At 31.2% G+C, this 55,781-nt stretch overlaps 3 protein-coding genes and 2 long non-coding RNA genes across 7 annotated transcripts; 2 read left to right on the top strand and 3 right to left on the bottom strand.

Moving 5' to 3' along the window:
• Positions 1 to 1,768: 1,768 nt before the first annotated feature.
• LOC136972712 (uncharacterized) lies at positions 1,769 to 7,153 on the bottom strand. The gene is made up of 5 exons (XM_067267320.1): positions 7,141 to 7,153; positions 5,883 to 6,049; positions 4,588 to 5,245; positions 3,019 to 3,152; positions 1,769 to 1,897 (listed from the first exon to the last, which is right to left on the bottom strand). Exons 1-5 carry the CDS (start codon positions 7,151 to 7,153, stop codon positions 1,769 to 1,771), a joined length of 1,101 nt encoding a protein of 366 aa, XP_067123421.1.
• An 11,916-nt stretch (positions 7,154 to 19,069) lies between these two features.
• On the top strand, positions 19,070 to 19,842 carry LOC136972711 (uncharacterized). The gene is made up of 3 exons (XM_067267319.1): positions 19,070 to 19,477; positions 19,567 to 19,645; positions 19,739 to 19,842. The coding sequence occupies exons 1-3, from the start codon at positions 19,070 to 19,072 to the stop codon at positions 19,840 to 19,842; spliced, it is 591 nt and encodes a 196-aa protein (XP_067123420.1).
• Positions 19,843 to 20,051: 209 nt separating this feature from the next.
• Positions 20,052 to 20,349, top strand: LOC136972799 (uncharacterized). Its single transcript, XR_010880393.1, has 2 exons — positions 20,052 to 20,134; positions 20,234 to 20,349. It is a non-coding gene; the product is annotated as an uncharacterized lncRNA (long non-coding RNA).
• A 59-nt stretch (positions 20,350 to 20,408) lies between these two features.
• LOC136972798 (uncharacterized) lies at positions 20,409 to 20,818 on the bottom strand. Its single transcript, XR_010880392.1, has 2 exons — positions 20,754 to 20,818; positions 20,409 to 20,668 (listed from the first exon to the last, which is right to left on the bottom strand). It is a non-coding gene; the product is annotated as an uncharacterized lncRNA (long non-coding RNA).
• Positions 20,819 to 32,097: 11,279 nt separating this feature from the next.
• Positions 32,098 to 55,049, bottom strand: LOC136972738 (aminopeptidase N-like). 3 transcript variants are annotated; one of them, XM_067267351.1, is made up of 21 exons: positions 54,387 to 55,049; positions 54,066 to 54,218; positions 53,741 to 53,843; positions 52,186 to 52,306; positions 49,476 to 49,624; positions 46,083 to 46,196; positions 45,598 to 45,735; positions 44,623 to 44,688; positions 44,255 to 44,320; positions 43,995 to 44,167; positions 42,109 to 42,206; positions 40,649 to 40,782; positions 40,518 to 40,573; positions 40,066 to 40,216; positions 39,314 to 39,396; positions 39,129 to 39,236; positions 37,808 to 37,957; positions 36,657 to 36,791; positions 36,508 to 36,580; positions 32,527 to 32,711; positions 32,098 to 32,448 (listed from the first exon to the last, which is right to left on the bottom strand). In XM_067267351.1, the coding sequence occupies exons 1-20, from the start codon at positions 54,932 to 54,934 to the stop codon at positions 32,550 to 32,552; spliced, it is 2,781 nt and encodes a 926-aa protein (XP_067123452.1). In that variant the 5' UTR covers positions 54,935 to 55,049; the 3' UTR covers positions 32,098 to 32,448; positions 32,527 to 32,549. The 3 variants fall into 3 exon arrangements, with proteins under 3 accessions (XP_067123452.1, XP_067123451.1, XP_067123453.1); XM_067267350.1 differs by having other exon boundaries at positions 32,531 to 32,711; positions 54,387 to 55,048; XM_067267352.1 differs by having other exon boundaries at positions 32,531 to 32,711; positions 54,066 to 54,276; positions 54,387 to 54,526.
• Positions 55,050 to 55,781: the final 732 nt, after the last annotated feature.

Genomic DNA, 55,781 nt, shown 5'->3' with positions numbered 1-55,781 from the left:
TTTGCGTCCCAGAGTTCATTTCGGGGACACCGGGACTCGTAACTCTAAAAAGGGACAGTCCCGTTCAAAACGGGACGTCTGGTCACGTTACATATACACATCAGTATAATTCAGCTGTTAGTTATCTAACTCTCATATTTATGCAGGTTATGTACCAGATTTACGGAATTAGATTATATTTTTATTATTTATTAAAGATATGAATGATATTATTCAAGCAACGAGTAAATTATATAATTGTTTGATAGGTTTAATGCTCTTGTTATATACTCTTGTTAACTCTCTCTAAATAAGTGGTTCTTAATCTGGATTGCCTGCAATCCAGAATGCGAAATCTCTTTTCTGGAATGCGATTTTTTATGAAATAAATTTTTTGAAAAGTAAAATTTTTTAATCTTTTTGTAAGAGAATTAAGTTTTTAAAATATGATCTTAAAAATGTACCGACATCAAACTTAAACGAATAATTATGATTTTTGTCTGTTATAAGATCCTAAAATGTTCTATTTTTATTTTTATTTTAGCCTTGATTTAAATGCAGCATAAAGGATTATAAAAGAAAATTTATGTGCCCAACTATCAATGAAAAATATTAAGTTCTAGACTATTGTAGAACTATAAATTTTCTATTTAACAATTATAAATCAACAAGACCCATATATATACATACGGGTTTATCACAAAATTACAAAATTAAGTACAAAAATAAAAAGTTGATAAAACAAAAAAAGGACGTAAACAAGCTGGTATCAATGGCATTTATTTTGAAAAAGCAAAAATCACTTTTAAATTTATTGCTATTGATCATTTAAATCATGTCCATTTGATCACAGACTATTGTGACTTCAGATATTTCGTTCAGTGAAAAGTATTACTGTTTTAATAACTAAAAATGTAAAGGATCAAAATGTATCGCGAAGGTTCTCGAAATGTAAATAGATTCTATAAATAGAATTTCTAGGAACCGGATCAAGCAGATACAAATTTCTTTGATTTAGTATTTCCAGAGACATAAACGGTGCTATCAGAGTTATGCAAACAGAAAAAAAAAATGTTTATCTACTCAAAACTACATAATTTGTTAATTATTCAAAGAACAGAAGAAATAGTGGATTGTAGTTGGAGTATTGTAGTAGATTAGGCCTATGCATAGTATTGGCGACTTTGCTACAACAAAACCAAGTGTCTTTCTACCTATTAAGTAATGTCTTCGTGTTGTGTTTTCGCTCGCTCGTGGTTTGCATAAAAGTTCTAGAAGCTTTGCTATTCGTCCAGGTATTCTTTCGCGATTCATAACTGTACCTCCCGGAAAACAAGATTGAAGGCCATGCACCTTTCTACATTAAATTAACTGTGGTCTAATGTTGGATCTATATGCTCACAATTGTTACTATGCCCTGTTTTTGGTCCAGAGCAGTGGCGTAGCGTAGTGGGGGCGGCAGGGGCGGCACTTTTAGGGAGCGGCATTTTTTCACAATAAAAAATAATAATATCTTGTAAAAATTTGAACCATTTCATTTCATACTTTTATCGCACCTACGATTCGGACCGATTGAAATGAGCACAGAATTTTTCATTACTTATTCTGTGACGAAACTGAGGAATCCACTTTCTTTAAATGTATGTATAATAATGACAACTTGCTCATTGTAGCGACTGACAACACCGTCTGTACTGACTTGTAGGGATTCCCTGTATTTTATTTAAGAGGGGGCGAAATTTTAAGGGGCGGCGAAATTTTTCTCCGCCCCGGGCGGCTGACACCCACGCTACGCCACTGGTCCAGAGCATCTCTCATGTGCAGATCTGTGAGAAAAAAGTTTTGGCACGGTATCACGCTTCAGCAATCTTCTTCCATCCTTCCTGTGATTCTCATACTGATCTTTCTCAAAATGAGCCTATGAGAGTTCATAGTACAGATAACAAAATGCTGAGAAAGAGCAAATCGGTTTTAATTGTAAAATATTACGAAACACATAAGATTAGTTATGATTTTTTGGTTTAAAATTATCATTCTATGGATGTAAATATTAATAGAACTGAGAGATCTATAACATATCAAAATTAAAGAATCGCAAAAATCCAATAAAAATTCTACAACAACAAAAGAGAAATTTGTCTAATTTTATTTTAAAAATATATTACATTAGAATTTTCAATGATTAAAAGCTCATTTTAATTATTCAATTAACAGTTAAATAACTCATTTAAATTTGACAAATTTAAAGAAAACTGTAATTCTGATTTTCTGAATTACATTCAGTATAATAATAATAATTAGAATAATTATTTTTTATCAGCAATGACGATATTTTTTAATTTGAAGTGCAAATTAAACGTCGTAGTCGACGAAAAATATCTGTGAAGAAATCCATGCAGGTTACATCCTAAAAAATAAAAAAAATTATAAAACACAATAAGAAAAGAAATTTTTAAATATGTTCTAAGTAATTGAAGAAATTATAAACTTCCAGAATTGTTTAGTTTAAAAGTAATAGATATGGTAATTTTAAATTAATAAAACGATTCGTATATAAACTTTTTAAATATAAAGTTAATTTTTCTCAAAGGAAATCAAAAATAAATAAATGAAAATAAATAGTTATACAAGAACAGAATTTCAAAAAACATTGCAAAATAGGCTTTAAGGAAGTTAAAAATTGTTATCTGTAAGTACAATTAAAATAAATAAATTTGAAAATTCAATTCAATGTAGAAAGGTTCTTCAATTATATTAAATTCTCTCAAATTTGGTATTTATAATTATTAACATTGTTAAATGATAGTGTGTTCACTTCTAGCACACAATTTTCAAATAATGAAATTGTTTAACTAATCATATTGTAACATCGCCTATTTTCCAATTGGAATACAATGTTTTAATTTTCATTACGTATGTTACTTTTTAATGAGACATACTAAAAAGAAAATTTTCAAATCAAACTGTGCTTGGTAGATTTAAAGATATTAATCAGTTCTTATAGCTATACAAGAATAAGACTACAAAAAATTTTCTCACCTCTTTTTCTGTTCGTGGTTTGGATTCTTCATCGTCTAAGTTAAGATAGTCATCATATTTGATTTCTTCGAAATCAGTTAATTCATTTATCATTTGCTCTTCGTTCTTTTTGTCTTTCTTTCCCTTACTGCTGTCTGGAAAAAAAAATTATAAATTAAATTTTAATCTTTTCTTCATACAAAATTATATTTTATTTATACTTACTTAACGTAAATATAAATAAAATATTAAACAACTATAAAATATAACAAAATTAATACAATTCTCATAAATCCCAATTATATTGTCCTCGTTTGAAATTAAAACGATAATAAAGAATACATTTATTTTGAATACAAATTAGTCAATTATGATTAAAAGTGCACAGGGTAATAAAATAACATATCGAATTTCAACTAATACTGTACATATAATGTACAAACTGAAAAATTGACACGAACAAAATGATTACATTGCTCTATAGACAGTAAGTATGTAAAATATAACATTATCAATATGAAAATAAATAGCAATGTAGCTTTCCGTCATAATAATGAATATAATACCCTGAATTTAAAATGAAATAGTATTGTGATTATCTGCATAATTAAGAAAATCTGTGTATAAAAGTCGATTTAAAATTAAGTGCAGGTAACTTGTTTTACTCTATCAATTGTTGTGGGTTACGTTGAGGTTGCAGTTTACATCTTGTAGCGTGTTGTAAGCAAGAAATAAGGGTAATTCACTTTACGTCTCACTTTATGGCAAACAGATATGTTTATATTTGGAAATGATTATTTTCAATATATTAACCAAGCTTTTTTGAAACCAGAGTATTACGGTGAGTTGCCAGAGAAAAACACTAATAACAGAGATAAAATTATTGTTGTGGAACATAGAAAACTTTTACAAGACCTAACCATATTATATGTAACGGTAATTTCACAATCCTTACAAACGTTTTCTCTACTTTTATGGATTATCTGTGTACTTCATATGCAAAGAATTTTGCCAACAATATTACTTGTTCACTATATTTTCATTATCTCAAATTTAAGTAATCACAAGAAGTCTTTCAATTCATATATCTTGCGGATGTTCATTAATTCTATTGTATGTATCGAGTAGGTCCTTCAAATATAAATTAACTTTCTAATAACTCAATTTCTAATTACTGACAAAGCTGTGTATATTTGACTGTTTCTTTTTGCAAATATTTAATTTCTATGTTAAGTAGACATTATTAATTCTTGACAAAGTATTAATAATTTAATGTTTTATGAATTTTTATATTGTGGAATTTAAACTGTTAGTTAAAATAGTAACAACTAAATGAAGAACATATTTTTCATTAGAAAAAATTCTCTGTACAAATTAAAGAAAATTCTAAAAGCTTTACTTTAAAGCAAACAGCTATAAGAGACTGAAGTTTTGCAATTAATATTACGTTTAATAATGTATTTAAAATATTTCACAATTAAATGTACGTGAAACCTAATAACTATTAAAGAAAAAAAATAAAAAGTTTGGAGTTATACAAAAAATAAAAGTTGAAACTTTAAATAATAGATGAACTATTTGTGATCTTACCTTCTTTAAATTCTTCTGATCCAATTGAATCTCCCACAACATTATTAAGTTGTGAATGTTTCGTATTTAATTCAAATTCACTTTCATCAAACTGAAGGATGTCCAATTCCTTTTCTGCTATTTCTTGACATAAGTTAAGAACACTTTCAGGTTGCTTTTTAATAATTTTTTCTTCGACTATTTTGCAAGAATTATTGAATAAATAAATATTATCTACATCTTTATTCCAATTTGTCTCAGACAGTTCGTCAGAAATACTTGATATCTTATTCATTTTTGTTGTTAAATTTGATTTATTTGATTCAATATCAGGACAAGTGGAAGTTGGATTGACTGATGTTAATTCATGAGTTTTATAAATCTGAGGTTGATATTGAGCCATTGTTAACATATTTTGATCGATATCACACTTGTCAAATATTTCATTTTTATTTATCTCTTCAGAAAGTTCGTCTTCACTTGACATCGTATCTGACTCAATACTGTAAACACTTTCTGACGGATCATCTGTTGAGTCAGGCTCTTCTTCTTCATATATTATTTCTCTTACTAAAGAATATGTTTCGAGTTCATCGAAAGCGTTAAATAGTGGTCGTAATCTATTATTTGGAATTGAAGTGAGTTTTGCTGAAGAGAGTTGAACATTTCGAATAAATTCCTGAAAAATAAAATTTTAAACTTTCTCATAAACTATAAAATCTTAAACATTAAGTAAAGAATAACTTAATAAATATTGAACAGTTTTATTGTAATAGCCAAATGGCCAAGCGTACAGTACGTGTTTATAGGCATCAGAAAGTGATTGAAATTCCCATTAGGAACCACATTACTGAAATCGTATTTTTATATGTTAAGTCATAGAAATAATAAAAATGAAATCGTGATTAACAATAATGTATTTATTGTTGTTGTTGTTCCGTTTATTTAAAGAATCACCTGCAATCTTTACATATTTTATTAAAAATCGCATTTTCTGCATTACGAATCTTTAGATATAGAACATTTAATCATACGTATTTCTGTGCAAATCAGTTTCACGTCAAATTAGATTTATTATTTATAAATACTTTAATATTCTTACAAGTAATAATTACAGGGAATATTTTATAACGCTAAAAAGAGGATAAAGTGATAATATAATAAATAAGTATTGTATACAGAATTTAAATACAATATTTCTTAAACAATGTTTAATACTAAGACAACTCTGTAGAGATATTTATCAGTAATCAATGTTTAAATGATATCAGAATTAAAAAATTTGTCTAAAAGAATTTTGCTAAACTTAAACTTACAGCAATAGACAATTCTGTTTCATCGGACTCACTAAAACTTTCTTCATTTGTGCAGTCTCCAATTTTATTTTCATCCACTTTTTCTTCTTCGTCTTGCATGAGGGTTTTCACTGCATTACATATATCAGAACTCTTATGATTCGAGTCAAGGTCCTCTATTTCAGAAACTAAAGTATAACAAAACATTTAAAAAATTGACAAATCTTAGGTTAGGAGAATACAAGTATTATATAAGCATTAGAGAAGAGTAAACGAATGAAAATTAAAGTTTGTACAGTACATGGAGTAAAGCTTCAGTTAGTATATTCATAAATCGAATTAAAAAGTATATGAATTGTATATTTTTTTAAATTGATTTGTTTAAATTTACTTCTAATAATAATATTTATTATTTATTCTAATCATATCATTATAAAATGATTCATATATTTAAAACTATAGACGATTATAAAATAAAATAAAGAATAAATTCGTATAAACTGAATTATATATTTTAATTAAAAATTACTTTGTTCTATACGTAAATTGAATACAGTTAAAATTGAAAATTACATTTATAATACAAAAATTGAAATTGAGTAGATAAAATAAAAATAGATTTATAACATAAAAATAACTATTAAGTACGTAATCGATGTGTAAATTTTATTTTTAATATCGCTTTTGATAATATGGCAATTTCTAATTTTCAATTTTTTGAAGGATTAAAATTAAATTAGAAATAAAATTAAAATTAAATTAGAAATTCAAAAGTTCTTTATGTATATATATGATGATGATGACAACTTTTGTTTCAAAAAAAAAAAAACAAAGAAAAACATATTTTTCAATATTACTAATGAGATGGGATGATGTGTTCTGACGTAAAAATAACTACCAATTTATCTATTGCTATACATTTTTAACTCATAATAATGAAAATGGGTCACAATAATTTTACTTTTTATTAAACCTTTTGCGGACCCTCTGACGCTGTCCACTCGCGTCCAAATTAATTTTAATTTGCCGCGAACCTCATCAGCGGTCCCAAGGATTCCAGGGGTCCGTACGAACTACTTTAAGAAACGTTGCTTTAGACGTTTCTTGAAAGGAGACAGAGTAACAGCGATTCTCATCATAATTTAGAATATAAAAATTTCATTAATGTCTTAAGCTTTTTGTTAAAACTTTATGATAAAAACATTGTTTATATTCACATTATGAACATGCTATAAACTAATTAATGTACTTATGTACACAATTAGGTAATTTAACTTACTTGAAATACTCATTTTATCAAATGTTTTTCGCTTTGTAAAACTTCGCTTCTATTAACAATCACTTCAAAGAAACAATTCGATTTGACAATTGTTACAGTTATATTATTAACATTTCTTATTAACGTAACAATAGGAAACGAATAGGTGCATCTAACAGCGAATGCGGTTATCAGTAAATAGCTCGGAATAAACTAGATGCAACAAATTTTGAGAATTTAATTTGAAAAAATACAGATATTAGTACGTTTTCTTAATAAACTCAAATACAAACATCAAACTTAATATGACAAAAATTTCTTTTCACTTACAGAAATTTTTAATTAGCAAACAGTTTTCTAAGCAGGTGTGAGATGAATAGATAAAGATGCGAGCGGTTGATGGCACTACAGAAAGTTCTGTTCGTTTCTACTAACTTAAAAATATTCGAAAAATAAATCAGATTAGTTTTTAATTAATGCACAGATCTATTTTATGATATAATGCCGATAGTTGCGTGTGTGGATTGAGTAATAGTATAACGCGCGCTTTCATATTTGTAAATAACATCTACTTCACTTGTTTTGCGAGTGAAGTCATCTTTGATCACTTAAAGCTACCGAAGTTAGAATAAATGAAGTTTTTTTAACCAAATATGACGTCAATACCCTAAACATGTTCCTAAGGAGCGGTTGTTTAGAGCGTTCGGTAGAAAAATACTCTGTCGCTCAGGAACTGTTCTGTTCGCAGAACGTAGCCAAAGTTAATATTTTTATACGATGAATTCTATCGGCTGAATTTATAATTATCGGATAGTCTGAATCGGATCTATCGGATAGTCTGAATCTGAATTCTATCGGATTTTCGTCTGATATCAGACCGACATCAATAAGCAGAAACCATACGCCTGTCACTTAATTAATGTCGGAATATCTAAGTTAAGTCTACCAATTTTGTAAATTATTCAGTCTAGTTCTAAATGCGTTCGGTAACATGAATGTTTTTGTACACAGTGGCAACAGGAAGTTTACGTTAAACACTTAAAACATGAAAGAGCAGACCAAATTAGCATCTTATATGCTGATATGAACAATGAAGCTTCTATTGCCATTATATACCAAACTTCGTCAACTATTTTCTATGCCGAAAAAAGTTGAGGCTAGGCTCCCTGATTCAGATGATTAGCCAATTGTCCTTCTCAAACTAGACCTACTATAAAAATTATTGCTGTTTTGGCTTATTGTTAAGAATCGTATCGTTTACCTCGTTTAAAATAAAACTGTAAAGAAATATGAATGACGAATGAATTACCGTTAAAACCAATTACGATTATTTCTATTTTATTTCCTTAATTTCTGTTTTCTTCCACCAGATTATTCTTATGATATTAAGAAATGTTATAAAAAGCCAACTTTAAGATATATTAAGATGTTATAAAAAGCCAACTTTTACGTATAAAGATTATTTAACTATAATAGTGGTTTTCAACCGAGATGATGCGACTCACTGAGGTACCGCAATGACATTTCAGGCGTATCGAGAAATATGGTGCTTAGCAGCGCCATAACAGTTCTTACGTGTATTACTAAAAGTACAGTACGTAAACTGCAAAAGTCCTAGTAAGGAAGTATAGGTGTTGCAAGTAAAAATAATTACTAAGTTGTAGTAACATTATTACAAAAAATTTTTTAAAATATTGACTTACATCAACAGGATTAAATATTCTTTATTAATATTTTTATGGATTTTTATTAGTTTCAAAACTTTTCTGTATATTTATATATAAAAAACTGGATTAGATTTGAAGTATTTTGGATTTTCGTCTGATATCAGACCGACATCAATAAGCAGAAAATGCCTTAAAGTTTTCTACCTACGAATTTAATTAAAAAAGTTTATGTTTTATGTGAAAGACTAGTTTTGTATCCATAACAGCATATAACTTATTAGTAAATGATATAAATAAATGGTTGTAAATGAATAATATGGGAATACAATCTTTCCTAAAAAGTAAAAGGTCTTAAGTTGATGTATAAAATTAAAATATTAAAAGAATAATCAAGTTCATAAATAAAATTGTTGTGAGAAAATGCGAAATTGTACAGTACAGTATATACAAATTTATATATTAATTAATAATAAGCCACTGTTTAGTTTATATGTATTTTCTTTGAGTTTTTATTTATTACATAGCTCTGTAATATTTAAGTTTTGTTAAATATTACGTTTTATTTTTACATTTCAAAAAAATAAAATATATTTTTTAAATATTAGTTTTATATTCTTTTTTATTCAAAAAATTTAAAAACATTACAATTACCGATCACTAATCAATGTTGTATATTCACATTTGTATGTTCAATGTTATTTTCAACACTACTTTTTCAATCCAAACCGTTATTAAAATCCTTCATATCTATTTTTATTTTTCTTGCTTTTTGAAAAAAGAAAAAAAATGTTTAGATGACTTTCTGTTATCATAACAGAAATGTCTTTCTCTTATGATAGCATCAGAGAGCAAAATTCAATGTTCCGCATGCTTCTCTACATTGAAGTCCACAGGAGTTACAATTTGAATTGCAAGTATTAATACATAAAATTAATAGAACGATACCAAATGCGGTGGTCATAGCAGGAACTAAAAAATACATAATAAAATTGAAAATTATTATTCATTTTAATATAAATTATAAATATTTGATTACCATTTACATATAATGAATAATAGTATTTTAATTACAAAGTTTTTTTATTTTTATGAATAATGTTCAATAGCATCTTTATAAAAGCAAATACAAAAATATAAGGCGGTCCTTCACTTTCGTATGTAATTGGTTTCTGAAATATGTATAAAAGTTGATATGTACGAAAGTAAACAAATGTTAAAAAAAATAAAGAAAACACCAAAAAGAGTTTTCAAAATACTTTATTTTTTATTGATTAGTTTCTTGTATTTTCTTTTTAAATTCGTCAAGAGATAGTTGAATTGTACTTTTCTTTTTCTTTTCTTGATAAAGATTCTGTAACATGCCGTTCGTTTCTATTGACTTTTGTATATTCTTCCATGGTGGTCAAAAATTTTTAAATACGAAATGTGTATGAAATAGTTTAGTCCAATCAGAATAGAGACAACTTTGCACAACACAAATGGTTCTTTTTCTACTTCTTTGTAAGTAGTTGACAGTCGTATCTTCGATTCGTCTAGTTTCGAGTAGATTTAGCTTACTGAAATTTCCCTACTACACAAAACATAAAGATGTGGGTACCGAGGAGGGACGACGAGGTTAGCCCTCTGTCTAATTTCGGCTCACAAGTCGGAGGGACTTGCCCACGTGTCAGGGATGGCTTATTTGCCGGTAGGGATCCCGTAGGGACGGGACTACTTTTTATCCGGTCGAGTGTAGGAGGTAAGGTGGAGTCGTGGTAAGGCGATAAGCGAATATTCGAGCAAACAAGACACCATTTAACAGGATAACAACGATTTAATGGAAAACAAAATATACGTTACAAAAATCTGACATAAAAGGGGTGACATATAAAAAGCTATATATCCCTATCACGCGAAGGGAGAGAGAGAGAGTTCACATAAGTGGGTTCCATACCTCTTAGACAAGCAGTATTTCCAATATTCTGTCGGTCACAAGGATCGGTAATTCTCTTGAAGGGAAGGATCGGTAACTCTTGAGGCACAACGTAAAATATTCCCTTAGGCACAAAGGACAAAAATGGACGAGATTGCGACTCGATCTAAATCGATGATTGACTGCCCTGAGGGGGGAAGGAAGCATCTTATATAGCTTTTTGCTGGGAAATTTGGTCACGTGCATGTGCTTAGGCCATAGGTGTTCCCGGGATTGGAAACAATACGGCGAATTCGGGCGCTAACTATAAACTTAAGTTGCAAGATGATCTGTACTCAGCGTAAGAACAATGGATAGTTGACAGTTATACGGCCGGGGACGCATATTTTCTCGTCCAGGACCGTTTTTAGGCAGGATGTTTATAATAGGAAAATTTTCGATTCAATATAGGGAATAATTTTATTATAAGTCGTATTATATTCGGATTATATCCGGATATAAAGGGGGTAATTATTAATTCGGATATAATTTAGTAAAACTTTCGTTCAAGGGGGGTTTCCAGATCTCACAAAGATAATAAATTATATGTTTCTTTATTAACCTGTACCAGTACATCCAGCGACAAGTCTTCCTTAACTACATTTCTTCATCTGCCCACCCAACAACAACGCCCACATACCGGATGGCCGAGCGGTTACTGCTCTGGGAGACTCGGAATCGAATCAAAATTCTGGAAAAATTCAAAATAGTTACATTTTTTCCGTAGATGGCACTGTAGCATTTGTAAATTTGTTAAAATAAGAATTAAAATGTTCTTGGTGTAAGCTTTAGTAAGAACTACATAAATTATGTAATCTTATCAAGCACCATCTACGGCAAGAAATGTAACTATTTTGGTACTAAAATTTTTATTAAACATAAAAAAATCCCGCTTCTCTCTAAGCATTTCTGTGAAAACCGCGTCATAACTGGGGTCATGTAACTGGTAAAAATTCAGTAGCAAGTAAATTACTCTCTCTTTAAAAACAGTTTGCCATCAGAATTTCAAAGTGCTGCAGAACTATTTCTATTAATGCTTCTCTGATACTAGTGGAGCTCCTTCCTTTGCCACTATGTATTGTAGAAAAAATTTTAATGGGGTGTGTACTATAGATTACCACCTATAGAATTTCGGGACTTTGAGTATATATTTGAACTCAGAGGACCGAGACGAGTTCAACGGTATCCTACTTTTGGGCCGGAGACAAAAAATAAGAAAGTTATCATAGTTTTCTCCGGCGATCGCGCGATGATCGGGAGTCGCGTCGCTCTCTCCGCTAAGCCTATCGCGTGTTTAACAGGCAGTCCGGCAAGTCGGCCATATATACCTTCAACAAAAGCAGATGTTGATCCACGAGCACACTGATCGTCTATAGTTCGAGTTAAGTCCTTTTTGCACACCCTCGCGCTCGTCGACCTCGGGGGCTACGGCTCCTCAGTCTCGCTATCGCTCGCGGTCGGCTAGTACTACGAGCCGACCGTGCTATCGCGATTGGGAGTCGCGATGATTGAACAAAAGGAAAAAAAAAGGAACTGGCGTTCGACTGTTCGTGCTCCCGACAGACTCTCCCCGGGAGGGGAGCCGCCGGCAGGCCGCCGATTGTTTAACGTCACTAGTTATTGATTCACGGTAGTTCTTGAACAAAAGAATAAAAGGAAGTGCCATTCGACTGTTCATGCAATTTCTTGCCTTTCAGAGTGCTTTTTAAAAATTTGTTTGCAGACTTTACCGCGAGATGGCAGCACTAGAAACTATAGTGCCGTCTGCATGAAAGCATTAAAAAAGTATGATAACTTAAAAACTATGATAACTTTCTTATTTTTCGTCTCCGGTCCAAAAGTAGGTTATTTTTGAACTCGTCTTGGTCCCCTCAGTTCAGATATATACTCAAAGTCCCGAAATTCCATAGTGGTAATCTATAGTATTCCCCTAATGCGTGGAAGGCATGGCAGAAAACGATGGTTATGTCCAGAAAATTCTTCGTGAAAAGTATACGAGAGCGTTATGCTTTCACTGTGCTAGTCACAAAATCACAAACCGAACTTAGTTGTAAACGACTCAAACGAAATAGCAGTGATACGAAATACGGTCTCCACAATAAAAGAAATAATAAGATTCTTCCGAGAATCGGCCCTTTGTCGAAAATGCATACTGAATATACTAATGCTCTGTAAAACCCGTTGGTCTCAAAAATATAAAAGTGTCGCCACATTCAAAGAAACATTATGTCCAAATCGTTATGACGCTTGAAAAAAATATCAACAGACGGTAACAATGCAACGAGAGTTGCTTTTCAAATGCATTGCGCTGCTACAAAATCAGAATTCATTGTTAGTGTTTGTCTCATAGCAAAATATTCAGCGCTCCTGCAACCGGTGGTAAATGCTCTTCAGTCAAAAAGTGTGGACTTACTTCAATCTGCAAATCACAGACATTATGAGAAAACACTGTGGAAATGCGGTTGTTGAAAGTGTTATAGCAGAGAAACAATTGCCGAGCATCTTGGAACAGATTTCAATATGCCGCGAGTCATAAATTATCAGAAACATCGTGCGAATCCACCAGCGAGTTTTGGAGAAGATCACTAATTATTCCGTACATAAATTCATTAGTAATGTCTCTGGAACAGCGTTTTCTGAGGAGAACTTGTCCGCATTTTCATTGCTTACGTTGCACCCTCGCGTAAGGCCGCAACTCCACTAGCCGTAAAACAGCCGTAAAACCCCTCACCGTAAAAGCTTTTAATCACGTGACCTATTTGCGTTTGCGCTCGGATTGCGGTGGAGTTCCGGCTAGCGAAGCTTTTTACGGCGACAGTACTATTACGGTGTATACGTGATATATCGATATAAAGACAATAATTATATTCTACGAGTTTTCTCTATACTATAATTACAAATATAGTAAAAGTAATATCTTTACTTTCATATATTGACTTTTATTATTATATTATTAAGATAATATACAGCATTTATAAGCTTAGCTTTTTTATTATATACTCCTCTACATTGAAGGATTTTCCTTTGGCCGTTCATATCGCGTGTTTTAGGCATCCATTATTATAATCGGGATACCTCTTGTCGTAGATACACGAATACTTTCGGATGTTTTCGATAAATCTTTCTAGATCTTCTAGAGTAGCCACCAGAGAACGTACACAAAAGCTCGTTTTCCGCCATTTTCGCACCGTGTCACGATGACCTAGATTTAACTGACTTCTGATTGGTGGATGGTACCGGTTTACGGTCGTATTCGCTTCGAAAGTTGAGCACTGCTCAACTCGCTTTTACGTTGGTTTTACGACCTGCTCAGGCGTAAAATATCATGGTCACGTGATTAAAAGCTTTTACGGCGAGGGATTTTACGGCCCTTTTACGGCTAGTGGAGTCGCGGCCTAATGCTTGATATGACGTATGAGGATTTTTTATAGAAAAAAAAAAAACTACAATTTTCTGTAGTTACTGCCATTTGAATGATTTCCTCATTGAAGCTGAACTTCGGCACAACCAATGGAAAGGGAAAAAATGTGCCAAGTGCCGAACTGAAAGAGACAGAACTAGCTGCACTAGTTAAAGAAACTCAATTGTTCTACCCATCCATAAAATAGGCGCTACTAATCTCACTTATATAGTCCTGCACAACGTGCACTATCGAAAGATCCTTCAGCACCTTACGCAGGGTAAAAACTTAGATGCGGTCAACAATGACAGAAAATCGGCTTGTCGGTCTTTGTATGATGATTGTGCATAAAGAGAAAGTCCTGGAAGCTAAAAATAAATTTGAAAAAGAAATTTTCACAAGATTTAGCCACAACTCGCGTAGGCTAGTGGTGAAATAAGATTTAGGTAAGTTCGAATAGCATTGCAACTAATTACTTTTAGCGTTTTCAAATGTTCAAATAAAACCACTTTTTAATAAACAATGTTATCTTATTTTTGCCCCCTGGAGAAAATCCTGACTACGCCCTTCTCAATTCATCGTGATATTTTATCTTATATTTTAAATAAAAATTAAGTTTTTACAAACATTCTAAGGAATTAATATATGTAGAAAACTGATTAGTTTAAAAATTTTTATTTGTAATACACAAAATAATTGATTTATTACATATTCCACACCAAATTTTGCTATTACTGTGATAAAATATGTTTATGAAATTCCTCAGTTCATTTTTTAAAGTTATACTATTTATCAAAAGTAATTAAATGAAACTGTTAAGAATTAATAAATCGTACAGTCACGTGATTTGTTAGAAGTCACATGTAAAAGACATCAAATGTTATGATGACAGTGCACAGTAATGCCAGTTTGGCAGAAAGATGCTGATTGGCTGGTTTAGAAAAAACGTCACGACTGAAATTACCCCTATGAATGAAGAATGAACCCTCTATGAAAGAATGAACCCTCTAGACCAGAGGTGGCAAACTTTTTTTGAGCCTGAGTGCCGTATAGTAAGCATACCTAGCTTTAAAGATGTTTATGCCTGCCAATGTTTCAGACTTCAAATAACGATAGCCTACTTAAAGAAATAAACGAATATGCTTTAATTAGAATAAATGTTAAAAAAAATCTGATTGAAAAGCGGATGATCAGGTGATAAACCGAAAGGTTGATTGGAAAAGACAGAAATTGTATGAGACATTTGCGTGTCAGATGATTCCTCCTTACGTGCCACTTTGGGCACGTTCGAACCCCTGCTACTAAACATACTCTATGGCAGTGATTCTCAACCACTGCCGCGAGATTTTTGAAGTGTACCGCCACTGCGGATACCCATACATAAGCGACGTCAGACAAGTAATTCAATCAGTTCTACCTTCTAGGGCGCGTTTGGAAATCGTAACCGGTGTTACAGGTAACTGATGGTAGTTTAAAAAACGTGACCTAAATAACTAACTGTTTTTAAAAATCAGTTATGACGTCATCGAATGTCCTGCGGTACTTACCAAAGTAACCGTGTGTGCCGCCAAACTTTTAAATTATTAAAAGTATACGGTGACGAAAAAAAGGTTGAGAATCACTGCTCTATGGTATGATGTGGCACAAAGTCGTTTGCTGATTGGATGCGCGTTTGCAATCGGTGCGAGTAGAACGAACTTTTTGTTTCTGGTCGCGGTTGAACCCGCTGAAGTCTTGTCGGTTTTAGAAGGGATTTTACTAGTTTATAAAAGTTAAAAAATATATAAAAGTTAAAAATATATAAAAAATAAAGTTATAAAATATAAAAGTTTACTAGTTATATGGAACATCCGTCGCGATTGTAGTTGCCTTTGCGGCTGGAAATTGCAAGGTGTAACCACTGCTTTAGAAAACTGTTTTCACCACTTTAATCGGTATGCAGTATGGGTACCAATACAAAGTTTTTCCGGAAGGCACTCCTATCTTGGCAGATTGTCTAAATGTCGCGTTTCTTCCTCATCAAAGCCAATCCAATTTGCCCTACCATCCAGCATTGGATGGATTATGACATTTTTAATTTTATTTATCTTTTATTCTATCATTTTATTTATCTTTTATTCTATCATTTTATTTATCTTTTATTCTATCATTTTATTTATCTTTTATTATCGAATCCACAGAGCGGTAAGATTCCACCTTGACCGTTTTACTAACCGTCCGAGGGTGGCCAGGTGGAGTTTTCAGTTTTCTTCACATGTTAGTTTTCCATCACGTGTCTAATAGGTGTTAGTTTTCCGTGGAAAGAATTCCTGGAAGGCTTGACAGATGACCCACCAGTCACCTTTCCTTATCCAACTAATCTTACAATTTCTTTTATAGAATCATACAAGGCAGTCAATTGCTTAATTTTATGAAGGAAAATAAAATAATAAATGAAAGTTGAAAGTTGTTGACAACTTTCAACTTTCATTTGTTATTGACAATTAACGACAGTCTAACCCAAAAACGATAAAATTTGGAGAGCTATAATAGAAAATATATTTTTAATTTTAACGAATTTTCTATAATTTCATATATTTCTTAATATAGTTTCTTATATTATTATACATATATGTGGTGCCCATCCCCCGCGCTAGCGACATGGTCAAGCCAAATGTCGTGCGCACCCATTCTGGCGCACGCGGGAAAAAGACGAAGACGAAGCTTAAGCGCATTCTTCTCACCCGAGGCGAAAAGAAGACGACGGTAAGAGTAGGAAAGGAAGAAGCTACGACGTGTCCGCCTCAAGACGATTTGTTAGTGTTCTTCGTGTTGTAACGTCCTCTGTATTATATTAAAGTGTACGTCCTTATATGTTATAAGAAGTTCTTCGTGTTTTCTTAAACTGAGTTTTACATACGCTTCTTAACGCTCAGCTCAGCCATCCACAGACACCACATATATTAAGAATAATATAAGGTAACTGATGGGAATATAGCCATAATAAGCTTTGAAGTTTACTAGAGTAATTTTATAGAATTTTTAAAAATTTTTATGAAACAATGTACTTTGGTTCTTTAATGATAAGGAAAAATAATCAGATATTTTATTTATTTGTAACCACAAAAAATAGCTCATTCCCAAGAGTCTAATTTTCTGACACATTAAATGCACATGAAGTTCATATGCCCAACAATTTTCCTCCCCTCTTAAATTAAAATTTTTCGATCATTAATCAATGAGAAATTCAGTTTTAAACTCAATAAAAATGAAATAATTGTTTATTTCTACATTTACAAACTACTGCAATTTTTTTCTTTTGTTGAAAAAAAAAATTTCAACTGTTTTAAGAAAAAATTGTACAATTGTCTTACTTTACTCGTAACCTTTACCTTAAACTTGATACTTAACTATGGAACATAAATTTAATTATAAATGAATTAAATGAGTAAATAACTTGCAGTCACTTCATTAGAAAAATTAATTTTATAAAAATTTTTCAATCTTCTTTTAATACATTGAAAGATTGAAAAATTTAAAATTTTAAATCATATCAATTGTGCAAATGCCAAAGGTATAAGTTCAATTACTCCATAAATTTCGATTTAAAAAAATTATGTCCAAATGACTTCTACAAAATAACCGTACTAAATATATCACGAATTTAAAAAACAATTACAGCAGTGATCAATTAACGAACATAATTCGTTCAAAGACAATGTCGCTACCCAAATTGTTCGTTAAGCCATGGTCACACCATGCGATTACCAGCCGCGCAGGCGACCGCAACTGCAACAAGCGCGAGTCGCGCGCGTCTTTTCGTGGACACACATTGTTCGTTGACATTGCAACTCGGAAACACGTGACCCTATAATTAACCAATAAAATTATAGTAGTTTGTTTTTTGACTGCTTTCGTGAGTTTACCGACATTTTACGTTCTACTTCAGAGTATTTACGGAATTTTAGCCAATTTTCTTATTAAAATGGCAAGCAGTTCCTTTTCTGGAATGTTTGTTTGTTTTTAAGTCATGGCAACTCAACACTTCAGCGATCTGCCTAGGGGAATGCCTTCCGGGAGGTCTATTTAAGGGAAACTGGCCCGTATTTAGGCGTTACAGACGTGGAGAAAACACGGAAAACTCCACGTGGCCAGCCTGTCCGAGCGAGGCGCGAACCCACGACCGAACTCCCAGTGTTCAGAGAACGAAGACCGCTTGGTCAGTGGTGGGCCCTTTTCTGGAATGAATAAAAGAAAAAAAGGGCGATTATTTTGATACAGCTGGCAAGAATAAAAAGATACGCCGGTCGCGCCGGTTTTCAAAGGGGGTTTAGTAGTTAATGGGAACAGCCGTGGCGGGTTCCAGTTGTCTGCGTGGCTTGAAATCGCATGGTGTGACCACAGCTTTTGAAAACCGGCACGACTGCACCTGCGACTAGAAACAAAAAGTTTGTTCTACTCGCGCCGATTGCAAACGTGCATCCAATCGGCAAACGCCTTTGTGCCAAGTCATACGGTGACAACATTGAAAATAGTTCATCCTCGTGGCGGATAGTTAGAGGATTAATACTTTTACAGAATCGAGATTCATTGAGCTTATTCAGGCTCACAAATACCTGTGGAATTTTAATTCTTCGTTTTATAAAGATTTTATCTTTTTGTGTATTCTCACCAGGGCCGTATTCTGGTCACTTATCTCTCGTCTCTTCTTTCACCGACGAATGACGTCAAAGCGAGAGACGAAATTCGTCTCTCATACAAAGTGGCGATTCTGGTCGTTCGTAACGATCTCGTCTTTGTCGTTGACGTCACGATTCTATTCGGTTGATTATACATGTTCGGGTTATCTGCGCGCGCAACGCGGTATAGAATTTTAACCAATGAAATTGTACAATTTTCGAAAGTGCAGAATACGAAAATATAGAGCACGTGGTACGGCACGAGGTAATCAAGATGTCTCGACTTATGTTATCATCGGAACAAATGGAAATGTTGGTAACCGAGTTGCAAAAGCGTCCATATTTAGCTAAAGGAAAATTGGACGGAAATATTTCCAAAAATACTTTACGAGATGGATGGCAAGAAATTAGGGATAAAGTGAACTGTCTAGCTGATGGTCCACTGATCGAAGTGGAACAATTAAAAAAAAGATGGAGTCAGTGGCGTTCCCCAACGAAAAGTAAAGCGGCTGCTTTAAGGAAAGATATACTTAGAACAGGTGGAGGGAAAAGAAGTACTCCACCATTAACAGATCTTGAAGAAAAGGTGTCATTAATTGGGAACGAAGAATTTGGATTGGAAGAAGAAAATTTATACGAGCTTGGAGCTTGCACTACAAGTTCCGTTGAACCTTTACATAATGTAAGTAATACCTTTTTATTTATAAATTCATTTTTTATATATTAAATATAGTCTATATATATATATATATTTATATTTATATATCGTAGATACAGAATATAGTTTCCGAAGGAAATGATGTGGAACCACATCGTGAAATAGTTGAGAGGGAAGATCTTGAATCTGCAAGTAAGTTATTTATTGTCAAGTAATTATATTTCTTGACTTCAAGTTTATTTAGTTTTAAAATTAAATGTTTTAATCTTCCCGTTGTAATGCCAGATTCTGGATGTCGTCGTCGTCGTCACCGATCTTCAAATGAAGATACTGTAACTTCATTTATAGAGCAATCTGCATCTAATCAAAATTCATTATTAACAAGGTAAACCTTATAATCTTTTTGGAATTTATTTTACTTTGAAGTTGACTTCATTGATTAAAATATTAATATAGTTAGATAAAAATATTAAAACATTTCTCTTTGATTAAATGCTTTGTCTAGTTTCATTAAAAGTATCTAGTCATTTATGTGTATATATATATATATATACATTTTTTTTATGTAGGCTTTCATCTATAGATGAAAACCTAGCAGAAAATAATGAACTAATAAGACGACAAAATAATATAATGGAAGAGAAAAATATTCTCAAAGAAATCTTGCAAACTCTGCAAAGGGTATTTATTTTATATAATTGTTTAACATTTTAATACTTTTTAAAAAATTTATTGAGTAAACAATATTTTTATATTTACATGCGTGTCTTCTTTTTTCAGTTTGCGTGATGTGTTCGTACTGCTAGCCAATTTAAACAATTTTGTCTGTCTCTTTTTTTATTTTATAATGTACTTAGAAATGAAATAAATAATAAATAAATATTTCTAAATAATAACTTAGTGTGTTTACTTATTTATTTAGTCTCTAAAGAATAAAGACTGGAAACAAAATTAATTCACTTTTTTCATTCATGTTTATTTTAACAGAATCTCTGTAATATTAACTGTTGCCTGACATTTACAGCATTCTGATTTGCAGAATGTTCCATTTTATTTATGCTATCATCATCATCATCATTTCCACAGATTTCTTCTGAAGGAATGTTAAATGCTACACAAATGTTATGTAAAATAGCACAAGCCATCACTATTTTTGCTGATTTTTCTGGAACATATTGTAATCCTCCAGCTGACTTCAAGTCAAGGCATCTGAATCTAATAATTAAAAATAAGAATTTTAATATATAATTTTGTAAAATTAGTAAATTGTTAGTAAGAAAAATGTGAGAATTTCTCATACCTCTGCTTTAAAACACCAAAACATCTTTCAATGGTGTTTCTGGCTTTTCTGTGAGCTGCATTGTAATTTAATTCTGCAGCTGCTGATGGATTACCTACAGGTGTAAGCAGCCATGTTTCTAAAGGATAAGCACTGTCTCCTGTAAACATAATTTAGAGAATGGTATTTACTTTTTCATACCAAATTAATAAGAAAATAATGTCTTTACATTTTTGTTTTAGTTTGGAATTACATGACACCGAAATATTTCAAAAGACAATATGTCTGTGAAATATATGCTTACCAAGCAACCATAATCCTCTTCCTATTACTCCATCTTCAAAGTTTTCCCGCAGAGTAGAATTTCGCCAGATAAAAGCATCATGCATGCGCCCCGGATACAATGGGTTAATATTCAAAATTCTCAACTGAGAATCACACACCTAAAAGCATAATTTTAGTCTTATTACAATTGAATAATAGTTGTTTATATCTTGTATTCAAGTGATATTGATAGTGAAATGAGTGATTTGACATAGAAATTTAAAGATACCACTTTATTAAAGACATTAATTTTATTTATAGTTAGATGGTTAATTTGTATAAATACTTACAACTTGAACATTAATAGAATGAAATCCTTTTCTATTGATAAATGATTCTTCATTATATTTGGAGGCTGGAGGTGCCTTGATTGCAATATGAGTGCAATCAATAGCTCCTGCAATAAGTAAAGAAATAGTAAAAATCATCATATAATTAAATAAGAAACTTTATCATTTTATACACTAATTTTAAAATTATAAATTGTAACAGCTATTTAAAAAAATAAAAGTAATTACATACTATATTATATTCTAATGAACAAATAAAAACAATTTACTCACCCACAACTCCTGGCATTTGACTGATGATAAAAAATCCAGAGGACACATCCAATTGTTGTTCTCTACTCCTAGGAAAAGAAATTTTGTGTCCCAATCGGCGGATGATACTGTTGACTACAGATGGCATAATTCGGGACACTGTCGACTGGGCAACTTTAAGTTGGCAGTGATCACCGACATTTCTTTGAAATCCACCAGAAGCAAAAAATTGTAAGGTTATCAATAACTAAACTTCTGGTGGAATTACGGTCCGTGACTTTCTCCGGACTAAATCATCCCGCAATTCGTTGCACAGCCACGCGGTAGCTTCTTTCATTAGACGAAATCTTGAACGAAATTCATCATCATCTAAATCAAAAGCGTTATCTCTATCGCGAAATACTCTTTCTCGAGATAGGGAACGTTTTGTGATACGATCGTATAGCACGAGTAGCATGGAGTCGTCCATATTGGATATAACGAAATCGAGGCGAAAGACGAAAGACCGGCTGAAAGACAGCTATCCGCTCGTCTCTGATAAAAGAGAGAAGCGAAGAGAGAAAAAGTTGTCCAGAATCGCGTTTAGAGAGACGCGACGATCTCTCGAGACGTAAACAAATGATTAGCCAATCAGCGACCGGCTTGGGAAAGACGAGAGACGAGAGACGATGACCAGAATAGGGCCCCAGTTCTATCAAAATAATCGCCTATTTTTTTCTTTTATTCATTCCAGAAAAAGGCCCACCACTGGCCAAGCGGTCTTTGTTCTCTGAACACTGGGAGTTCGGTCGTGGGTTCGCGCCTCGCTCGAACAGGCTGGCCACGTGGAGTTTTCCGTGTTTTCTCCACGTCTGTAACTTCTAAATACCGGCCAGTTTCCCTTAAATAGACCTCCCGGAAGGCATCCCCCTAGGCAGATCGCCAAAGGGTTGTGTTGCCATGACTTAAAAACAAACAAACATTTCAGAAAAGGAACTGCTTGCCAGTTTAATAAGAAAATTGGCTAAAATTCCGTAAATGCTCTGAAGTAGAGCGTAAAATGTCGGTAAACTCACGAAAGTAGTAAAAAAAAAAAAAACTACAGTCAAACCTGTTTTTATGCGGTGGATAGGGACCGCATAAAAAACGCATAAAAAAATTGCACGAAACTTCAAGAGTGGCTATAAAAAATAGTTTTCACAACACAATTAAAAAAAATATTTTTTATGCGGTCGATAGGAACCGCATAAAAAAGTCTCACATAGAAAATAACTCAAAACCGTACGAAATAGAATTTATTGACAACAGATGTCAGCACTTGACTGCATCATCTCGTCTATCGTCTGTTTTACATATTTTTGTCCAGGTGGTGTTTTGTTGACTTAAAAAATAAATTATTTCATTTTTCGCATATTCATGCAATAATATTACTATAATAAGTTTATTTAGCTATAATAAGTCAACGTAAGACATGACAAATTGCACAAGACTTCTCGCCGACTATACCGCACAAATAAAAAATCGCACAAAAAAACCGCACAAATAAAAAATCGCATAAAAAAATCGCACAAAAAGACCGCATAAAAACAGGTTTGACTGTACTGTAATTTTATTGGTTAATTGTAGGGTCACGTGTTTCCGAGTTGCAACGTCAACGAACAATGTGTGACCACAAAAGACGCGCGCGACTCGCGCTTGTAGCAGTCGCGGTCGCCTGCGCGGCTGGTAATCGCATGGTGTGCCGTGGCTTTAGCGGATTATTTATTTACTATAGATTTTTATGGGATTATGATTAATTCGTTCTGGACATACCAGAAAATAAATTTAAAAATTATATAATTTCTTTCTACGTTTATTTATATGTAATAAGAAACTAAAAGTAATCTCTCCATTTTTTCATGGATGGTACCGGTACATCTTTGTTTCTCAGATGTGATTTTCGTTACTCGTTTAACTGCTTGAGTTATTTTGATTAGCCAATATCTTTCTTAGATAAGATTATATCTACTGTGGAGCTGTTGAAGCCATAATGTCTAGCAACATCAGATATCTTCTGTTCACTCTATACCTTGTCTATAATCTCTTGCTTAGTTTCTATAGTGAACTAAGCAAAAGATTATAGCCAAGTGGAGTTTAAATTCTTGGCACTCCACTCTTTTTAGGCCCCATAATATTGTCAGTATTTTTAAATAAATAGTTCATGAAAGCACTTACAAAAATCTTTGTGAAAGTCTCGTTTCATAAACTATTCGTAGGTTCCAGTAAAATATAGTTTCACATATCTTCTTGTGTTTCTTCTGTGAGGTATTCGTTGTCCGATTTGTTCGCTTTCTGAACTGTTCTTTAACCGAACTGTTCTGTATAAATAACTAAATTAATTAAAATAAAAAGAAAACGTAATATAAGAAAAAATAAAAAATTTGGATCATTTAAATATCGATTTATAATTTTGGCCATTGTCTTAACCATTGTCTTTGATCCTCACTACAAAGCGACTAAGTGCATCATTCTTGTTTCTGGATAATGTTCGACGTTCATTTTCCTAGTAAAATCCCTTCAAAGTGATCTTGTACAATTTCAATTGCAGTCCTTTCAAATACCACACAGTCGGTGATTATTTCAATTTTATATCTAGAATTTTTTACCCATTTAGACCTTTGGTGATTTCCAATACTAATAACTCGTATAAGTAAAATTTCTTTTCATTGTTTGATGTATTAAAAATATACAGTGGATTTTCGATCTATCCTTCCCGCATCAATCGTTTTATCGTATCTGTCGGTTGTTTTTGCCAGTCCCAAATAAGAACCTATATACAGTCAAACCTGTTTTATGCGGTCTTTTTTTGTGCGATTCTTTATTTGTGCGATTTTTTTATGCGATTTTTTTATTTGTGCGGTTTTCTTTGTGCGATTTTTTATTTGTGCGGTATAGTTGGCGACTAGTCTCGTGCGATTTGTCACGTTGACTTATTATAGCTAAATAAACTTATTACAGCATAAATGAACTTATTATAGTAATATTATTGCATGAATATGCAAAAAATGAAATAATTTATTTTTTAAGTCAACAAAACACCACCTGGACAAAAATATGTAAAACAGACGATAGACCAGACGATGCAGTCAAGTGCTGACATCTGTTGTCAATAAATTCTATTTCATACGGTTTTGAGTTATTTTCTATGTGAGACTTTTTTTATGCAGTCCCTATTGACTGCATAAAAAATATTTTTTTAATTGTGTTGCGAAAACTATTTTTTATAGCCACTCGTGAAGTTTCGTGCGATTTTTTTAATGCGTTTTTTTTAATGCGGTCCCTATCCACCGCATTAAAACAGGTTTGACTGTATATATAATGTTAATTTTTTCCGTATTCTTCGTTCCCGCATTGTTCATTTTCCCGCAATGTTCGTTCTGTATTTTAACTGAAAAAAATGTTATCCCGCGTCAATCGTTTTACTCACAATAGAGGGCGCTAAATTGAAATACAGTAGAGCATCGATTATCCGACCCCCGATCAACCGTCACATCGGTTAACCGACCGCGTTCTAGTCGGCAAATTCAAATGTCCGCTAGTAATGTAGCGCTACAATATTTGGCTATGTCTTGGCTACTTTAATATTATTTTTGTTAAATTTTTGTGTTTTAGCTGGCAGCGCTGGCTCGACCATGAAAGGGAGGCCAGTATTTAAAGAGCTATCAAATTGCTGTTTTTAAAACGTTTGCGAGATTTAGCGGCAAAAAACGAGTGTCAGCAGTGAATCAAAAGAAAATTTTGGACTTCTTTTTTTAATGTATAAGCCTGCTTTACATAACCCGAAATATGTAACCCGAATATATATATTTTTTGATTTATATTTTTCAGTATACAGTACAGTACTGTATTTATTTTGTGCAAAATAAAGAAATAATTTTTTAACGATACAATAGCGACGATTATTATTTTTAAAAAATTTTGTTAGGCTTAACATCGATGAAAATTCAACGCGAAGTAGGTTAATAGAAATATACTAATATACTAATTACGTGGGATATACTAATATACTAATTACATGGGATATACTAATATACTATACTAATGTATTTTTTCATACTTTTCGGTTATCTATGTTTTCAGTTATCCGACCAACCCCAGTCCCCAATTGAGTCGTATAATCGTACTGTAAATTAGTTTTACTGTACTAATTTTTGTTTACTATAAATAAAAGCATGTCAAATTTAACAGTTGAACCTTTGACTACAGCTAACCAGTCTTTTATTGTAATTTTTGATTACTGCTTTACAAAATACTGTATGTTATTGGCGACATTTTTTTCTTAAAGCCTGGCAACATTGTAAAAATTATCACGTTGTCTAGAGATCATGTGTAGACAAGTGAGAAAAGTCTTATTAAAAAATTGAAAACTATAGAGGAAGCCTATCACTGGAAAATACACGTTCCATGCGATATAAACAATAAAAGCATCGACGTCATAAAATTCCCGTGTTAAACGTTATCCCGCAGTAGTCGTTTTTTCCCTCAAGTCCCGCTAACAACGATAGATCGAGTCCACTGTATAGTATATTCGATAAAGTGTTGTCTCTCCTAAAAGCCGTTGCAATAGTATCACTCTATTCTCTTTGGAAAGTATCTGTATGCAAATCAGTAGCGTTCTTCTTCTTTATCTTTGCTTCTTCCCGTGGGTCAACATTTCCATCTTTGATCTGTCGTCTATTCGGAGAAAGAGCCTAGTAAATTCAAAATAAGTCACCAGTAGTTACGGTACGTAACTACAACCAGTAATTTATTAACACACAACAACCATCTGTAACTCGACTTGAATTACGGCAATCAAAGATACATAAATGTGAACCGTTTACACAGCGTGTTTCAACTCATACACAATCCAACACGTTATATGGTAATAAAGTCAGAAACAGGTCCGTCGAAAGAACACCTTGCAGCCCTTCCCGCGGAGTATTTCAGTGCACCGGCCTTAGTCCTTCCGGGCAACGTAGCACTCAGTTCGAAAGTTACGAGAACCACATTTCCGGGATTTCAAAAGCGAGTCCCTTCCCGCCGAAAGCTGTTCTTTTTATACTCGACGGAGCCTGAGCAACGTTGCCACAATGAAATTTCAAAACGTACTGAAGCTCCTTCAAAAAATGTACTATTTTCCTTCAAAATGTACTATTTCTATGCTTTTGATATTAATATACCATCATACTCAATTTTTGTGCTTATTTCAAATTTGTATTGATGAATACTTGTTAAATACGAATACTTTAAAATTAAATATTTCAAAAAAAGATTTTATGAAAATAGTTTGTATGGTTTTTTTTGTTAAAGATGATTATTAGTTACAGCATCAAAAGTTGATTTTTTAAAAATATAATAGTGATGGATAAAAAAAAAATTATAAATAAAATATGCGTGGACAGATTCAAATTAACAAAAGTTATTTCTTTTACCAAGATTACTAAAATTGAAGTTCATAATTTAAGAATTAAATTATAGTGGTAGAAAACAAGTATTTATATTATTTATACTTGTATAATTTCAAAACTATTTTCTGTAATAATTCGACTCTGACTTAAAGGATATTTTGATATTATTGACGAAGTTTAAAATCATTGATTTCCTTACCTGTCCATTATTTTTGTTTGACAAAGTTGAATTGTTTGGACCACGTAGCGTGAAAAATTTTGTCAAGGTCATAAAAATGTGCAGACGACTGAAACGTTTGACACACGTGTGAAAGAGGACCACTGAGTCAAGACATTTGCACGTGCAACTTCTGTATGTTATTGACGTCGACCGACATACGCTATGTGTATGTTGTGATTGGGTAAATCAAATTAGCAAGTAGTGACACTAGTCACACTAGTGAGACTCTTAAACTAATTTTTTTCACATTTACTCGTTAAGGCATGAAATATTATTTTGTACCATAAATGGTACTAAAATATTATAATGTACTCAAAATGTACTAAAAATCTAAGTGTACAGTACTTTCAATTTACTCGAAAAAGCAAAATGTACCCGAAAAGTACAAATGTACTAGGAACGGCAACACTGAGCCTGAGCCGATCCACCAACCAGCATTCTTAAATCCGGGGAAACCTCGACCAACGTCCGGCCGTCGCCGACCAATGGCCGCTCGTCGATTTAAACCGTCGACCGTTATTCTAACGGTCAGTCTTCCAACCATCGATCTCCAACGGCTTCCGTAACGTGCGCAAATTTGAATTGAAAGCAAAAAGGGCGGGAATCGTACGTCTGGCGATTTCCAACCATGTCAAGCCTATAAGGCTAGCATCTCCATATAAACCTAGAAAGAAGAAGAAGAATCTTTGATCTGTCTTCTCCAGTTCTTTCTATAAAGGGCATCTACTCTTCCAAATCCTATGCCACCTTCTCTCTACATCTCAGCTTCGGTCTTCTTTACTAACTCTTCTCTATCACTTCCAATTTCCCAATTCTCTTTCCGCATACTCCTCGCTTCTTCTCTCTCCACTTGTCCAAACCATCTTAATTTACTTTTCTGCATCTTCTAACTGATAGGACTTACCTTTATCGTTCCTCTGATGTAATCATTTCTATTTTTGTCCTTCCTCGTTACACTGCTCATTTATCCCAGCACTCTCATCTTCGTCGTCTCAATATTCTTTTCCTGGGTTCTTGTAATTTTCCACGTCTCAACAATGTACTGTACATCATTGAAGGTCTTAACACGGTTTTGTATAATATTTCGTTCATTTTACAGCTTATTTCCTTATCTCACAGCATTTAGCTCATTTTTCTGCAGTTTATTCATCTACCCTAAACTCTATGCTGGATTTCAGCACTCATTCCTGCATTTTCCACATATGATCCAAGATACTTAAATTTGTTAGTAACTTTTCAATTGGCGTTGTATATAACTTCATTTCTTCCAGCAAATATCATACAGACTATCTTAGCTCTGCTGATCTTCACACTTCTCGCTTCCAGTTTCTTCTCTACTTTATCTCAAGATGCTTCGTACAGTTCAATGTCATTTGCAAATAGCATACTCCATGGTCTCTTGCTCTTTACATCTCTCACCAATACATCCATTACCAAATCGAACAGAAACGGGTTGAGAGCTGAGCTCTGGTGCAGTTCAACTCTCACAGTGAATCGCTTCGTTACACTTACACTACTCTTTACTTGAGTCATATTTACTTTTCTGATATTCCCTTTACCCTTATATATCTCCATACCTCTTGTCTAGACACCCTGTCATTCGCTTTATCCATATACCGTGAAGAATACCGTCGTTACAGAATACCGTGTGCAGTTCTGCCTGCACCTCTCTGTAGCTTTCCATCAGCTGCTTAAAAGCAAAGACGGCATGTTGTTCTTTCTGGCATGAAACCAAAGTGTCCCGCTCCTATAGTTCCTTTTTCCTTAACCTTCCTTCCACAATTTTCTCTCAAATCTTCATTGAGTGTAACATCAATTTAATTCCTTTATAATTGCTACATTCCTGGACATCTTTTTCTCTATAAATTGGCACCAAAATATTTTTCCTCCATTCCAGTATCCTCTCTTGTTGCCGTAGCCTTTTCATAAGATCCCATAGAATATCAAAACCTTCCTCGCCTATACCTCTAATGGGGTCTAATAAACACCTGTTGTTTTTCCATTCTTTATTTTTATAAGTATCCTTTCCATATCCTTCTTGCTTATATCTGCTGCCACTCCTTCATTTAGCTCCCCGTCCTTACATAGCATTCTTCGATTTTGCTCATTCGGTAGTTAACACTTTACCTTTCTCATCTATTATCTGTTTTATTGATATGAAATCCTTTGATGCCTTGTCTCTTGCTTTCGCAATTCTTATCAGCTGCCTATTCCCATCTTTTCTTTCCAGTTCCTCTTAGGCCTTATCCACTCACTGCCTTTCTCTTTGGCAGTTGATAAGTCCTAAGAGGAACTGACAAAATAGCAAACGAAAAGGCCTTTTCGTTTCCTGCCTTATATGTTTCTTTATCTTCCCTGCTACCTGTCATTTTCTACCTTTTCGTCATTTCCTTCTTTTCTTTTATTGTAACTTGCACCTCCTCGTTCCACCATCAAGTTTTCTTTCCATAAGATCGCCCTTTTTCTGATGTTTTCCCAATATCGCTTCGTCAACATTTTTTTAAAATATATTAATTGAACTCTCTGTATATCTTTCAGTAACTTTATTCCTCCAAGCACTTTTTCCATAATCTCTCTACTCAACTCTCCCTCTTTCAATTTCTACCACTTTATCCTTTGTTCTTTCTGTTCTGGGTGTCTCTGGAAATTTTTGTCAGCTATTAACACCCAATCAATTACTACCAGTCTATGTTGCGCAGCTTCACTTTCTCCGTTAATCGCCTTAGAATCCTTAATTTCCTTAAGATGTTTCCTGCGATACTTAAACTAGTCAATGTGGCTTAATTAATCTCATCAACTTACAACATACAAGAGTGGGGATCCATTCTTTTAAGTTATAAGCTGAATCTGTTTCTTTTCGAAGTTAGTGTTGACTATTACCAGGTCAAACGCTATTGGGTATTCCAGTATTCCACTGTTCTATCTCACTCTCTATTTCTCTTGCCTATACTTCATCCATTGTGCACTCATCTTTCCCGTCTTTTACATCTTTCCACGTGTCCATTTAAATTACTCTAACGATTAAATTCTCATTCTCCGATATTTCCATAACCATTTTATGTAATTCTGTCCAGAGGTTAACCTTTCCTTCTTCCTCGAACTCTGTTTGGGGACATACATATCAGTGAACTTAATGGTATTAAAATTATAAATACGGAGAACTATTTTTTTATGAGTACATTCTTCAGAGAATGGAATAATCTGTTTCTTGAATCTTTAAAAAAACCTCTTAATCCAAAGGTAAGCTTTAATATCAGAATTACCCGAAAGTTAAGATAAAAACTAATGGTGCAACGGGTACTTCAACTTTAATTCTAAAATATGAAATCCGTAAGTATTGTATTTCACGGTATATAAGACGTTCCAGTCTCAGCACAGAATATTCACAGAAAAAAGTATTTAGTGTATTTAATATTTAATCAATCCATCCCCTTCGTTTTGCACTCGGCCACAATTGGTTTTTTCTTACTGTATTCTGGACAAAAGCAGCAAAATTAGAATGCACAGTTTTATCTAGGAAAAGAGTTTAAAAGAAGACGTTTACAATTAAAATATTCAACATGAATATATGCAAACTCAGATTACTTATAACAATAATAATAATAATACTCGTACGTTTACTTTAAAATATTTTAATTCTAGAATTGAGCTAAGTACAAGTCACTTTTAGCCTACCGAAGGCCGTTTGGGGATTTCATTAGTCTACAGGAAATCGCAAAAATTTTTAAGCTTGTTTTTGGACAAAATTGCGTCTTAAATGCTGTAAAATAGCATAGTTTATAGGTTAAATGCGTTAATGCATACATCCAATAGATATTCATAATTAACAATATATATAATGTATAAAATAATTTAATTACCTTGATATAAATAATTAATTTACTCTTAAAATTCAGAAAAATTAATAGGGACTAATTATCCTCATAATTTTATTACTCTTGGATCTTATGGATTACGATTATAAATCAATTTTTAAAAAATTACCAAAGATAAACAGGTAATTTATAAAAATAAATTGAAGGCTATTGTGAAGCTGCTGGAAGACATTCAAATGGAAACATTTGACCTTTTAAATTTTATTTATAAAAGTAAAAAAAAATTACATTTTATATATTTATTATTAATATAAAAACTATTTGCAAAATGATTTCTGTTATTTAAAGCATAAATTATAATACTTTTATTATTTTTATTTTTTTTTTTTACATTTTAAAAGGTGAATTTTTTACAATTTCGTAGGAAAATGCCACGTAAAAGCTCAATTCGATCTGATGAAATGTCCTTATGACATTTTGAGACGTCATGTACGAAACTCTCTAATACTCGTGGTGTAGAATAAAAGTTCATCTTCAAATAAAAAAGCGAACAACAAGAAATGAAGATAATTTCAAGTTTTTTCTCGTTTAAAAATCAATAAAGATGTGTAAAATCTTTGCTAGTTACGATATGTTTTCCTTTCTACTGCGTAAGAATACATTTAAATAAACTTATCACACTTTCTTTGCTCTCAATGATTTAAAATTTTATTTTTGGTTGTCGAATATTATGAATTGTCGTTATGAAAATAATTCACGAAATTCGATATAAATATTGATAATGTTATGTCACAATTCTTATCGAATACATTAGATGATAAACATTTCTTTTTTCTGGAGATTGTCTTAAAATTGTGCGCTGAGTTTAAACAAAAGTGTAATTCTGTGAAGAGTTTCTCTTCGTTTCAATCTTCAAACATTCAAATTAAATTATCGAAAAAGGAACGATAATCGAAATCGAAATGGTTCGAACAAGTATTGTTCGATCTTTCTCGATAACGATAATTTTCAATCACTTATTAATCGATCATTCTGATTAATGAATTAACATACTCGTACACAATAGTAACGACATAGTTTCGGTTTTACATTAATAATTTTCATGTGTAATAAAATTCTGCAGGATAAAAATATTCTTCCTTTTTGATGTTAGATGATACCATTCAAAATATCTGATATCTATCTGTTTTATATTGCCATAAAAAGAAACAAAAATTCGGACGAAAAGGGGAAATTACGAGACTGCTAAAAGCTCTTCTGGTTTTGGACTCGTCAGAATTTTCAATCGATTCGATTTTTTATCCTTCTCTTTTACTGACTACACTTCACAAAGGCTGTTAATTCGAAAAAATACGAATAAGGCAGTAATACACGTAAGCAATACACAAAAATACTCCTCTATGAAAGCTGAAAGGATAAATAAATTACATTAATATATATACAATATTTTATTGAAGCTCATAACAGAAAAAGAAGTAATTAAACTTACTCAAACATCTTTTTTCATTTTAATTTTTCTCGGTCCAAGATTTATTTTTCAGCCAATGGATAATTTTATCTAACATGTTATTCATCCTCGATACAGTATCGTCGTCGTATTTTAACAAATTTCTCGCTTTAGCTCTCAATTTTTTCGAAGTTCCGATGTTCTTCTTACACGTAGAAATCAACTACAAAAGTAAACAATGCTTTTGTAGAAGATAGAGATGAACGAATGTCACTTTTATCGAATTTGAATATTAACCAGATCGGGAATATTCGAATATATTAAATACCTAATGGACTTAATTACTTTATATAACATAAATAGTAAATAAAATTATTTTGTCTTATTAAATGTTTTATTAATTATTAATAAAACAAAATATCGTCACAATGCTGGGCTACAATTTAGCAATAGAGTCGTGCCTGTCATCTATTAATCTCTTTCAAGGGAAAAGTTTTAAACTATATACGAACTTCACTTTCGGAAGTTCGTATATAGTTAATCGGGCCTCCTGTCCTAAGGATTCCATATCTGGTCTAGGATTTCATCTGTTCTCGAGATTAAGAAAAGATAGACGGACGGACGGACGGACGGACGGACGGACGGTAGTGGGAATTTATAGGTCTACAATTTTTTCAAATTTCTGCCCAATAAAAGAATCCAGCAGAGAGTTGCGTAAGTTTTCCGGTGATAAACACTAAGACATATTAACACAATCAAAATTGTCTGTTGCGCCATCTGTTATGAGATTTTATTAAAAAATAATTTTTATATCATTAATTATTATAGATCAAAGACAAAAAGATAGATTTTGAAAATAAAGATAACTTTATTAAAAAATTGAAGATGCTAATCAGGAAATCCTCGTTAATTTGAACTTTGAATCCCGTTAGTTGGTAACTGTACTTTTGTCCCGGCCGAGAATGTAGAGATTTATATCTTAAGGATTTCTGTTAGTTCGAAATACGGCTACTTCGAAATTCAAAGTGAAAATTCTGTCCGAACTGCGATATGCGCGTGTTAACTTGTTCGTTTAGATCAGGAGTCACCAAACTATTTTAGCTCATTTGCCGCACTTTGCCACAAATGAGCTAAAATAGAATTATTTACATGGATATATCATAGATTGTAGATAAACTTACTATTAAAAAAAATAAAATAAGTGTAAATAAAAATGCCAAAATTGGTCCAATCTGATTTTTGCCTCTGACGGCAATATAATTTTTAGGAAAATCAGGGAAATAAAAAATTCGGCGACGTTTTGCGCCTTTGGATATTGGAGCGCTTTTTAAGTACCGTATATTCCGGCATATAAGACGACTTTTTAACCCAGGAAAATCTCAAAAGTCGGGGATCGTCTTATACGCTGGGTGTTGTCTTATAGGGCGGGTGCTTCAGTCGGCCGGGACGCCCGGGGTATGGATAGAGATAGAGCGGCGCTGTGCCCAGAAAAACACGCATCTTTCACTCGTCCGGCCCGCCCTTGTATGTATCCTATTACCGTACCTCTTTCTCTGCTCTCAGATCTCGCTCCTGAGGACTGCAGTGAAGCGGCGCAGGCGCTCATGTGCGAGATCTGAGAGGCAGAGAAGGAGGTACGGTAATAGGATACAAGGGCGGGCCTGTATGTTGCGACATCTAGCTTCAAAATCGGGCTAGAATCGATGTTTTTCTTGAAATAAAAATTATTGGGATAAAAGAATTGATAGCGAAAAAGATGCTTGTGATGGTCGCGATCGACGATAGCGATTATTGCGAGCGAGTTTTTCCGCCGAATTTTTCCTGTTTGATGACAAACAGCCTTATGTTTATAAGTGACAGTTTACCTGCTAAGTACCTGCATGTCATAAGCATTTGAATTAAAATTACCATATTAAAATCAAATCTGATTTTTTTTTCACTTTTATTTGGTATGCGTTGGAAGAGAGGTAGTCTTATACGGCCAGTATATCCCAAACTCTATATTTTAACTGTAAAAGTCGGGGGTCGTCTTATACGCCCAGTCGTCTTCATCTTCGATAAAGTTTCTAAGAAAAGCGATTACTACGAGCTTGCTACAGAGATCGTGTTTGTGTATTGGTAAATAAATATGTTGGTTGTCTTTAATTTTTGTGTATTCAGTGTACTGTATTGAACAGAATGGTTACGTGACCCACGCTCGTTATTCTCTCAATTATCTGGCCCGCTGTGAAAAGAAAGTTTGGTGACCTCTGGTTTAGATCGAAGTGCCTCCACTCTACAAGAGAACTATAGACTAAGAACATTCCCAATCTGGTCAATTTTGCTTTGCTTTTACAGTAACACATTTTCGGGTGTCATCTTACCCATAAACTACTCTTTTTTCTCTTATTTCATAAAATACGGCTGGGTTTCGGGATTGCAAGATTGGGCCACGAGTAGCATATTGATTTGTTTGAATGGTTCTAAGCTACTACTTTTGGGCGACTTACAACTTTTTGAGCCACTTTAAAAATAATTTGGGCTACATTTCAAAGAATTCTGTTTTACATTTTATAAAAGATATCTGGCGACCTGTAAAGTTCTCACCGGATACGTGCTGTTTACCTGCAATTTATTTATATTATTATTATTATCATCATCATTTATTAATGGAAATAGCGTTTTGTATATTCCGTAGTGTTCTGTATAGCCGTATTCCGTTCGCTTAATAAATTACATCAGTTACGAGGCATTGTACAGAAAATGTAAATCTCGGATAATTCAAAATTCGATCATATTGGAAGTCGCGAATATTTTGTCCCCTGAATTTCTTGTAACGTGTAAAATTTTTTGTTTTGACTTCGAGTTTTTCATTGCCTTCTTTTTAGTAGTATTAACTTAACTACAACAGATTAATCAATGATTGTTTTCATTGCCGCCTACGACAGACTCTTTATTTGCAAACAGAAGTATTTGAACACGTTTATGATTTAGTTTGTTTCTTTTCTTGTGGCAAATTAAACCAAATTTGCTGAAATCAGTTTCTAGATTGAAAGATTTCCCAAAATGGGAATTTTTCAAGTCAAATAGGAAAACATAGGAAAGAGATATTAATAGAAAAATTTTGAGGGAAACATTTTCGAAGGGAAAAATGGATAAAAAAATTATATAACTTATTACTGTATTAAAATTTAATTGTTTTTAAACTTTTTATTGCACCTTATTTTTTATTAGCTTGTCTCAATGAAGAAAATTCCAATTCAGCCCGTTAAATATCTATAGTTCTATGAGGATGCTATTATATGATTTTATAAATACATCCTGATATAACTAAACATATAAAAAATAAGTAGTATGTTTAAATTTACTTTACATTTAACCTCTTCATATTTGACACATTTTGATAACAGTATTTTCGGTTAAATCCTACTGTCCGGTCTTTTAAAACGGTCGAGTACGATAAAAAGAGTTGATTTATTTTCCTTTGTGTTTTAATCAATTCTTAAATATCATATTTTGTAAATGATACATGCCAACACCACTATTCTGAATATCATTGTAAATTCAAGACAGCTTTTGACATATTATTTAAAACTCTTTTCATTTTTCTACTAAAATAACGTTTATATTTATCTGATAATTATCAGGGTGTATTTTGCCTAACTCTCCCAAGGTGGCGGAATTTCTCAGTACACCACTGAGAATAGAATAAATCTAATATTTGGAGCCAGGCCTTCCGAACGTTGATTAGGACTTCCATTATCTTTTTCTCTGGGATTACTCAGAATAAAACGTCTTTCGACAGACTATATAATTTTCGTTTAGGTAAAAATTTGTATAAAAATTCTCTTTAAAACTTTTTAAAGTGGAATATTTTTATATTAATAATAATTAATATTTTATCTTGAACATTTTTGTGTAAATCACAAATATTATCTAACTTAAACATAAAATAATCTCGAAAATATCACGATAAATCAATTATTACTTCTGTTAAAAATTTAAAAATTTAATTTTATAAAAAAATTAAAATGGTTTACCTTGTCATATTTTACTGGATTATAAGCTTCGGTTTCGTCTTTAATACTTAGTAGAAACTGATATCTTACGTGGCTAAAAAGACATCAAATGAGTAAACATAATAATTTTTAAATATAATTAACTTCATTTAAGACTAATTAATTCTTACTTTTCAACAAAATCTACAAAATTTTCGTCTAGAAAATCATAATAAGCGAACCATAGTTTACTGTTTCGAAGAATACCTTGTACTACAGTCACAAATTTGGTAATGTCATTTTCCTCGTACACCATTTCTAATAACCTGTAACATTTCAAATGAAAAAAAAATTCTTTTTATCTAAACCTTTGCATCATTTTTAAAATAAATTTAATTGAATGTAAAATTATTTATCAGTATTCTCTTAAAGACGAAAGTATAAGGATCTCAATTTTCTATGTACGTCTGCAACTGTTAAAAGTAAGTTTTGTTATTTAGAAATGATATATTTTTCTTAAATAATAAAATGTCGTAGATTTATTCATCGATAATTCTTCGTTTTTTAAACATTGGAAAATAAATATTTCATTATGAATATACAAAGTATATACACTAGGTATGATTATGTTTTAACGGTTTGGTTTGATAGATATGACAACACAACAACAACATAGGATTGTTCTGTCAAGGGGTGCCTCCCGAGATGTCTATCTATGGGAAACTGGCTCCTATTCAGGTGCTTGTCACGTGAGAAAACCCGGTAAACTCCATACTGTCAGCCTGATTGCTCAGACGCGAAACCTAGACCAGTGTTCAGTGGTTTCAGCCACTGGTGAGTCTATTTTAATGTTAATTAAAATAATAATATACGTCTAGAAAAATGATATATCTTTTTAAAGAAAAATAGTTACAATTGTTACTCTCATCTCGTTTCAAGCATATCAATTGTTTTAATAAAAAATAAAATTTCCGTCTACTTGTCATCCCTTACATTGTCAATGTTTTGGGATTGATATTAATATTACGATATCTTTCTGGAAAAAGCGTTTCCGCTTCAGCTTGTGATTGCCAACTGACAGTGACCTCAGCAGTAGCGACGTAATATAGGGTCTTTTACTAAGTTCTTGAAGTTTTCATTAGTTTGCAGTGTCCATTGACCAAAAACATGGGAATTACATTATTTTGTACATTAGTAATTTTTCATATTCTCTTCAAACATTTCCAGATAATAGAAAATTTATTTCCTTCTATCGCCATTCGTTTATTATTGGTTAACGTCGATAGGAAATTGTTAAATCGATATTCTTAAAAATTGCAGTTTCGTTAACAAATATGTCTACCTTTGAATATTTTCTGGATCTTCAGAACAAGTGAGCGCCGAAAGTATGGCTTCGTCGTCTTCGTCTTCATCGTAAAATTCTTCCCAATCTTCCTGCGTTCCGTATTTAATGCCCATACACAAAACCGTATCTTCGTACAACGCTTCTCCTCTGCAATTTTACAAAGACATTAATAAAATATTTACATTGTACAGTACCTTAAAGAGCTTTACAATGTAGGATTAAATGTTACTTCAAATTTTTATTTAAAGATACGTTAATTTCATTTAGAATATCGGAAAAACGAAAAATTTTATTTTTAATTTAATTTGAAACGTATTAATTGTGATATATGATGAAAAATGATATTTTTATTTTTATGTAAGTTAATGGTTTCAATTTTCTTAATTTGTTATTTGAAAAAGACGTTCCCTAGCTTAATTTTTGCATAATTATGCAAAAATTAGAACTGGAATAGAATAATGAATAGGCCTACTAGTTAAAACCTTTTAAATTCATTAATACTAAAAATACAGAGATGGGCGTCTTGTAGGGAGAGAAAGGAATAAAACTGAGAATAACCAGAAAAGAATGGTTTCAAAATAAGAGAAATAAACACAAGAATATAATTTTCGTGTTTATTCCTCTTATTCGGCTCTCGTGTTTTCGAAAAATCATTGAATGATACGATTCAATAGAAGTGTAATTTCAGGATCCTGCTTCATAAAAATGTTTGCAATTGTAAAAAAGTTCACAAGTTATAAATTACAAGCCATATATGTTGAATAAAAAGTTCTGTAGCAAGTTTACAAGCACCTAGTCTTAAACAATTTTTATTACACAAAGATACCTATAATCAGTTAGAAGCTATAAGTACAGTACTTCTTAAAAGCTAAAAGCCTATATCCTGTAATATTTATGTCACAGGACTAATATTTCTGAAATTTAAATAATGTGAGTGTGTGCAAAATGTTTGGATAATATTTTTTATCAATATTATTAATGTTTATTTCGAGTTTATCGTCTTTCCCCATCGGATCCAATGTCCAAGTTAACAATATACGTAAAAGCAGCATCTTCATATTTAAATCGTATAATAATCTAGAGTCATCTTAATAACGTATAAAATTAAATTTATTTAAATTGTAAATGGAAAATTACTTATATATTTTAAAGAATATATTTTTTACATATCTTTCTTTCTCTTTCTATTTATTTCTTTAAGTAAAGAGAAAGTAGAAGTTAACAAAAGAAAACAGCCAGTAAAAAAAAAAAAAAAAAAAAATACTAAAGACATATTAGCTTATACATAAAAATCAAACAGAAAAATATAAGTATTTACCCATTTTTATTGTTTGTTTTCCACAAGTGAAATCTTCGGAGAGCTTCGTTCACGCATGGTTCGTACCCTATGTCACAAAGTTGTTGAACGACTTTATAATCAATATCTCTATAAAATTTAATGAAGAAATTATTATCGGTGCAGAAAATTTGAACGAAATTTCTACCAAAACATTTCGGGGTTACCTCATTTCGTCCAAATCTATTAGTGGTTGATATTTCCACCCGACTTTGTCGTAAATCGGTCTCAAAATGTATATTAGAAACTCCTTAAAGATCGAAAAAGTTTAAAATAAATTTTAAATTAATTAAAATCACTTATAGCGCTTAATTTTTTTACATAATTTACAACTATAAGTTAAATAACGAACTTTTTTTATGCCAAAAACATTGGTTTTTCAGTCTTTAATTTTCTAACATACAGAATAAATATGATTTTATAATGGAAGTTGAAAATAAGAATAGGAATTACTGAATTTCAAAATCACCTAATTACTAATTTATTAAAAATAATAGTAATATTTAATATTAAATATCTGGCTGATTTGGTCTTGTTTAGTAAAGCCTGGCCGGTAGGTTAATCATGCTGAAAGGCATTACTAAGGTTATCAATTAAAAGAAAGTCTCGTTCGAGCCCTTAAAAGTGTTAATATTATACTTCGTGATTTTATCATATTATTGAGCTCAACAAATGCTCAACAGAAACATAATTGATTTTTTTAAATGTTAATAAAATTAGATGAATTTGAAGCAGAAAACGAAATTTTAATAAGTTTTAATTGAAAGTGCAACTTTATTCAGAATTGAAATATTCGAAATTTTTCTAAATTTGTTAAGGTATTGAAAGAATTACAATCTCTAAATATAAGTTCGTCGATTTTTATCTATTTTATCGTATTTAAAGCTTAGGAATTTGATGATATTCGTTTTATACTTACATTCCACACGTCTTCGTATTCATTATGCTTGATTAATTCGGTAATTTTTTGCAAACGATCGAAAACTCCAAATTGCAAAACGGATAATTCATTTTCGTTGCCGATATAAGAATATATATCCAACGATAGATCCCAGTCCAAATAGTTCAAACTAAGTTTTTAAAATATGATTTACATGTGTTATTTTTCACATTTAATGTTATGTTACTGAAACTTTTAAAAAAATAACACAAGACCGATTTACTCTGTCATAAAATAATTTAAATACGATTAGAACGTTCATTAATCCAGCTCATAAGCTTACAGATTGTAGGCTGTACTAAAATATAATTAGTAAAAGGTTTGATCGTATAAAAATCTACGAATGTCAACACAGAAAATGAATTATATATTTATGTTCGTGCGTTCTAATATATATTGTAAAATGAATTACCGCAATTTGTATATCTTACTCTAGTAAAATAGCGACATCTGCCAGTAATTTGAAACGCTGATCGGGTGTGAATACCTAAAGGAGAAATTGCTATTTAATACGTTTCAAATAGTTAATAAATGAAGGAACGATTAATATTAATACTTCGACCTTATTATCTTTCTTTAGTTGTTTGGCCAGGAGTTTCCAGTTCCTAGAATCGTAGTTGACGACAAAATAGCCTTGGCTCCGATCGTTAAGCAATAACCATCCACTTTTGCTCATAAATACGTTTTCCATCGTAGCTATTGTCACAAAAAATTAGCATTTTGTTAAATGTTAACAATTTACGGATTCTGTATCATTAACTTTGTATTAATAATAAACTTATTTTTAGAATTAAGAGTTAAACGTAATCGCTTACTTTGCATCGAATCGAAAATGTGAAAATCGGTAAGGCTTTTAAATTAGTAGTTGCCATGTTGGTTTATGCAAACCATTTCAAGGCATATTTCTAAGCTTTGCTAAACATTCTCTTCTCGTTTAGGAAACGACGAATGCCTTCGAAGTGAGCTAAATATTTTCTTCTTACATTACTTCTCGCGTTTCGTCAGGTATTTTAACATTAACAATATTATTTTTGGTTTCTCTGCCAAGCATTAACTGCGAAATTTATAATAGCGACGGATTAAATTTAAAGTAGGTTATTGATGTGGAACGGATTCTCGTTGGTTCGCAAATCTACGCTTTTCAAACTTTAAACCGAACTTTACAAACTTCTCTATCGCTTTAACTTTGACATTTAATGTTATAATTCTTGACGATCTTTTGTTTGACCTGTAATTAACATTTGTGAAGACTTGGCGAAACTCCTAAAGGCTACATATAATTTAGTAAAACTTTTTTTCTTCGTGAAACTCTGTATGAGTATATTAAATTTGGCTAATATTGTTCGAGCAGCTCCCAAACTTAGTGACGTATTAACCGAAGTCCTGCAGGCTTTAAAATGAATTTGATCAACATCTAAATATTTGTATGACGTAAAACATTTTTTAAATTATTGTAACATAAATGATTTGTTACATAAAGTATGAAATATACGAATTAGTAGTTCAATATCAATTTTTTGTTGTAGAATTCGAATTAAAATTTGTTTAAACTTTTTCCTTAAAAACTGCTTTTGTTGTCCGTTGTTCTAACAACTGAGAAAGCCTTTTTTGATAAGATGAAACATCTTCTTGTATTTTTTTGCTTTATGCTTGTATTAAAACAAATTTCATTAAGGTTAAAAATGAAAGTGACATTTTGCTTTCTAAAGTAAAGACGACGTGCAGGAAAAATGAAAAATTATCGATTTGAAACAATATGGTAACTTAACCGTCTATCTATAGACCAAATTACATAATACCTATATATTTAATTAACCAAAGTATAGTCCAATAATAACTCTCGCTTTATTTAATTAATAAGTTTTTAAGTTTGAGCTTTTTAATATAGTTATATAGTTTCTTTCGAAACAAGATTTTGCGAAATATTTTTTTCATGTATCGTCAAACGTCTCTGCAGTGTTTTCTAATTTTGAAGTATTATTATTTCACTTTATAAAGGAAAAAAATAAAATTACTTCTTACCATTTACAGTCGTCAACCAGTATTTGATGTTCGAAGAATTGTTTTGAAAATTCGGAGATATAGAAGATACGTAAGATATCGGTATATGCCATAAATCTCTGAAATTATTTAAAACGTTTTGCAGTTTAAATAAAAATATTTTAGAATGAATGATAATATAATAGTCGAGAAGTCGATTTTCTTGTTCCGAATTGCCGAGGATCGAAATAACCGACAAAACGACTGCTAATTCCATTTGAATGAAGAATAAGAAAAGTATTGTCGATTCACATTTTATAATCTGGTTTAGTCTGTTTTTAGCCGGTTAGCTGGTTTTTGGAAGACATTTAGGTTAATAACCTAAATGTCTTCCAAATGCCCTAAATAACCTAAGTCTACTTTGTTACTAATGTCTACTTTGTTAGTGTTTTTGCTTTAAAATGTTTTTAGCTGAAATGAAAAAACATTCAATAGACAATATCGAACTTTCACTGATTTATGCTCACAATTCGGTACATCGTCATTTTTTAAGGTTTTCTATTAGGTGTAGCACATCTCAAGCGTATCTCACGTAAAGTTTGAGCTTTTCAGTAGCAATTGACCTAAACTTCTGAGGGATTTTGTCATCTTACGTTCTAAAAGTAATTTCATTTGATTGTGATTCAGGCTCGAAGATCTGAAAGTATATTGTCATTATTGTACTGTACAGTACATATTTGTTACTTACTATTTAGCTTTAATTTCTCGCTGTTACGGATCAGTTTGTATGAATAGTCTACGAGCAGGATTAGGTCAAGGGTAACAGCGACTTTCAGGTTGTTACACGCGAACGGGGCATATTGTTACATTGTAACTTACTCCACATTTTTTACGTTATTGTTTTCAGTTCTCTTTTTTGACAATGGTACGAGCATAAAAATAATTTATAAAGGTCAATAAACGAAAATCTATGTTAGAAAGCAGCAAAAGAGGTTAAGAAAAGGAAAATTTGTAGATGGACTCTTAGGATATCTACATATCTACAGATATCCACAAAATAAATTTCATGAAATTCTAAATGATATTGAAAAAGTGTCATATGTTAGTGTTTTTCTCCCTTGATATTTTGCCTACTGTCTGATTTTTATATAAATAATTCGGTGTAACAGTTTGCCCCATTGTAGGCAAGTTACTACATTTGAAAGAACTCTAAATATTCAAGATTTTTAAGTTTATACTATACAGATATTTAATCGGAAAAAATATATATAGTATTCAAAGGATTCTGGTTCGGCTACAGTAGGAAAATTGTGAAAAAAATGTTAAGCTAAAATTGTACCAATTAGCCCCGGTATCCCATAATCTATCCTTTATTTTATCTCTTATTCTAATTCCGGACGAATGAGAATTTTTATTCCTCCCTATTCTGTAAATGCATCTTTAAAGTACAAAACATTTTAATTTATCAGCTTAAGTTTTCTTAATAAAGATACTGATAATGATAAATTGTAATTCTTTAGTTACTTCTACCAGTTGACGTATTCAGATAAAGATTTTATTTGAAATATATGAATTGAATGCTGTAAAAATGAGAAAGTAGACAAACATATAGAATTTATTTCCGAAAACTTGGTATCAAATTTTGGAATTTTTGAAATAATTATATAATTACAATATAAAAACACGAAATATCACAAAATATTTAAAACTGACGATTATTCTTATCTTATTGCTTTTGTTCAATTTGTTTAATTGTTCGAAAAGTAACAAATCATTATTCTATCAATAAATTGATTTTAAAACAACATGTCAATTAAAAAATAAATAAAAAATTAAATTAACGAAATTTATTTACTCTATGTATCTATCTTTGATAATATTCATTTGCAATAATGAAATAATTAAAACTTATTTATTCTTGTATTTACCTTTTATGCTCGCTTGAGGTTTTTGCTCTGCACGAAATTTGCGATAAAAAGACAGTTCCTTCGGCGTAATTCGTATTCGCAGTAACTATAGGCATGCCTTTCAGTTTGGTCCAAGTCGACAGACTTTCCATTAAGTCCAGTTTTCCTCCTTTCGATAATACATGTTTACTTTCCTAGAATAAATTTCATAAATGATAAACGACTGACAACTCAGACTTAACAGGTTTTAATTCTTAGTCTCTAAATACTTGTAAATTCACCTTAATAAAGTAATTCCAAAAATCTTTTTCTTCCACATTTTTAAAAGAATTTTCTTTCAAGTATATCTGAAAATTATAAATTTTATTTAAATAAATCTTGAAAATCTCGTTCGAATAGATATCTGTCAAATTACATTTTAAACAGTATTAAATCTCATTTAATTTATTTAAAATCACGCCTAATTATTTGAGAATCTAACATTATTTTTTAAAATTTTTACGTATTGAAAAAGAAAACAATTTAAATCCTGATGCAGTTGTTATTTTTAAGAAAATGCAATTTGACCTTTTCTTATCAAAGAGGAGAGTTAGAAATGAATCGGTCTCTTTTCATTCAACGGGTACTTGAATTCTAAAAAAAATCTTACCGATAAGGCCTTCCAAAACACGTCATCTCCGAAAATATGACGCGTCATCCGAGTAACAACGGCTCCCTGAAACACAACGAAACGATTATTGTGTGTATATTGGCAATTGACATTTATAAAAAAAAAAAAAAAAAAAAATTGACTTATTTCTTGGTGTATTTTGATGTTAATGATAATATATTCGACCTTTCACGTTTGAAAATATTAAAATTTTCTGTTATTAATTAAATAGCCTTAGGTAAACTTTAAGAACGTCTTCATATACGTGTAACATTTTGCTTGACGAATACAGTAATAACATTCTTTTGATGCAAAGTAAAATATTCTTGACACTATCCAAAATAAAATACTAATTTAGAGTCAAATTACTACTTAAATGCTTGATTGTTCGTTCTAAATAAGGCTGTATAATGAAATGACTTATTTTCATCTATCCTATTTATCTAATCTATAAGACTGTGTAAAACTTTAATATCTGTCTATTGACTGTATGCCTGTATATAGTCTACACGTAAGTATCTGTTGCATATAAAGACATGGTTAATACATAAAGTAAGAAAATTTAAATACCTTCGAACATAAAGACGTTTGTTTCATAAGTAAACATCGTTCGAACATCTTTTAGAATTGTTTTTGTTTGTTTTATTTTGGCGATTCAAGTATTTTTACATAGAAATTATTTTTACTTTTCTTTTCAGCAATTTCTTTTATATAGGCTTATATAACTTCAAAATTGTCGATTAAAAATCATTAAATTTAAATATTGCACAGAATTCATTTTTAACTTGTTAGAAATAAATCTATAAAGAGAATAAATCTATAATACTGTCCTATTAATAAGCCTAAATAGTAAGGAGAGTGTCAATTTATAATTATAATTACACACGTATCGTACTTTTCATTGGGCATTGTTCCATTTATCTCGACACGGTTTGGATAATCCGTAATATGCAATAAATTGTACATATTTCTCACCTTTATGTACGTGAAAACGTCAAAGCTTTCCTCCAACAACGAATTTTCTAAATTGTACGATTTCGAAACTGCCGATACTTCGTCCAAACAATCTCTCGGATATAACTCTTTAGCTGCCAAAACCAAAGTTTTGTCCACCTAAAAATAATAATTTTTAAAAACTGCCATCGAATAGAAATCTCATTAAATGTTCTTTTAAATCTGAATTATTTCTATAAATCGTCTCACTCTATCTTCGAGTTTTAACAAAGCGAACTTCAAAAACTATTCTTTATTTTATCACATACAAATTATATAAAAACGCAAAAACCTTTTCCTAACTGTCAACTAAAATAATTTTTGATTCAGTCTTTTATAAATAAAAAATAATTAACGTACGATTGACGCTGTACTTCTTACTTTCGGTTTAGAAAGACTTTGGTGAAGATTGTCTAATCACTCGAGTAGTGTGTTAAGCAATCTTATTTTTCAGGAATTTCTCTTACCTTGTTCCATTGAGGGAAGAAGGCGGTGTTGGCTACGTGTTCCATATAAGTCGATAGTCCTTCGCTTAACCAAATATCGTTCCACCATTTCGGAGTCACTAGATTACCGAACCACTAGACGCAAATATATTAATATATTTCATTTAAAATTAGTTTTAAGAAAATGTCATTTTAAAATTATAACATATATTCTGGGAACGTACGATCTCCTATAAGTCGGTATCCCATAACGTTATAAGAGAATAAGATTATATAATTGGGAAACGGAGAATTTTGTGCACTGAAAATTTTAGTGAACATTGATTTAACGAGATAGAAAAATATGGATGATGAGGAACTTGTTAATACTGTATATTTACCGACAGTATCTCGCTGTTTAGTCGATATAGATTCACTGCAGTACTCTATATAGGTTTGAAAACTTAAGTACAGTAAATATACAGGGTATAGAAGAATATATTGCACCAAGCTATTAAAAAAAAATTCGTTTGGTTAAAATACTCAAAGAGGAAGCGGCTGGATAACGTCAAGAATGATTAAGAGGAAATCATGTGAGGCTTTTCCGTATCGACTCGCGTGCTCAAGTCCGTGCAGAGAAGCTCATACATCTCGCGTCCTCAAAGTCAAGAGGGGGGTTGCATTCGAATAGCATATTACTAATTACCTATATTTTCGCGTACTTGTATTTAGTTAATACGTAACAGAAGCAAGATATGGACTAGTGAAAAGTATTTTTACATCCAAGTCGCATTACGTCTTATTTCACAGAATGCAATGCATTCTGTGAAATAAGACGTAATGAGACTCATTACTGTGTAATTTACTAAGAAATTCGTTACATTATTTAAACGCTTTCCTTTGGATGAGAATCTTCGATTTCATTGCGAAATGCTGCATGATGTCACAATAATTCTATTACGCTACGCGGGCGTAACATGGTTTTTAATGAGAATTATAAAATTGTTTAATTCTCGAACAGATCAAACTGATGAATTATTCTATACCAAGCTTAAAGAGTCATATTTTTAGTAGTACTTTACTTTGCTATTATTAATAACACCCACGGGTTTCACTTCAAGTATGTGGTATTAACCTCGTTTACTTTATACCTTTCGCTATAACTTCCTCTATATTAAATGTAAATATAATTTTTAATTTATATACAATAAATAAAATGAAATAATTAGAATTAACGATATAAAATTATACCAAATGATTTAATGAAATGTTCATTTGATTTCATTAAAATTGATTAAAATTACATCAGTTATAATACTATTTATCTAACTCGTAAGATAAAACACAGTTCTCGCTGTAAAATATGAAGTTGTTAATAATGTAGCAATCGTTTTAAAACGTTAACTTTTAAAACAAATAGTTATAATTCGAATCTTATCTGACGAATATTTCAAACTTGTTTATTTTATTTCATTAAGTTTACAGGAAAAGTCTGAATAGACATTTGATTTCCACACCCTTAAAATATCTTAAAAACAAATAACACTTCTTAAAACAAAAAGAAAAAGAAAACAGGTTACAAATCTTAAAAGAGATACAACACTTTTTTAAATTTAAATTTAAAATTAGGGCGATCAAGATGTAAAAATTCATCAAAATTATTAAGATTTTGTGATACACGGTAAAGGAAAATCGTTGTGATAGATTTAGACGATAGAAAGGGATAAAACCGTAAGAAAATGAGCGAAGTTTTCTCGATGGAATTTGAAGTAAAAGCTAACCTTGATAAATAAGCTAACCATTAAAATATTTATAACGTATTAACCGATCAAAATATTTAATTCTCTCGAAGAAAGATGGAAAGCCCAGGTGAATTCTAGCAATATTAGAGTCAATAATGATAGGCAGATTACACATTTTGTTAAACGTGAGGTATATCTTATTAATAGTAGAATAATCTTGTGTAAAAAGGAAGGAGCAGCCATTGACCAGACGGGAAATCCATAATCAATGCAAGATTGAAAATTAGCATAAAAAATATTTTTATGCTAATTTTATGTAATGCTCTCTTATTGAAGATGGGCTTATAAAATCTTCATAAAACTCCATGTCTAATAGCCAGTGATTTAACTAGTTTATCGATGCTTTTTAAAAGTAAGTTTTGTGTCAAAAATTATGCCTAAATCGCTAGTAGGAGTTACGTAATTAATTGGATTAGAATCAGTGTAAAAACAGGTAATGGAAGATTACGAATCATACATAACTACTGTTTTTTCTGTATTAATTTTTAAGTTTGCAGATTTAAACATATTTATTAATAAATAGATATCAGCCTGTAAGACAGATGGATCAGAACAGAATATGAGATTTAAGATGACCGAGAAGTTGATTTAAATATATTGAAAAGCAGAGGCCGCTAAGAATAGAACCTTGTTGGATACTACATAAAGGAACAAAATCAAGGAAAATATAATCGCCTATTTTAATTTTTAAAAAAATTCTTAATAAGAAATAATTATTAAAACAAGAATGAATCTCGGAATTCATTCTTGGTTCAAGTAGTATATTAAGAGTAAATTCTGAGGACTTAAAACTCTAAATATTTGATTTTATAATTAATAACTTATAAAATATATAACATTTATTAAATGGTCAGTAGAAGGTTAATTAGACGAATGATAAAAAATATGGAGCAGATGGGAGAACTATTTGCATTTTGACGATCGAGAATGTCGGATTTCAAATTTCTATTATTAATCATTTGTTCGTTTTTAGGTGTGCTTTAGGCCCTATATTGCCACTAAATGGATTTGTAAAACGATATTTTCAGTCAATTTGGCAAAGAGATGCAAAGTCGAACTACAATGTTTTGTTTGAGTTCGATCGTTCGATACGTTCTGGACTGCCGAGTTTTGGAACATTTTGAAAGAGATTTCTATGTATTATTTAATATTATCATAGATTTTAAATTAACCAATAAAGCAATTGGTAGTTAAATGCTGATTTATAGGTTAATTTAATAACGTTTGTTTTTTCCCCTGGTTATTTTTCTATATATTTTTCTTAGATTTAATAGTAAGTGCTAAAAACACACAAAAAACAACAGGTTATAGAAACAAAAATATAGTTAATACGTATAGTAAAAATTTTGAAATAAATTAATAACTACATGAACAAATGTACTGAAATTAACATGTACTGTATATTGCGATATTTTGTCTGCTTTCTCGGAAAGCTTCATTAAACAGTTCATATTACCTGTAAAAATATGAAATACGGAAAGGAATAACAAAAATGATATTTTTTGCACGAATACATACTGATTGACTAAATATATTCTTAATCGAATATTTCGTTATTTAAAAACGGAAATTCTTGTTATCAATAAAGTTATTCATAAACAACAAAAAATATTTAATTTATAAAAATGTTTACCTGGTGCGCAATTTCGTGGGCTAAAATTTTTGCAATAATTCTTTGTCTGTAGCCCGAGGAAAATTTTTCGCTATAAATTAGTTTTTCCGAACAAATGATGAGTCCCCAGTTTTCCATAGCTCGATGAGGCCAATCTGCCGACACCAAATCTATAGATTTACAAGTAAAAATTCAGTCATTTATTCTAATCAAAACGATATTCATAATTAATTATTCGTTTTCCAATATCGTACATAAAAATAAAAAATCTAAAGAAACAGATTCTATTTGAACTAAGAATTATCTTAATTGTGGAATGTCATCAAACAAATTTTACTTCAGAATGAATTAGTTAGCGTAATAAATAGGGTTCTAATAAATTGGAGGGCTAATCACACCAGGAGTTTGTACCCGAAATGCATTCCTACTAAAATTTGATTGAGGTTAATTAAACGCTATTTATTTATTATTTATTAGTCAAATCTAGTCTATTTATTCTAGTCAGCTCCTGGTGTGGTAATCCCTCCAATTTACTACGCTAACTAATTCATTCTAAATTAATGTTGTGAGCTAGAAGCGTTATTTTTATGTATAAAATGTTCCTGTCTACAAAAATTTTCCGCTTGCGTAAACTGAAATCCTTATCCGCCACCTGAAAATGATTTGTCTTAAGAATTTTTCAACTACATTCTATCGAAAATTTTATATATTTAATTACATATGGAAAAATAATACAACGCTCGCGATTTTGAACTACTTTGAACACAGATTTTACAATTTTTTACGTAATTATCTGGCAACCTGCTTGCAATAAATTCTGCTTGCAAAAATTGCGTTTGTCAGCAAATTTTGACAAGCGCGATCAATCAATACGTGGGTGATACTGATAAGTTTTCAGAAAGATTTACTATAATAATTTACTGCAAATACCGTATTAAATATTATCTAAATAAATAAATACTATTTTTTGGTACAATCGAAACCGTGTTGTTATTTATATTTGGTATACTGGCACAATGATGTGGCGCTTATCAACACTGGGCGAGTTTTCCATCTTTATTTAGTTAGCTAACTAAATAAAGATGGAAAGCCCAGTGTTGATTAAGCGCCACTTTATTGTGCCAGTATACCAAATATAAATACTGTATAAGCATAATTCGTTGCAGGAACGTTGTTAAATAAACATGGATTATGGAAAGAAAATCAATATTATTTTCATTTCTGTTTAAGAAGATTTTTAAATTAGTCCCTTGAAAACCTTCTTAACCGAGTTTTACAGTATTTTAATATATGAAGTTCGAATTTAAATATATCAATTAAATACTTATCAGTTCTTAACGTTACCTAATAAAATGATCGAGTAAAATTAAGAAACATTTCAGGTAATAATTTTTGGAAAGAAAACGTAATTCTAAATAAATTCAGAAAGTTTTTATCTTAATAGTGACGAGTCAAATAAACTCAATTCTCAATGCAGACACATCGTCGCAGACTAAAGAGAAATGCTGCGCTTATTAACCGAAAGTTAGAAAATAATATATTTACTGTATACTATTTTAAAAACGTTATATTAAGATAAAACGGCGGCCAGGCTGAATGTTTTCTCGCAAGTTCCGCAATTATTCGAATAAATAAATTTCTGAATCAAAATAGGACTTTTCATATTAATGAAAAGTTGCCCTGTTTCAATTCAGAAACAACTTATTAGGATAATTACAACTTTGTTTTTCTGCGTAGGCTTCATTTTTTCTCAAATAAAAGAAAAAATTTTTTAAAATTTCGTCTAATTTCAACTAGATAACTACATTTTTTCAATAAGGTAAAACTTTAATTTTTTAACCTGCTAAATTAATATAAAATACAATATATCAATCTCCTCTTTAAGCAATCTCCGAATCGAATTAAAATTTTATACTAATTTGAGAAATTTATCATTCAGTTGGAGAAATACAGTAGAGAGTCGTAAATCGGCACCCCGGTAATCAGAATCGCCGGTATTCGGCACGATTTTCAGTCAGATTGTGTCGTGCTGAATCGAACGTTTTTGATACTAAATTTACTTCTAAAGTATAATTTTCATGTTTTTATATTCTTCAATATATTTATTTTGTTTGTACAAAATGCAGAAATAATTTTTAACGATACGATAGCCTCGATTATTATTATAAAAATTTTCGTTTGGCTTAAAATCGACGAAAATTCAACACGAAGCGACACGCAACGGAGAAAAATTCAACACGAAGCGACACACAACAGAGAAAAATTCAACACGAAGCGACACGCAACGGAGAAGAATTTGAACATCGGACAGGTTAATATATTTTTTCGTACATAGACCGTAATCGGAACAAATCCCTAATCTGAACAACCCCAGTCCCCATTGATTCCGATTTTCGGTTCTCTACTGTATATTTATTAAATAGTGTCAAGGACTGTAATTATTTTAAATTCTGAATTTATATTTCGGTCGCGGAGAACTAAAATAACAAATAGAATCTAGTCTACATTCTCTGTATATCTTGTATGAACTATTTGCATAAAAAATAGCAACATATAACTTATTCAATAAAATATACTTTTAACATATTTTAGAAATAAATTAACCAGAAAATAATAATTACATTATTAATTATGTTCTATAGTATCTGTGTCGATATAACCTATAATTAGGTTACATCGACACAGATTTTTAAATCTTAAGTGAAAAATCTACAAATAAAAATTTTTTCACCTAATTTTGGAAGTGTATAATGAACTTTCAAAACATCTTCGTAAAATTTCAAAAATTTAGGCGCAAAATTCAAGGCGGTAATTAAATAATTCGAATGTTTCGGTGGATACCACACGGTTATCTGAAATATATCACAATAGTAGACTAATAAATTATTACAAGCCAGATTATTTTTATTAAAAATTAAAGTCTGTAATAGTAAATAATGATTAGATATTAAGAGTTACCAACAGTGTTGGTAACTCTTAATATCTATCATTCTTATAATAATAATAATATCTATCGTTCTTAAAAATATGAAACACGCCGATTACATTAGCTCTAACATTAAAAAGCATTGAATACATACAGTAACATATATTAATAAAAGAAAATGAAAAAATGTTAAGTTGAACCATTTCATATTACCAAGAATGAGTTGATCCGACTTTTTACATTTTTGTTTTCCTTTACGCTTTCTTTACTTTTAATCAAACCACTGAATGGTTATTGAAATCGCCACCTGTTCAATTCAGTCTTTTACCAATCGTAGTTTAAATTTAAATCTCTACAAAACTTAGAAATGAATTAAAATTAGACTACTGACGTAATTTTCATCTGAAAAGATGATTTCAGTATCTTTTTATTAAGGAAATTTAACAAATATTGAATTTTTTACTTCCTTAAATATTTTCAATTTTATCATTTAACAATTTCGTGTTATGAAAATTCATTTTAAGTAATATAACTGGATTTGGTAAATGGCTAATTTTTAATACTTTCGAAATCTTCAATATATAATTTAAATAAAATCTTTTGGATTTTATCATCTTAAATACCGCTTTAATTCTTCTTATATGTCGAAATGGATTCACCATATTTTCTTTTGTTATTTAAATTAGATATTTAATATTTTAATTTAAAAATTAAAAAATAACTGCAATTTTAAAATGTATATCCTTTAGTTTTCCTTCTGTTCTATATACTCTATTTACCAACAATTTTTTTTGTTTTAAAAAATTGCCTCAAACCGTCATTCGAATCGAAACAAAAATAAAGTATTCATTTTAGTTTATTCTTTCACTAAAATTTAAAGTACAAAGTCAACTCGAATCTCTTTCAGTTTTTTATCTAGTATATGTAAACTAAACAATTATCAGTAGGCAAAACTAAAACTAAGTTTATAATATTTACTTTGAAACACGAGTTTTTATACAAATCCTATATTTCTGAAGAACAATCGTTGTGAACAGTACATTCACAAATCCTAGCTGTTAAATAAATCCCAAATTTTTAATATAAATTTTAATAGATTGTTTTATAATCCATTCTTCTTTAAATTCAAATTTTAAAAGGTTTCCATAAATGATTCAGTCTACAGAATAAAATGTTTCTTGGCTATAAAAGCTGAATGTTTCCGCTTTATTAAACGCATTTTTATATTTTTTTTCATATCTTATTAATGTTTTTGATCTGTGTTTGATCTCATTAATTCGAACTTTTTGTGTATTTAAGAAAAATTAATTCTAATAATCTTAACTATTTTCGAATTTATTTAGAATTATTATGTCATTACCTTGTTATTTCTTGATGACACGTAGCGACCGACAAAAAATGACAAGGAATACGTAGACATCTTCACACTGGTATTAAAAATGTCGGCTTCCCAGTCGTCGTCCCTATTACAAAATTAATTCTATAACAAATTATTTACTTAATTCTAATGAAACTATTTATTACACTATTTTTTCTATATAAAAAGTAGGCCTATTTATTTATTTTCCTATTGTAATGTATAGAATCAATTTGAACTTGAAGTAAGAACGCAAGTTGATTATTTGACGAACGAATCGTTACTTTTCGAAGGTAACGCGACGAAAATAATTGACAATTCGACTTACCAAAAGATGGTTTTTAATTTGGGCATGTTGGAGAGTGAAGTCATATTTTTCCATCTTATGATCGTGACGTCGAAATTGGCTTTCAGAGCGGGTTCGTCGAAACACGGAAAAGTCTTTCTGGCGTGAAACGGTTCGAAATGCGTTAGAGCCACCCTGCAGATAATTTATGCTTCTTAAATAACTTTACTACAAAATGCATTTCCGTTAGTCTCTAGACAAAGGTGCAAAACGTAAATAAAATATATCGCAAAAACTATAACACAGATTATATTTACATGCAAAATTACAGATTATTTCTATTGTCCAAAAATACAAACTTACATATGAGAGACGTTTCTTTCCAGATAGGAAGAGATGTGAAATCCTTTAAAATCCGTTCTTAACTTTCCGCTAAAACTTACAGACAAACGATATTGGTAGCCGTTTTGCAAATTTTCTCGGAACTGCAAAATCAAAAAATCGAACTCCGTTTTGTATTGGACGTCGTATAATTTTAGGATGCTTCCTTCTTTTAAATTTTGCAGTTCGATACTTTCTTCGACGATCGATAAATTGTGCGAATGGAGAACGACCAAGTCCGTTTTCTCTTGGCATTCCATTATAATTTCCACGTTTCCTTCGAAGTGGCAATCGTCGGGAGTTAGGTAAGGTCGAACCGACACGTAGTATCGCAAGGGTGTATGACTCGAAGGTAGACGAAAATCATTGATTTCGGGTTTAGATTTGACTAAGGTTTCTATTTTCGGTTTTCGTAAAGTAACCCAGATGACGATGGCCGCGATTATAGTAATTATTAACAAGATTAATATAATAATTAGTAATTTGTACTTGCTACAGCGTTTACGTAAACCGTTTCCGCACCGCTTCATCGTTGGTCGAAGGTTATCGCCACTCTCCGCTATTTTCACTCATTTCGTTATCCAGTTTATAAAGTGGGGCCGAGCGACACCGCGTTAAAAACAGAAGTACTTCAAGACGTCTGCATAAATACGGTGTCCGGTTACATTCTCAAGGATACGGAACTGCGTCATTTTATTACCTAATGAGGTGCCGTAATAACCAGGAATAACTTTCTTTTCCCCGCGACCAAATTATCCTTTTGTTTTTGTTTTTGTCTCGCAAAATTCAGAGAATAGAAACAAATCGTTATTTCGAGTTAAACTTCCTTATATTAAAATAAACTTTAAATATCCGACTACCGTGCTACAATAAGAACAAAAAGTATTCGTTGTGTAAGTTTTTTAAAACTATTCGAAACGTTTTTTCCTTCCTTGGTTCTTTCCTTTTTTACTCCCATCAAATTGCTTTTTGCACGTTTTATAAAGTGTTTATAAAATGTATTCCACATTTTTTAATTTTGGTACTTATTTATATTCTATTTACTCGAATTTTATAAGTACAAAATCTTCCTTAAAGTCGACAAACGAGTAATAATAAGTTAATACTGTAGTTATTTCATAATTTTATCGTTTTTTATTGGAGTAAGTTTTATTATAATTTTTAAAAAATTTAACGACAATGTTGTAAAATAATTTTGTATTTGATAACAATGATGCAAATATCTTTTCTGTGAGATTTAAAATAAACTAACAAAATATGTATTTGATTGGATAAATTTCGCTGGAACGAAGAATATTTTTAACGAAGCTATTGTCACGGATATTATTGCAAGAGAAAAAATAATTATTTTCTTAACGAACGTGCAAGCTTTGTCGA

The sequence above is a fragment of the Centruroides vittatus genome, unplaced genomic scaffold (genome assembly GCF_030686945.1).
Source record: "Centruroides vittatus isolate TY-2023 unplaced genomic scaffold, ASM3068694v2 contig_301, whole genome shotgun sequence".
In the NCBI taxonomy this organism is placed as follows: Eukaryota; Metazoa; Arthropoda; class Arachnida; order Scorpiones; family Buthidae; genus Centruroides; species Centruroides vittatus.
The sequence above is the reverse complement of the archived record's forward strand: the minus strand, read 5'-3'. Positions and strand labels throughout refer to the sequence as shown.

What these genes read in the sequence shown, in the direction of transcription:
- LOC136972712 (XM_067267320.1), bottom strand. An exon ending in ATCAGAAGAATTTAAAGAAG is followed by an intron (nt 3,153 to 4,587) that starts GTAAGATCACAA and finishes TTTTTTTTCCAG; the next exon opens with ACAGCAGTAAGGGAAAGAAA. An exon ending in AACCACGAACAGAAAAAGAG is followed by an intron (nt 1,898 to 3,018) that starts GTGAGAAAATTT and finishes GAACTCTCATAG; the next exon opens with GCTCATTTTGAGAAAGATCA.
- LOC136972711 (XM_067267319.1), top strand. Translation starts at nt 19,070, where the DNA reads ATGTCTCGACTTATGTTATCATCGGAACAAATGGAAATGTTGGTAACC. An exon ending in CCGTTGAACCTTTACATAAT is followed by an intron (nt 19,478 to 19,566) that starts GTAAGTAATACC and finishes TATATATCGTAG; the next exon opens with ATACAGAATATAGTTTCCGA. An exon ending in GGAAGATCTTGAATCTGCAA is followed by an intron (nt 19,646 to 19,738) that starts GTAAGTTATTTA and finishes TTGTAATGCCAG; the next exon opens with ATTCTGGATGTCGTCGTCGT.
- LOC136972738 (XM_067267351.1), bottom strand. Translation starts at nt 54,934, where the DNA reads ATGAAGCGGTGCGGAAACGGTTTACGTAAACGCTGTAGCAAGTACAAA. An exon ending in AAATTAAAAACCATCTTTTG is followed by an intron (nt 53,844 to 54,065) that starts GTAAGTCGAATT and finishes ATTTTGTAATAG; the next exon opens with GGACGACGACTGGGAAGCCG. An exon ending in AAAACAAACAATAAAAATGG is followed by an intron (nt 37,958 to 39,128) that starts GTAAATACTTAT and finishes GTAAAATTGCAG; the next exon opens with AGGAGAAGCGTTGTACGAAG.